The sequence below is a fragment of the Benincasa hispida genome, chromosome 11 (genome assembly GCF_009727055.1).
Source record: "Benincasa hispida cultivar B227 chromosome 11, ASM972705v1, whole genome shotgun sequence".
Taxonomy (NCBI): Eukaryota; Viridiplantae; Streptophyta; class Magnoliopsida; order Cucurbitales; family Cucurbitaceae; genus Benincasa; species Benincasa hispida.
The window spans coordinates 46,099,420-46,161,395 of record NC_052359.1 but is presented as its reverse complement, the minus strand read 5'-3'; the positions used below and the strand labels follow the sequence as shown (position 1 = coordinate 46,161,395).

The window sequence follows — 61,976 nt, the reverse complement described above, 5'->3', positions numbered from 1 at the left end:
AGTTTCAAGAGTTCGTTTTGCCTGATGGTTGAGATTGTCTCATCCTAGCGAATGGGCATCTGATCACCCAACGGTGACATTTGTCCCGCCTCATTGGGGCATCATTGCAAAACAGAAGTCTTAAACACTTAGGGTACTTAGAAACTATTTTGCTAAAATTAATTGGATAAAATGTGGTTTAGCAAAATCTTATAAAAGTTTGTTCGTTTTTCAGCAACATTTTTTTTAAATGGCTACAGCCACTATAGCTTTTCTTAGCATCGACAAACTTACTGGCGACAACTTTTCGACGTGGAAACATATGATTATGACGATACTAATCATTGAGGATCTCATGTTTGCCCTTACAGAGGTCTGTCTTCCTATTCCTGCTCCCAACGCCACTCGAAATGTTCGAAAGGCGTAAAAGCGATGGACACAAGCAAACGAAAAGGCCCGAGTCTATATCTTGGTCAAACTTAATGATGTGTTGGCCAAGAAGCATGAGCCCATGGTCTCAGTGCGTGAGATCATGGAGTCTCTGCGGGGGATGTTTGGACAACCATCTGAACAGCTCAAGCACGAGGCTTCTCTGTTCAACTCCAAAATACATCTTCAACTTTAAAATGGAGGAAAGCACCTCTATTCGTGAACATGTGCTTAATATGATGGTCCATTTCAATGTGGCGGAGATGAATGGGTCCAGTATCGATGAGGGCAATCAGGTTAGCATAATCCTGTATTCCTTGCAGGAGAGCTTCATGCACTTTGTTAGCAATGTGATTCTTAACAAAGTGAAATATAACCTTACAACTCTCCTCAACGAGTTGCAGACATACCAATCTTTACTGAAAGGTAAGGAGAGAAAAAGGGTTGAGGCAAATGTTGCTTCATCCTATAGGACGTCCCATCGAGGTTTGACCTTAGGAACAAAGTCTGTACCTTTTACTTCTAACTCTGCAAAGGGGAAGAAGAAGAATGGTGGTAAGGGGAAAGGGAAAGCGCCTACTAACCCGCCACCTGTCGCAACAAGGAGGCATCCGCTGCCAGTTGAAAAGGGAAAATGTTTCCACTGCAATCAGGACAGACACTGGAAGAGGAATTGTCCTTGTTGGCTAAAGAAAAGGAAGGCAGCCAAGACAGACAAAGGTAAATATGATTTACTTGTTCTAGAAACATGTTTAGTGGAGAATGATGATTCTACCTGGATAATTGATTTAGGCGCCATTAATCACGTTTGTTCTTCTTTTCAGGGGATTAGATCCTGGCGACAGCTAGAGGCTGGTGAAATGACGATACGAGTAGGCATCGGGCACGTCGTCTCAGCTGTGGCAGTGGGAGGCATCCACTTCTCTTTACAGAATAGGTTTCTAGTTTTAAGAGATGTGTATGTTGTTCCTAAATTTAAGAGGAGCCTTATTTCTGTAAAGTGTCTGTTACAATGTAAATATATGCTTTCTTTTAATGTGGATAAAGTGTTTATTCATAAATATGGTGTTGAAAATTGTACAGCTTATCTGGAAAGTAAGAAATTTGTACAGCTTATCTGGAAAGTAACTTGTATGTGCTAAGACCGTTAGCCTTAAGTTTCCTCCATAACACAGAGTTGTTTATATCTGTCGTAACTCAATCTAAACATCAAAGAATTTCTCCAAAAGAAAATGGCCATCTTTGGCACCTTCGATTAGGGCACATCAATCTCAATAGGATTGAGAAATTGGTGAAGAATGGACTTCTGAGTGAGTTATAAGAAAATTCTTTACCGGTGTGCGAATCTTGCCTTGAGGGTAAGATGACTAAAAACCTTTTACTAGAAAATGTTATTGAGCCAAAGAGCCGCTTGAGTTAGTACATTGTGACCTTTGTGGTCCTATGAATGTGCGAGTCTGATGTGGCTATGAGTATTTTATCAGTTTTACTGATGATTACTCTAGGTGTAGGTATGTTTATCTAATGCAATGGAAGTCTAAATCCTTTGGAAAGTTCAAAGAGTTCAAAGTTGAAGTTGAAAATGCCTTGGATACATGGATTAAAACACTTCGATCGGATCGATGTAGGGAGTTTTTGGATTCTAGATTCCAGGACTATTTGATAAAAAAAATGGAATCGTTTCCCAACTCTTAGTGTCGGTAGACCTCAGCAGAATTGATTATCGGAGAGGAGAAATAGAACCTTGTTGGACATGGTTCATTCGATGATGAGCTATGCTTCTTTACCGGACTCGTTTTGGGGTTTCGCAGTGGAGACTACAGTATACATACTCAACTATGTTCCTTCCAAGAGTGTTGTAAGAACACCTCTGGAGTTGTAGAATGGGCATAAAGCTAGTTTACGTCACTTCTGCATTTGAGGTTGCCCAACACATGTGCTTGAGGCAAATCCCAAGAAGTTAGAACCAAGGTCGAGGTTATGCCTTTTTGTAGGCTACCCCAAAGGTACACGAGGGGTTTGTTTTTATGATCCATCAGAAAATAGGGTGTTTGTTTCCATAAATGCTACTTTCCTGGAGGAAAATCATACAAGGGAGCACAGTCTACGTAGTAAAGTCGTGATACGTGAGCTTTCTAATGAAACTACTGAAACTTCAACAAGAGTTTTTGAAGGACCTACTTCATCAGCAAGAGTTGTTGATGATAGTTCATCTGGTAGGTCAGTTCCACCTCAAGAGTTGAGGGAACCTCGACGCAGTAGGAGGGTTGCGAACCCATCCGTTCGCTATCTGGGTTTCACGGAAATCCTTGCTATGGTAGCAGATGGCGACGTTGAGGATCCGTTGTCTTATAAGAAGGCAATGGAGGATGTTGACCAGGATCTGTCTCTTATACACATCTAGATGTCCTGATGGGGTAAGACCTATAGGTTGTAAATGGATCTACAAGCGCAAACGGGGTGCTAATGGGAAGGTGCAAATCTTCAAGGCTCGACTTGTGGCAAAGGGTTATACCTAGGTAGAGGGAGTCGACTATGAGGAGACTTTCTAGTCTGTTGCCATGTTAAAGTCAATCTGCATCCTCCTGTCCATTGCAGCTTATTATAATTATGAGATCTGGCAAATGGACGTTAAGACAGTTTTTCTAAATGGAAATCTTGAGCAGACCATTTACATGGTGCAACCCGAGGGACTCATTGCCCAAGGTCAAGAGCAAAAGGTTTGGAAACTGAATCGGTCCATTTATAGACTGAAACAGGTGTCTTGATCTTGGAACATTTGGTTTGATACTGCAATCAAATCGTATGGCTTTGACAAAAACATTAATGAACCTTATGTCTACAAGAAGATCATCAACGCTTCAGTAGTTTCTTAGTGTGTATGTAGACGATGTCCTGCTCATTGGGAATGATGTAGGTCTACTGAATGCAGTTAAGAACTGGTTAGCGACTCAATTCCAAATAAAAGATTTGGGAGAGGCTCGGTTTGTTCTGGGAATACAGATTTTTCAAGATTGTAAGAACAAAGTGCTAGCACTGTCTCAGACGTCGTACGTTGACAAGATGTTGCTCAAGTACTCGATGCAGGACTCCAAAAGGGGCCTACTATCGTTCAGGCATGGAGTCACTTTATCTAAGGACGTGTGTCCTAAGATGCCTCAAGAGGTTGAGGAAATGAGACGGGTCCCATATGCGTCTGTCGTTTGCAGTTTGATGTATGTGATGCTTTGTACTAGACCAGACATCTGCTATGTTGTGGGAATAGTCAGTAGGTATTAGTCTAACCTAGGCCAGGGTCACTGGACCGCAGTGAAGAATATCCTCAAGTATCTTCGGAGAATGAGGGACTACATGCTTGTGTATGGATCTAGGGATTTGATCTTTATTAGATACACGGATTCTAACTTTCAGACTGATAATGACTCTCGCAAGTCCACTTCAGGGTTAGTCTTTACTCTTTACGGAGGAGTTGTAGTATGGCGAAGCACTAAGTAGGGGTGCATCGTCGACTCCACGATGGAGGCGGAGTACGTAGCGGCTTGCAAAGCTGCTAAGGAGGGTCGTCTGGCTCAGAAAGTTCTTGACAGAACTGGAAATGGTTCAAGATATGTCTAGGCCAATGACCCTCTATTGTGACAATAGTGCGGCTGTGGCGAACTCCAAGGAGCCTAGGAGTCACAGACGCGGCAAACAACATAGAGCAGAAAGTATCACCTAATCCGTGAAATAGTGCATCGAGGGACATGATCGTCACAAAGATCGCTTCGGAGCACAATGTTGCTGACCCGTTTACGAAAGCTCTCAAGGCTATAGTGTTTGAAGGTCACCTTCAGAGCATGGGTCTACGGGACCGGCTGGACTAGGGCAAGTGGGAGATTTTATTGTACTGGGCTTTTATGCCCTAGTTTATTATTTTGTACTTGTTTTTGTACAACCCCACTTCGTTTTAGGACAAATGGGAGATTGTTGGGGTTGATGTCCTAAAGTCTCGTGTCTTGTAGTTTGTAAACAGTTTGTACGAACGCTTGTGATGTATGTGGTGACATATAAGTAGATCATGTCTTAAGTGATAATCAAAATGGTCTATAGTATATGGATATAGGAGAGAAATCTTATCCTGGTAACGCTACGGATGCGGTCCGCTTTGTGGAATAGTTACAAGTGTTGTGACTTGTCACAGATGGTCCGATCCTGATCATTCGTGTAGGGGACATGCGAGCGAAGACATCCTATACAAAGAGTTTGTATAAGACCTGACCACAAAGTGTTAACGTCTCATTATATAACACCGTTCATGACAGAGACTTCACTTCACTAGGATGACCATAGGTAACATGACCTCAATCCTGGGTGAGTTGAGACTCCTGCTATTGAAGGTGGTCCTTTGATTTGCATGGGTGCGAGTGACCAGTTTGCCGACTCAAACCTACCACTTTGGAGTTCGTCTAATTTGGGAGCTGGAAACTCAGCTACACAAGATGAAATTCACTTCTTCCTCGAAGCAGTGGTAAGTAAATAGATTGCTCCCTTAAGGGCTAATTCCAGGGCTTGAATGATGTGGCGCCACACACCTTCTCTTGGCCCGAAAGGTGTTTACACATAGTTGGACTATGTTGATTTGTTCATTAGAGGGATCAATGGTATCTAAGGAGTGAGATGTAACTACAGGGATAAAACGGTAAATTGGCCCAGCTGTACTTATGAGCATCTGTGAAGAGTTATCGTACTCATGATTGGTTATATCCGATGGATACAGAAATATATCTATGGTAAGAAGAGCTGTCAGTCTTTAGTGAAATTCCTGGCAGTTAACGGATGGTGAATCTCGTGGCTAAAGATTTTAGTCAGCTATGTACCGTTGGAGCTTCGAGCCATAGGTCCATAAGGTCCCCTTGGTAGCTTGGATACAAGTTGAGAATCGGTTTTTGGGTCAATTTGAAATGTTCAAATTGACAAGAGAGAGTTTGATTATATATGATATAATTGAACTGGTTAATTATATATGATATGATTGACTAAATGTATGAAATACATTATTTTGGAGGAAATTGGATATAAATATGATTTATGTCAAGTAGAGGAGAAAACACTATAGTTGATATATGATATCAAACTATAGGTTATGAATATAATATGATTACATTTTTTAATTTATTAATTAGTTGGTTATAAGATAATTGGTTGGCGTTTTCTCCGATTTCGTGCGTAAGTGGGAAGTTGAATTCAGTTTTAGTAACTAAAGAATAAAATGAAAATTGTTTTCATTTTGCACGAGAGACGCATAATCGCCCACGGTGTGAAAATCTTCTATCGCTTAGTGTTGAGAGCCTATACGATAGCGCCCGCTTACTAAACGATCGCACACCCGCGCTTTTCTAAACGATCGCCTGCGATTTCCTAAACGATCACTTACCATTTACTAGACAATCGCTTAGCATCTGAGCATAACTAAACAATCGCTTACCTTTCTATAGACAATCGCTTAGCTTTTACTACACGATCGTGTACCCCACACTAAACGATCAAGTATTCGACTATACAATAGTCTTGCTATTCTCTCACTTGCTTGATCATAGTACACGATAGTCTTTCCTCCTCCCCTCTACCAATTCCATTAAAGCCTGCCTTTTGGATTCTCACTCCAAGAATACTAAGGGCTTCGAATGGTGGTGTCATCCCCATTGCCTACTGTTCGTGTAGACGACAATGGTGTTGTTGGACAAGAAAGAGCGAAAGGAGTTCGTTCACGATGAGACCAACATTTGTAAATAGGAGTCTTCAACTGGTACGTTCTCTCGGTCTTTTATTTTTATCTTTTAAAGCATACCGGTAATTTAACGTTAGTAATGCATATCTATATGTTTGAATGTATATATGAAAATTCTATCATAGTGAATTAGAAAGATTCGCTTCCGCTCATAGGTACTCATGTATAAGAGTTCCTTCAGAAAGAACATTGAGAAACTATTCCGATTATGAAGTGTGTTTATGAATGTCGTGTAATCAATATGTTAAATGAAAATTAAATATGATGAAAGAACATTGAGAAACTATTCCGGTTTAAATACAGGTTGAGTGAGAGAGTTGGATGTTAAATGTTGCCAAGGGAGGTGATGTTTAGTATCTTCACATCACTTTCTAGGTTAAGAGTGTAATCTGGTAAGGGTGTGACAAAACTTTCCTAAGGAATCAATTCAGATTCTCGTTAAGATTTCCTCTAAAAATTATTCATGCATCAATTCTAACTGTCCAGTTTATTAATCCATCATTTGAAGAAATCTACATATGCATGAAATTGAACCAATGAACAATTTTCAAATGTAATCTTAATAAATGGTATTAAATTGATTCACATAACACTTTAGAAGTTTAATTGAAACTATTATATGTTTCGTAAGATATTTTTCAAAGTAAGTTTGAAAGGGTGTTAATGGATACAATTGTTAATACAGGCTTAAATCGGTAAATCTCAAAGCTTGGAGTGTAAATGGATATTTTTCCAATTATATAAATATATATCCAATCAAGCAAAGTATAACTAAAACTACTTCTTTCAAATAGCATCACATTGAAAGAAAAATACTCAGGTGTTCTGTGTGCAACCTAGAGTGTTGTCAAGTAAATAATTGCCACATGATCATATTTTTTTTTTTTTTTTTCTCTCAAAAGAACGGCTTTTTTTAAATTTTTTTTCTATGTTAAAAAGGGGCGAATGAAAGAAAAACGACCGATTAGTCAAAGTCGTAAATCCCATATGAGAATCCACGTTCCGTCACCGTTAAGAAACGAGGATCGTAAAATTAGTGTTAGCTCCAACTCCACGACGTCGTTTTTCAAGTAACCAATAACGAAGCTTTTCAGACCGACATTGGCTTCATTCAACGTGGTAATATCTTATTGGCCAATGCCAAAGCAAACCAGCAACCCGAATTTCTCGATTCGGCGCGCAGTGGGGCATGCTCGAATCTTAGCCACCAAATTTTTCGGAGAAAAGCGATTTTGGGAATTTTGAAGAGGTTTTTCGATTGTGGGTAAGTGATTCGATCGCGTTTTTTTCGTTAATTTTACTGTTTTCAATTCTCATAGAATTGTCTGTTATGTTGTACATTCACTACATTGCTCGTTTTTGTTTAATCTCCTACATTCAGTCACTCTTGAGCTTGAAACCGTGTTGATCATACTGTGAAATAGTGTAGAAATTGTTCGAAAATGGCGGGTCTTGAGGAACTCAAGAAGAAACTTACTCCATTGTTTGATGCTGAAAAAGGGTTTTCTATGGACTTCCCTGTGGACCCTTCTGATTCTTATACGGTAACCTAATCACAATTTAAATTTTAGAAAGGGGGTTTTTTCCGATTGTGTGTAATTTGAATGGTTTTTCTTCCTAACTGTTAAGCATATGAATTAATTTTGAGTTGGGTGATTTAACAATAATATCATAGTAGCTCTTATGTTCAAACTCACATATTGTCTTTTTTTTTTTTTTTCTTTCCGATTAATATTGATAGTTTGCGTTAATTAAATGAATTGTTAATTAGTAGAAAAAAATTATTAACACTAATTGTTGAGAACTTTTCTTGTTGTTTCTGAAGTTTCCAGACAATGGGACTGTTAATTTGCTGAGCCGATCATATGGGGTTTACAATTTTAATGAGTTAGGGTTACAAAAATGCACGTCTTGGCTTGCCGATGATTTAGGAAGTAGTGAGAGGACATATCGATGTGCTTCCCGTGAAATGAGGATATTTGGAGCCATTGGTAGTGGTGCTAGCAGTGTTGTTCAGAGAGCTATCCACATTCCTGCTCATCGAATCATGGCATTAAAGAAGATTAATATCTTTGAGAAGGTTTGTGATTTGGCATTCTCACTGTATCTTTGCTTGTTGATGTTTTTTTAGCAATGACGTGTAATCATGATGTAATCTGATGTGTTGAATATGTCATCTTTGAGATGCAGAACATATTCTTGGTTAAAGAGAGAATGTCTGTGGTCCAGAAGGCAGCATAGTTGAAACTCATAATCTTACAAGGAATATATTTTATGATTGTCATGTGGGGCTACCCTATGTACCTTAATCAACATTTATGTTACAAAATTAGTAGGATGTTGATATTTTAAGCTACTTTAAAGATCATATGAGTATACAACATTACAACTTTCTGTTTGACTAACTATGCTAATCCATAGTGGATTTGGTTAAGCCAATTCATATGCTTAACTGTACGTCTTTGTTTAGTTTCCAGTGAATAGTATTGTAATCTAATCTTATAATGTAAACAAACCTCAAACAAATTGGCAGTCTTCCATATTAATCTTCTTTTTTTTTTTTTTATGTTTTTCAATTTTCTTGCATTTTAGGAGAAAAGACAGCAGCTCCTCACTGAGATAAGGACACTATGCGAAGCGCCCTGTTCTGAGGGTCTTGTGGAGTTTCATGGAGCATTTTATACCCCTGATTCTGGTCAAATAAGCATCGCTTTAGAGTACATGGATGGAGGGTCGTTGGCAGATGTCCTGCGTTTGAAAAAATGTATACCCGAGCCTGTCCTTTCGTCTATGTTTCAGAAACTTCTTCAAGTAAGATTTTCTTTTCCTTTTCTCATTTGTTATCTCCAAAATGCTGGGATATATTTCTCAATACTGTCATGCTTGTTCTATTAACTAATTGGTACCATTTCATTCTATTTTTAAGGGTCTAAGTTACCTGCATGGAGTGAGACATTTGGTTCACAGAGATATAAAGCCAGCTAATTTACTTGTAAATCTAAAGGGTGAAGCAAAGATTACGGATTTTGGCATAAGTGCCGGCTTAGAGAATTCAATGGCAATGGTTAGTTTTTTTAATAGTTAGCATTCTTACCATTTCCTTTGATGTTGTGGACCATTGAATTGAGGATGGCGGAGAGAAGTTTTTGTTAACTCGGTTTTGGATGTGATAACAGTGTGCTACTTTCGTTGGAACTGTCACATACATGTCACCAGAGAGAATTCGAAACGAGAGCTATTCTTATCCAGCTGACATTTGGAGCCTTGGGCTTGCACTCTTTGAGTGTGGTACTGGTGAATTTCCATATTCAGCTACTGAAGGTCTAGTGAACCTTATGTTGCAGGTATGAGCTAATGATCAAATGATATGCTACTTTTCCCTCTCAATGTGAATTACACTAACATTTACTTATTACATTTTTCCAAATGTTGGACCTTATCTGTTCGGTGTACTTTCATGACCAGATCAACTTTTAACTTATGTAATGTTGCATATGATAGATTTTGGATGACCCGTCTCCATCACCATCAAAACAGAAGTTTTCGCCAGAGTTTTGCTCGTTTGTCGATGCCTGCTTGCAGAAAGAAGCAGATGCTAGGCCAACAGCAGACCAGGTAAGTCTATGCAAATTAAAACTTAGGTCTTTTTAGTTGTTGATCATGCATGCATCAATGATGGTTTCCAGAGGAAAGTTCCTTGTTTGGAAGATTAAAATGTTGAGAAAATATTGAAACGATTAAATTACTCTATTATCGACTTAAGTTTTTGAGCTACTGGTAATTTAACATGATATGTGTGCAAAATACTGAGTTCAGACTCTTGCCATGTTAGTTCTTTCCCGATTATATTAATATTCATGTGATAATCTTCATGCTTAGAACCCATGTGAATTTTGGATTGGCCAAGTAGTTCTTTCCCGATCCGGGAGGCAAGTTAATAAAAACAAAAGGGAGATGTGGGTTATCTCAGTGTCCACATGCCTGAGATGAAAGGAAATAGTTTGGGTTAAAATCCTATGAGTTTTCTTACAGCTAAATGTTCTAAAGTTTAGTGGTTGTCATGTGAGATTAATCTAGGTGGACGCAAACTAGCTCGAATACTTATAGTAGAAAGGAATATAGTAGGCATGCTACTATTTGAGCTCGTGTTAGGAAAATTGTCCATGATCATAATATATTGAATAGATTAAATTGATACTGTTTTGACATGTACTCGCATTTGTTGGCAAACTAAATGTTGGTAAAAAAAATTTGGTAAAACCCCAGCTTGATCCAAGGCCGCTACAAGCTTAATTAATCTGGAGGTCCTTGAGAACTGTTTTACTAAGTTAGGCATTTATCAAGCAGCCGATGAAAAGTTGCGATTTTGGATTACTAAAATCATAATCAGAACCAGATTAAACTTTTTATAGATTTCTTTTATTGCTATTTAAAAACCTTTTATATCTTGAGGTAGGTGACACACTGATTCAAGATGGATAATGTTTGCATATACTTCTCTGATTGCAGCTGCTTTCCCACCCATTTATCAAAAAATATGAGGATGAACAAATAGACTTGGCAGCATTTGTCCAGAATGTGTTTGATCCAATACAGAGGATGAAGGACGTGGCAGATGTAAGTATATAATATTTTTATTCATAATCTATAACCATGAAACAATGTTTCCTTTACAAAATTATGTACATTATTCTAAGAGTCGGCCAGCGTACGGTCTGATTTCATAATATTTTTAAATCACTTAATACTTAAAAGAACTGTTAACCTATATACATCAAAGATTAAATATTAAACAGAAAATGAAATACCTGAGAATAACTAAATATGGTTTCCCATTTACTATTTTTCTATTCTGAAGACTTCTTAGCATTTATATATTATAGAAGTTTTTTCCAATCTAAAACAGAAAATAATTTTCATATGCAGTTTTTAAATAGTCCCATGGATTCTTCTAGTATGGATATCATGGAGCTGTGCTGGTGAAATAGTTAAATATATTCTTACGAGAATCTGAAGTCTTATGTCTTAAACACCAATGTTACTTTTGCTGGGTAAAAGTGGATGCTGACATTTTTTACTCTTGCTTTTTCTTTTTCTTACCAGATGTTGACAATTCATTATTACTTGCTTTTTGATGGATCTGATGAATTCTGGCACCATACAAAAGCTTTGTACCATGAAAGCTCAACTTTAAGGTAGTGTGTAGTTGGATTATGTTTTCCATCATTTTCTGGTTTTTTTTTTTTTTTTTTAATTAGAAGTAAAAATTTCATTGAGAACAATGAAACACATACAAAGGAAGGGGTGTACAAGAATAATAATAATCTCCAGAAGGTCCAACCTCAACTACAAAGGAGCGGATTTTATTCCAAAAGAAAGAGACCTAAATGATAATATTACCAAACTTCCCTATAAACTAAAGAGTTCTAACATATCCACTCCACTTCACAAGATGTCTCGTTACTTCTGAGAATTTTACATTTCTCCCAAGCCAAATACCACATAGAATTGACAAGAAAGAAAGAAGATCCCAAACGACCACGGAAAAGGGTTCCAAATCGAGTTAGCAAACTGAGTTTTAAAATACGAGATTTGTTTGTTAGAGACAGTTTGAATTCATCGATCCATCAACAAGTTTCGATTAGAAAGATCTTGATTTTTCTACATCGATTTAAAGAGTGTATGTTTGGGAGACAATAGATGCCTCATTGCCAAATCTAGGAGATAACTATGGTTTTCATTTAAGTTCTACGGATCATATGTTTTTGGTAAATATGAAACCGTAGGACTCTATGTTTCGTCAGCCGCCAACATTCTGATGCTCAACCCTAAAATTCTAGGAGGTTTCCCTCAAATTTCTCGAGTCCTTGCTAACAATGTTGCCTTTGGTTAAAATACATTTTATCTCTAGCTTTAAAGATGTTTTTACTAAAAATCCATACTTCTTTTATTTTCAGTTTTTCAGGGAAGCAATTTTCTGGTCCAGATGACATCTTTGCCAAACTATCAGATATTCGAAGTACATTAGCAGGAGACTGGCCTCTTGAAAAACTAGTTCACGTTGTTGAAAAACTCCAATGTCGAGCTCACGGTCGGGATGGAGTTGCCATAAGGGTGTCAGGATCCTTCATCCTCGGGAACCAGTTCCTCATATGTGGAGAGGGTGTACAAGTAGAGGGACTGCCAAATTTTAAGGATCTCTCCATTGACATGGAGAGTAAGAAAATGGGATCCTTCCGGGAGCAGTTCATCATCGAACCAAGCAACCTCATCGGTCGTTACTTCATAGCCAAACAAGAGCTTTATATAATTCAATAGAAAAATGCCACTGCTGTTTGATCCTGGTATGTTCAAGCCTATACATTCATTTCATTATGCTTTATGATTCTATCTTATAAACGTAAACCTTGTTGAGCTGTATATAATTTTATGCAATTCTTTGCAGTTTGTGCAACTTTTTGTGAATCTGCAACAAAATGGATCAACTCATCTGTAATTCCACCTAATTATGTGTCAAACCTACTCGATCGTCATAACTTAGAATGCGTCGCAACTATTTCTCACTCAAGATAAGTGAGAATATGATCTTAGTTCAAAGCATGGCTGCCTCGGAAAGGCTTTTGAGGCCTCATGAAATTAGTTAGAATATGATCTTAGTTACAAATGTATATTATATTTCATGCTCATTTGTCTATTTTGTGGTTTTTAATCTAATCTTCATCATTTCTATAGTTATTCTTTCTTGTATAAAAGCTAGATTAAATCAATCAAAATATTTACAAATGATCGCAAAATCACAGTCTATCTAAATGATAGCAAAATATCATAATCTATCTATGATAGACCGTGATAGATAGTGATAGACTACTGACACAGATAGTAGTCTATCGCAGTTTATCACAGATAAACCGTGAAATTTTGCTATTATGTGTAAATATTTTTAGTAGTTTTGTCATTTGAAATAATTTTTCGTTACTTCTTATGTTGTTTTATCAATTATGTAGAATTAATTAAATTTGTTATTTACTTTTGCATCTAGTATTTTAGGTTCTTGAATTAAATAGGGATGTTTTCAAATAAAGAAAAGTGAGCTAACTTATCAGTATACAAGTCTATTGTAGTCTATCGCTTAGTAATAGAAGTTTATCGTGGTCTATCACTTATAAACAGTGATATTTTGCTATACTTGAAAATATTTTCAGTAGTTTTACCATTTAAAACAATTATTCAATTAAATAAATATCAATATTTTCTAAAAGATAAATTTGTATAACACGTGTTTTAATCACAAGCGTTGGATTGAGTAAAATTAGTTTGGCCCGATTTGATATTATAACTTAGGGCTATAGTTTAGTTAAGCCCAAATGCCAAAGTATGTGCAAGTTCGGCTAATTGAGCCTAAGGACTAGGCTCATGGACCAACCTAGTCAAAGCCTATGAAATCCACCAAAGAACTCTATAAATATAGGAGCTCCCTTCATTTGAGGTATCAACAATTCTACACCCCAGAGAGCCTAAAGAGAGTTCTCTACAATCAGATTCGTTGACTCCTGAAGTTGCACACTCTTTGAAGACACAAGTCTCCTGAATGCGCTCTGTTTCCATAAGTTAACGTAACGCATTCAACTTAGAGAGAATCAGAAGATCAAGTATTAGAGATCGAATTACATCGCATCAAATCAATATCAACACAAGGTCAACTCCAGAAAATAAGTTTCTTCGAAAACCTCGTGCGAACAAATTGGCACGCCCAATGGGACCTCTCTACCTCTAATCTCTCTCTCAAGATTCAGATAAATTAATGGCACCAAAGAAAACTGTATCCATATGAACTGCTACAAGCGACTCCTACATGGGACTTGTCACCCGCAGTCATTCAAAGTAAGGTATACAGGAGCAAAAGCAAGGTTTTTTCATCGCGCATAACATCTTGAAACGGATGATGGAGTCTCCTAAAGTCGGGATTGTCATCAAGGAAAATTCCTTGTTTGACAAATCTACTTTTGCCTCCAACAAGTCAAAAAGGAAATCGTACCCATATGTGATTTTTATCATGATGGCGGACATAACAATCGAAGCGATCATGGCAGAAATGGAAAAAAAGATAAATTTTCTTATGAAAGTTCGAGATCTTGAGATCGTTGCCTTAAGAAAACATATGCAGGCTCAAGAAACTGTTGAATCGAGCCAAATCCCTGTTGTCAAAACAAATAACAAAGGGAAGATCGTGTTGCAGGAAAAACAAGTGCAACAATCAACTTTTATTGTCTCTTTATCGGTCCAACAGTTGCAAGATATGATCATAATCTCCATAAGGGCTTAGTATGGAGACCCGTCTCAAACTTTTTTATGTATTCCAAGTCGTGCACCTAGAGAATTGACAGCTTGAGAATGCCTGTTAGGTACCAACCCCCGAAGTTCAAGTAATTCGATGGAAAAGGCAACCCGAAATAACACATTGCCCACTTTGTTAAAACATGTGAGAATGCGGGAACCAAATAATATCTGCTAGTCAAGTAGTTTGTCAGAACCCTGAAAGGAAACGCTTTTCACTGGTACACTAACCTGGAGCCTGAGGTGATTGACAACTGGGAGCAACTTTAAAAAGAATTCCTGAACCGCTTCTACAGCACCAGACGCACTGTCAGCATGATGGAGCTGACAAATGCCAAGCAGCGAAAAGAGGAGCCAGTCATCAACTACATCAATCGATGGAGAGCTTTGAGTCTGGTCTACAAAGACCAACTCACCGAACTATCTGCTGTAGAAATGTGCACCCAAGGTATGCACTGGGGACTTCTCTATATTCTACATGGGATAAAGCCCTGTGTGTTTGAAGAATTGGAAACTCGTGCCCACAACATGGAGTTAAGCATTGTCAATAGGGGAACGAAGGATTTCCTGATCCCTGAAGTGAAGAATGACAAGAAAGAAGCAAATGACATTGAAAAGATTGCAAAAAGCGACACAAGGAATCAATTGTCGTTAATACGACCCCGCTAAAATATTCTTTAAAAGGAAAAGAAAGAAATATGAGAAGAATGACGAGAGAGGCGAAAGACGTCGCCTAACTTTAAAAGAGAAACAGGAAAAAGTTTATTTGTTTCCTGACTTTGATGTTGCAGATATGCTTGAACAACTGCTAGAAAAACAACTTATCTAGGTACCAGAATGCAAACGACCGGAACAAGCAGGGAAAGTGGACGATACTAACTACTGTAAGTATCACAGGGTCGTTAGCCACCCGATCGAAAAATGTTTCATGTTGAAGGAGTTGATTCTAAGGTTGGCTCGTGAGAGGAAGATTGGGTTGTATCTGGACGAGGTTTCTCAAACAAATCATGTCGCAATAGCAGTAACTCCAAATGCTCCAACATCAACTATATGTTATAATGAAAGAGAGAGTTTGGTCCAGTTTGGGACTCTCGAACCTGTGGTCGTTCGATTTCAGCGAGCGATCTAAATAACAAATTTTCAAAACAAAGAAGAACATGTTGATAGTGACGAAGACAAATGATGGATTCTTGTAACGCGTCAAAAAAAGAGAAAGTCAAGTCCTATCCAAAGAGAGTCGCGCTCCTACCAAAGTTATAGAAGGGGGAGTGGGACTCAGAAAAGGAAGGGAAAAAAGAAGGCTTGGAAGCCCAAGCTTTTCGAGGAGGAAGATGAGAACTTCCCTCAACCCAGGCGATAGGTGACGTTAGCAGATTTCTTTCGGGAGAATTTCTACGACTGTTGTTCGAGGAAAATGCCAGAAGTTGTTTCTTGTCACGCTCTCAGCACGATAGAAGAAGTGGATACTCCTCTAAATTTATTAAAAATGATAGAAGAATCAAAAGACTTACCATCATTCAGCATAGATGACCTGTAGTCACTCCCTCAGGCAACTAAGACGGCTCTCATCGATGCATTGTTAGAATCCAACGCATCTAGTGCACCAGCCTCTACAACGCGCACGTACAACCATAGGTTTCTCAGATGAAAATCCACTGTTGGGATCAAAGCTTCACAATGGGCCTTTATATGTCTCGAGATACATTTGAGAATAGAAAGTTGGTCGAATTATTATCAACAATGGATTAGTTGTCAATATAAGGCCTAAGACGACTATGAAGCAATTGGGCATCCTCATGGAAGAATTGCCGAACAGCAAATTGGTAATTCAAGGTTTCAACTAAGGCAGCCAAAGGGCATAGACATAATACGCTTAGAACTCCTCATTGGCGACTTGAAGGCAGACGCATTGTTTCATGTCATAGACTTAAAGACCGCCTATAAGCTGTTGTTGGGACATCCTTGGATTCATGGAAAAGGTGGGATAACGTTGACACTGCATCAATGTTTCAAGTTTTATCAAGATGGGATTAAGAAAGTTGAAACAGACTCTAATTTATTTTCAAAAGTTGAGTCTCACTTTCGCAAATGCGAAGTTTTATTTCAAGAGTGAGAGTGTTGGTGAGGCAATGCCCGTAGAAACTCCATTAATAAAGGATGAGGTGAATCTAAGTCAAAATAAACAGACGCAGAGAGAGAAATAAGTGACAAGGCATGAGCCTCTAGCTCAAAAGGGAGTGAGGCATCCACTAGCATTACAAAGAATCTGATTTTAAAACATGAAAAGGCTTCAAGTGCTCTGATCTTGCACTATGTCCCTTTGTCGAGACATAAGAAGGGTGAGTCACCCTTTACATAATGCTTAAAAAGCTTGAAAGTCGGTGATATTGAAATCTTAATGGAGAATTTTTTTACACCACTCATGCTGATAACGAAGCAGGAAATCCAAAACCAAAGGGAGACTTGACAAAGGTAAATCTGCCAGAAACACGAACGAAAGACAGGTTCGATCCTAAATCTTACAAACTGTTGGTGAAAGCAAGTTATAACTTCACAACTCACACTGAGTTTGAGAGCTTGAGGATTTATGAGCAATCCGAGCTTTCTCCGACCTAGAAGAAGCTTTCGCAGGAAAGGCATGTTATACTTGCATCGAGGAAGGGGGCTTGGATATGAGTCGTCAGAGCTAGTCCGCATAACCAAAAAGGTGAAGGAAAAGGTGGTGATATCAACCGTATAACTGCAAAGGAAGTCGATGATGTAGAAGAAGGGGAGAATAAGGATAAAAATGCCTCAACCTTCGACCGCATCAGACCGCAGGTAACACGTGCTTTGGTCTTTGAGAGATTGAGCATGAAGGAAGTAGAGAAAGAGAGTCCACGCACGACTCATGGCTTTATCTGACACTCTGTCTTTTGAAGGTTGATTATGCTTTAAGTAGAAAAAATCGTTGGTCAATCTCCAGTAATGACGCGACCATCGGCCTTCGAAAGATGAGGTGCAATTTTGAACAAAAGCAAAGGAGAATTACGCGCATTTGTTTTTTATCGCCTTGAGCATGAGCGTGTTGAAGACCACTTCAGCAAGCATGTCTCCAGTGAGATGAAGGGTGAAAAAGAAGGATTTGATATCCCGCGCGTCAATCTAGCAACGCCTCAAGCATAAGAATACCGAAAGTACATTAGGTGAGAAATCATCTTGTGAAGCAAGGAGTGGCGGGGAAGTTCGTAGTGTTGTTCCTTCACGGATGAAAAGAAAGATCTTTGTTACTCTCAACACAAGTGTGGGTTCCCTGAAAATGAATAGACATGACGTTATCTTCACTAACCCTCATAATGGAAGCTTAGAGCAGGAGGAATGTGAAACTTCATGTCACCACATTACCATCGTCGAAGAATCTGAAAATGAAACAACCGAAGACGATCTGGAAGATGCTCTACTAGGTCTGGAGGATGGTTGTCAATCCACAGTGGATGAACTCAAAGAGGTGAATCTTGGCACAGTAAAAGAGTCACGCCCGACCTTCAATAGTGCATCTCTCTCTGGTGAGGAGGAAGGCAAATATATGAGTTTACTTACATAATATAGGAACATTTTCACTTGGTCTTGCAAAGAAATGTCAGGGCTCAATTCAAAGGTAGCAATCCATCATCTTGCAATTAAATTGGGGTGTCAGCCGATTAAGCAAGCCCAATGACACTTTCGACTAGAATTTATTTCCCAGATTGAAACTAAAATCAATAAGTTGATCGAAGCAGGGTTTATCCGCGAAGTCAAATACCCAACATGGATAGCCAACATCGTTCTTGTTAGAAAGAAGAATGGGCAACTTCATGTTTGCATGGACTTTCGTGATTTAAACAATGCATGCCCGAAAGATGATTTTTCATTGCCCATCACAGAGATCATGGTTGACGCGACAACAAGGCATGAGGCCCTATCCTTTATGGATGGATCATTCGAGTATAACCAAATACGAATGGCTCTCATTGATCAGGAAATGATGGCCTTTCGAACTCCAAAAGGAATATATTGTTACAAGGTGATCCCCTTCGGGTCAAAGAATGATAGCACTACTTACCAACACATCATGTAGAAGGCATTTGATGATATGTTGCATAGACATGTAAAATGTTATGTTGATGATCTCGTGGTCAAGACCAAGAAACGACAAGATCATTTGAAAGATCTGAAAATTGTGTTCGATCGTCTACGAAAATACCAATTGAGGATGGACCCTCTCAAGTGCGTGTTCGGTGTAACCTCAAGGAAGTTTTTTGGTTTCATTGTAAGACATTGAGGGATCAAAATAGATCAATCCAAGATCGATGTCATTCGGAAAATGCCGAAGCCGAAGAATTTACATGAGTTAAAAAGTCTTCAAAGGCGTCTGGCTTACCTCTTGAGGTCTATTTCCAACTTGATTGGTCGATGTCAACCTTTTCAGAGACTAGAGATGTCCAATTTTTTCGTGGGGTCCCGTTCCGAACGGGGCGAGGATTCCCTGATTAGGTGGGGAATGGGGGAGGTAGTGGATAAAAAAAATCTCCATGAGCTAAACAGGAACGGAGAATGCATTCCCCGTCCCCATCCTCACCCCCGCCCTATTCCCCGTCCTCATCCTGGTTAGCCTCTATTTATTTATTTAGTAAAATTATTTAATGTTATGTTGTTGTTGTTGTTGTTGCATTTAAATTTCAAGTTTGATTGTATATTCATCAAGATAATGAATATGTTTAAATTGAATATTTCCATTAAAATTACAGATGTGTATAATTTGAGTAATTTATCCTTAAATTTAAATTGTTATGTAAAACTAACCATAATAAAAAATTTATTGATAGAGTTAATTATTTAATTAACATTTGTCGACATTAATAATTTAAATTAATTGGTTTTTTTTAAACAAAAAAAACTAACGGGAAAAAATTTTACACCAGGAACCCAATCCCCACGAATTCCCCGAATGGAATCCCCACCCCGATCCCTATGGGGAATTTCACAGGGATGGGAAATGAAATGGGAAAGGGGGATGGGAACAGGGAATGGCGACCCCGGCCCCGCCCCGCCTCGTGGACATCTCTATCAAAAACTAATAAGAAAAGGAGAAAAATTGGGATGGGATGAAGCATGCCAGAATGCTTTTGACAACATAAAGAGGTACTTGCTTAGTCCTCCTATCCTAGGCGCTTCTTAGTTCTCTTATCTTAGGCGCTCCTATAGCAGGCAAGCCATTGATATTATACATTGTCGCGCAAGAAAGATCGTTTGGGGCATTGTTGGCACAAGAAGGAAAGAAGGGAAAATAGTGTGCTTTTTACTATCTAAGTAGGACTTCCTAAGATGAAATCAATTACTCTCTTATTGAAAAAACATATCTTGCACTCTTCTTCGCTATCGACAAGCTGAGACACTATATGTAGGCGTTCACAGTTCGTTTAATTGCGAAAGCCGACCCCATCAAGTACGTTCTATCTAGGCTAATCATTTCTAGGTGTTTGGCCAAATGGGCAATCATGCTTCAGCAATACGACATTGTCTATGTGCCACAAAAGGCGACTAAAGGACAAGCATTGGTCAATTTCTTAGCAGATCACCCAATTCCATCAGATTGGAAGTTAAGTGAAGACTTGCTTGATGAGGTTCTCTTCACAGAAATCACGGAGCCTTGGATCATGTTCTTTGATGGTGCAGCATGAAGTAGTGGTGCGGGGCAGGCATCGTCCTCATGTCACCAGAGAAACATATACTGCTTTATAGCTTTGTGCTTGCTGAATTGTGCTTAAACAATGTCACCGAATGTCAGGCCTTGATAATCGGCCTCCAAATGGCTTTAGAAATTGGAGTATCATACTAGAGATTTTTTGTGACTCAAAGTTGGTAATCAATCAGCTCTTACTCCAGTATGATGTGAAACATGAAGACTTGAAGCCTTACTTCATTTATGCCAGAGAGTTGATGGACAAATTTGAAAACATGACGTTGGAGCATGTCTCGAGGACAGAAAATAAGAAGGCAGACACCTTGGCAAACTTGGCTATTGCCCTGACAGTTCTAGACGATGTGTCTCTAAGTATATCGCTTTGTCGAAGATGGTTTATACCTCCGATCAAGACTACATATGAAGAAATGAATGTGTTATCAGACTACTTAATTGATGAGGAAGACTAGCAGCAACCCATCATAGAGTACCTAAAGCATGGAAGGCTTTCGGACAACCTCCGCCATAAAATCGAGATTCAAAGAAAAGTTGCTCACTTCATTTATTACAAAGAGGTTTTATATTGTCACTCCCTTGAAGAGCTCTTTCTTCATTGCCTCACAAATGAGGAATCAATGAAGGCATGGGAAGAAGCGCATTTAGGCGTCTACGGCGCACATCAATCTAGACCAAAGCTTCAGTTTCAATTGAAAAGGATGGGTTGCTAATAGCCAAGGATGATCCAAGATTTGATGGAATATGCAAAGAAGTGTGAGGGTTGTCAATACCATGCAAACTTCATTCATTAACCACCCGAACCTCTGCATTCGACTGTAGTTTCATGGCCTTTTGAAGTGTGGAGGCTTGATCTTGTTGGCCCTATAACACCTAAATCGTCAACAGGGCACTCTTACATCATTGCAGCCACCGATTTCTTTTCAAGGTGGGCTGAGACCATTGCCTTGAGAAAAGCTAGGAAGGAGAACGTGGTGGATTTTATCCGTACTCACATCATCTATCGATACGGTATCCCCCATCAAATTGTGACAGGTAATGGGAGGCAGCTCTTTAATGGCTTGATGGACATGTTGTGTGAGAAATTCAAGTTCAAGCAATACAAGTCATCCATGTACAACATTGCTGAAAATGGGTTGGCAGAGGCATTCAACAAAATATTGTGCAACCTACTGAAGAAAATTGTCTCTAAGTCAAAGAGGGATTGGCATAAGAAGATTGGGGAGCCATTATGGGCTTATCGAACCACTCATCGTACTCCTAAAGGAATTACACCATACTCTCTTGTTTATGAAGTAGAAGCTATCTTCCCTTTGGAAAGAGAAATTTCACCACTAATGATGGCAGTGCAAGAAGGATTGACTACATAAGGCAATGCCAAGTTACGCCTTCAAAAGTTAGAAGCACTTGATGAAAGACAACTAGAAGCTCAACAAGCACTGGAGTGTTACCAAGCACGAATGTCTAAAGATAAGCACGTGAAACCTCGATCTTTTCAAGTCGATGATCTGGTACTTGCTGTAAGAAGACCCATTATCATGATGAGGCATACGGGAAATAAATTCACACCTAAATGGGATGGACCCTACATCGTTAAAAAGGTCTACACAAATGGAGCGTACAAGATCGTTGATCAAGACGGATTAAGAATTGACCCAATCAACGAAAAGTTTCTTAAGAAATTTTGTGCTTGATAAACATATTTTAAAAAAGAAAAACTCATTATAAGAGTGTAAACTATACGTTGCTTCTGGCCCACATGAGCTTAAAAGGTGAACGACCAAAAAAAAAATTATCAAACTACGTTATGACTTGATCCCTTTTTCTATAAGGGTACATAGGCAACTTTAAAGGAATTTTTAAGCTCAGTCAAGTTTTACAAAAAAAAAAAAACAAAACAAAACAAAACAAAACATATGATAGGAAGATTCATCAACATAACAATATGAAAAGCATATCTAAAAATGGAAAAATAAGTTAGGGATGATAAAACCGTAAAGCTATTACAATATATTGCACCCAACTAAGTAAAATAGATAAAGCTAGCTCATAGTGCGCATTTGTAGTTCTCCAGTTTCTGTTGCGTGGCCTCTAACATTCCACGAAAGATCTCCAAAGCGTTGGTATCTTTCTCAATAAGAGTAGAAATGCTTTCAAGATTACTTATATTCTCTTGCATTTTAGATGCTTCAAGTTTATGTTGTTTTAAAAGTTCATTGCTTTCAAAAATCAGCTTGGACACTCAGCATGTTCAATTTTGATAGCTTCTAGCTTGGTTAACAATTCTTTCTCTTCCTACAATGCACGAATTACACTCCAGAAGTCCCTTCTTCTGGGAAAATACACTACTTTCATCATATAGCATCTTCTCTAAGTTAAACTTGGATTCCTCCAGTCAATGACTTTTATCTACCTAACTCAGTCGGGAAGAAAGTGATGATTGTAACTGGTTATACTACCTTTTAAAAATATTCATCGATGACTTTTTAGAGGAGGAAGATTAACACCACAAATGTCAAAAATTGCCTCAAATATCTTACGGGTTTCATCTTCAAGATAAAGGACTTTGTCAAAAAGAGTACACATAATTTTCTTATGTATAGTCTTTCATATAGCCGAAACAGCGTAACATCGAACATAAAAAAAATTACGTTGATAGCACAAAAGTCGAAGACCTCAGAAGAAGCCACGGGCATTGTTTTTTTTACCTGCCTGGGTGACTCATTAATCACAAGAAGACATGTTGGAGTTGCAATTGTGTCCAATGGTGCTTTAAATTTGCCAATGCGAGCGAATGTAGAATCATAACCATTCGGATTCACAAAATATTTTGAGGTCTCCCCGATGTCTAGGATGCGATCATCTAAAGGTGACTGCAAAGCAAAGGTAGTTATAAGTAAACAAATAATAGCAAAAAGATGATACAGAAATAGGTAAAAAAAACTATGCAAAACACGTACCTCGAGAGCGGTGATATCAAAAAATTGTGAAGCACGTGGAACTCCGTCAAAAAATCTTTCTTCGCATATTGGTTGTTTATCAGAATTTCTAGATATTTTCCAATGATGGTCTTCATTGCTAATACGACTTTCTTCAGTATGCACAAGAATAGGTCCACTAGTTCCAAGCATACAGATCTGTTTACCTCCTATATCATTTTTGGTCCTTTTGGTAACCTTAGATTTAGTGAGAAGTGAAGAAGATAAGTGTCATGGTCTGCGAGTTCAATGGACGCACAGGAAGATACACTTAGGACAAAGTATTGTCATGGACACATATCGTTCAATGTCGCAGTACGTTGGGGAAATTAGCTTCAGGGACTTCCCTACCCAAGTCATACGGAACATCTTGGTAGAATCCAAGTTTTTGACTAAATCGACAAGGATTATAAGCCTCAATGACCATGGAAGACTCACACAGTGAGGATAGAAAGCAAGAGCAAATACTCACGAAAAATGAATAAAGCCAAAAAGTCAGTTTTCCATCATCTCTTAAAAGCTCATCTTTTTTGCTTGTGAAGTCTCGCATGCCAAGACACATATTTATCCTTATGAATATGTATATGAGCTTCAAAATTAGTATAGTATTTAGCTCCACCTTCGCCAGAAAATTCAACCATTAGCGAACCCCTACCAGGTGTGGGAACTTTGTAATGTGTATTGAAATAAATGGCAAACCATCCATGAACATAATGTAAAGGGAAAACATGCATTTGAATAACTAGCTGAAGGAGAAGCTTCGTAAATTTGGCATAGTCTGCTATAAATATTGGCCAAGACAAGAACAACAAGGCTAAAACATAGCCTTCCGCCATAAGACTAGTAACCTTAAAAACCTCCAGACGGATAGAGTTGTGTTTTTCGGGAAACAGGAACACACACAACCAGCAGGAAAGAAAGGTGGCCAAATAGGTATTATCCTTGAATTCATCTGCGATGGCTAGTCCACGAAATAAATTAAGTTCATCCTCGGACTAATCAGGACGTCAGATGGGAGCTCCATCTGGGTTATGAATCGAGCAAAGACGAGAAGATTTATTTAACTTGTGTGTCAGTGGCTTTGGATACTCCACCTTGAGTCGTGTAAGCCAAAAAGAGATCCATGCACTCACAAGAATTCGAGAGTGATCTTTTCGTCGAGAAACAATGTGATAGTAAGCAGAAATTAGATATTTGCAACTTCTCGGACAATTTTCTTCTTCAGACGGCCCCAGTAGATCCTTACAGCTAGGAATGCTTTCTTCGTAAAATCTGCCGTTGATGGGAAGACCCCTTAATCTCCATAAGTCTCATACAGAAATAGACATCTCTCCAGATGAAGTATGGAAGGTATTTATTGAGGGACACCATGCTTCACAAAAAGCTTGAACAATGTCACTATTGTGATCGTAGGTGTATAAGCAAGCCAAAACAGCATTGAACAAACGAGCTCTCTTGAGTATTGTTGTGTTACGAGCAACTACGACTTCTAACCATTCCTAATAATGGGAGATGTAGAAGAATTCTCCATAAATCTTCAACAAGCACCCCATCGAACTTTCTTGTTGTTAATAATGAAACGACCCAACGTTGATTCTGGATTTTCATTTAGAGCTTTGTTACGTATTGAAGACTCTAAAAACCAAGCCTTCAACGATGAATTAGGCCTCATAGGTCGCTCTTTAGACCATCGAGTTGGGAGAATTGTCTATGGGAGGTTGAGATTCCATAAAGTTCTCGTACACCGTCTCTCCCACGGGAAGGATCATTCCACTCTCAAGAGATTGACTTTCATCTTTTAACATGATTAAGCATATTTCTTTTGGGTTAGGATGCTCTGTGAAATATACCATGGTGAAAGACTTTAAAAAAAGTCACTTGTCATACCAAATAAAAAAGAAAAAGAAAAGAAGGAAAGTAATAAATTGCTTAAGTAAATAAATGTAGAATAAATGTGGGAGCTGCCAACCATCCCTATAGACTACACGGTCACCCACATAGGGGTTGTGTCTAACAAGAATCAGATTGTTATATAGCAAGAGTCAGATCGTTGTTGACGGAGCTGACGACCATCCTTGCAGGCTACACACTCGCCCACATAGGGGCTATGTCTAGCAGAAGTCAGATCGTTATTGTCGGAGCTGGCGACCATCCCTACAAGTTACATAGTCGCCCACATTGAGTTGTGTCTAGCCGGAGTCAAATCGTTATCAGCGGAGCTGATCACATAATCATCCATATAGGAGCTATGTCAGTGACAATCTCATTCAGAGGTGGCAGTCACATATTAAAGTGTCCTTACTAATATATATATAAAGAACCCACATTTTGTAGAGATATGCGGAAGTCAACAAAGCAAATCAAATTTTAAAAATAATAATAAAATAAAATAAAAAAAGAATTAGTTTTTAAGAAATTAGTTTAAAAAAATTGGAATCAAAATAGTTTAAAAAACAAAAGAAAAAGAAAGATTGAAATTAATTTAGTTTTTTAAAAAAAAAAATTAAAAAAATAGAAGAAGAAGATTTGAAATCAAATTAGTTTAAAGGAAAACATAGGGGAAAAAAAGGTTCAAACTTTATTTAAAATAAGAGAGGAAAAAAAACAAGTGGGAAAAAAAAAAGAAAAAAATACTTTGAAATTAATTTAGTTAATGAAAGAAGAAAGAAGAGAGAAAGTAAAAATTAAAAATAAAATATATATATATATATATACTGAAATCAGAAGAGAGAAAGTAAAAATTAAAAATATAAGAAAGAAGAGAGAAAGTGCAGGAAAAAACACAAGGAAAAAAAAAGGAGAAATGGAAATCAGAAGATAAAGAATCCAGACTAAAAAGAAAAAAGAAAAACGAATGAATTGTTATCCCATATAAAAAAATATTAAAATATTTACAAAATATAACAAAATTTTAAAACCAAATATACAATTATATATTTGTATTAATATCTATAAATAATATTGATAGATTATAATATCGATAGTTTTAAAAAAAATATATATCTTATAAATATTTTTAACCGTGATTTGAAATAATTTTAAAAAAAAAAACATATATAATAACAAAATAGACAAAAAGGAAAAAAACCTAATCCCTTTCTTTTTTTTCTTTGTGGCCCCCACCCCCAGTTTCTTTTTTCTCTTCTCTCTCTACTCTTTCACTCTCAACTGTCGCCGTCACGCCGCGTCGCTTCCATGGTCCCCTAGTCGTCGAGCGTTCGAGGTATTTCGTCCAACGTCGTCGCCACCACGCCGTCGCCATTCCGGTCAATAGTCTGCAGGTCTCCGTCCGCTGAACCGTGGCTCGCCGCAACCATCGCCGGAGCTCGATTCGCACCTCCTTTCTTCGCCGCCGGCAGTCATGGGGTATTTCGCACACCGACGCCGTCGTCGCCGCTACTCCGATCAATCATCTGCAGACCGTCGTCCGCTGAACCATGGCTCGCCGTAACAATCGCCGAAGTTTGATTCGCGTCTCTTTTCGTCGCCGCCACAGCCATTTGTGGTCTTGGGTTCCAGCTTCTCTCGTCTCTCTCATCATGCGTCTCTTTAAAATAAAATATACGTAAAAATGATTGGAAAAAGACCCACCATTTTTTCCCTTGGAGACGCCGGATGGTTAAATGTTACTTTTGGGACTTGGGAGCGTAAATCCTTCTCTTCAAATTAGGAAATCTAATTAGATTTAAATTGCATTATTTTTTTTTGTTTGTTTAAACTTCATTTAAATTTTGTCATATTTCAAAATTTATTTCAAATTTAAATCATTTAAATTTTTTTCCTCGCATCTAATTAGATCGTGTAAATGAAACCTCAAATTAAAATTTTAAAAAAAAAAAATTATATCCCAGATGTTACCTTGAACTCAAATCATTCAATTTTTGGACATCTTTAAGTCCAAATAAATTGTAGATAAAAATCTAAAGCTATCTCAAATTAAAATTGAGGACTTCTATTTGCCTTGAATTAAAATTTGGGCATTGTCCAAATTTTGTCCCAAGTTCAAATGGTTGAGGTTTATAGCTTCAAATCAAAATAGATTGTAGATAAAGTTTAAATTTATCTCAAATTAAAATTGGGTCATATTCCAAATTTCATACTAAATTCAAATTTCTAAGTTTTTATCCCCAAATCAAATTAAATTGGAGATAAAACTTGAAATTTGTTTTCCTTAAATTAAAAATTTGCTCATATTCCAAATTTCATATTAAATTCAAATTTCTAAGCTTTTACCTCCAAATTAAATTAAATTGGAGATAAAACTTGAAGCTTTTCTTAAATCAGAGTTTGGCCATGTCCCAAACTTTATCACAAATTTTAATTGAACTTAGGTACTAAATTCATGGTTTGATTAATTCAACATATTAAAGTCAAGAATAAATTACTTGTATTTCGATTCTAACTTCCATCTTTTTCAAGATTCATCCACCCAGATCTATACATAAATCTCAAAAATGTGCATCTGTTGGAGAAATTTTTTATCAATCACAAATTGTCACCTTATTTACTAGAGAAAATTTCAAATCATCAAATTTGGGACCAATTAAGAGTTGACATGTGTCCCAAATTGGAGTTGAAGACAAATTTCGATAATGCCACGTGTTTTTCATCACAAGCATCGGATTGAGTAAAATTAATTTGGCTCATTTTGATATTATAATTTGGGCTATAATTCCGTTAAACCCAAAAATTGGCTTAATTTGCTCAAAAGTCATAGTAAGTCTAAGTTCAGCTAATTGGGCTCAAGAGTAAGGTCCAATCAAGCCCAAACCCACAAAACCTACCAAAAAACTCTATAAATAGATAAACTTTATTTGAGGAGTCAACAATTCTTCCAAAACTTTGCATTCAAATGAAAGATTCAGAGAATCAAATACTAAAGATCATCGAATTACATCAGATCAATATCTATACAAGTTCAACCTCATGCAAACCAACTTTATAAAAAAAAAAAATCTTTTCTTTTTCTTGTATATTCTTATATTGTTCATATTCAATCTTTTCCTTTCCTACAAACAAAACGTCTATCTTTCTTAAAAGTAAAAACAAAATAGCATTATTGGCAAATATAATTATACCTTATTTTTAAAAAAAAATAACAATTAACATACATTGTCTTATAATTAATTATTAATACAACTTGTTGACTTTTTTATGTTTGAATAATTTTTTAACATTAGTGGAGTAATTTTAACTATTTTAATTTCAAATACATGCAACATTCTTGGCACTTGAGCACATGAGTGGTCAATTTGACGTACACTCAAAAGAGTTTCTAATTCCTATATTCTGCTTGTTTTACTAAAAAAAATGTAATTACAAAATTTCAATGGTCTTAATAATTAATGAAGAATTATAATCCTGATTAATCTTTGAAATCAAAGGGCATGTATTTAAAATTCCACTCAATACTTGAACCTATCCAAAATTCTTCCACAATGTAACCAGCATGCCTCATGGTAATTTATAAGACAAGGGAAAAAGGAGGGTGGGGAGGTTAAATTTAAGACTTTTAACCTAAAATAAATCTCTATACAAAACTGCATCCCCTCACTGTACATTTCAAATACAAGCCAAGCACATCATCCCATAACATCCAAAACCAAGGTATAAATTTAACAAGAAAATGATCAGCTTCCAAGTGCAAACTGGGGGAGGTTTCTTGTTCTGAAGGCTTCTATTTGGACCCACCACAAAAATTGAAGGCTATATAATGAAGTGAACTCTAAAAATGAAATGGAAAAATATATACTCTCAGTGAGGATTGCTTTATGGAGCAACTAGAAAGTAATCTCTGATTGTTTTTCTTTTCATGGAGGAAGGAGGATTGAGAACAGAAGACGGGCTTTTAGAATTGGCTTCAGGAGTTTTCTCAAAGTTGTCAATCAAATCAGCAGCAGCATCTGATAAAAATCTTTTTACCTTGGATTCAGGAGTGCCTAGTTTATGCTCCATGTCCATAGCCTTTGAGTTAGATGGAGAAGTACAAGCTCTCTCGAAGTATGGAGAATCTGAATTATCAGAGTCTTTTGCCTGTTCTATAGTCGGCATTGCCATAATTCTCTTTCGGTTGCATGAAGTTGGCCTTTTGCTTGAGCTGCAACTATTGTTTTGAGAATTCCATACCCGAACCTATTAGATAATTTGCAAAAAGTAAGAATCTCATGTGACCATCAAAAAGACAATCTATAGCAGAAATTTGACACATGTTTGATCTACTTGAGTAAATATTTACGAAGATGAGTGTTTGAAATCTTATCTTTTTAGAACTTGAAACACAATTATATAACCTATAGAACAGATCATGTTCAAGGTCATGAGAAGTATTTGAAATCTTATCTTCAAAGTCACGGGTAGGAAGACCAATATTGAGTTTCAAAACAGGTTTAGATATTTTCAAAATGACTAAAGAAAGATCATGGCAAAAACTATGAGTAAATATTTGCAAAGATAAGCATTTGAAATCTAATATTTATAGAACTCGAAAGACACAATTGTACAACTTATAGTCTATAGAATAGATCATATTCAAGTTAGGTCATGATAAGTGTTTGAAACCCTCATCTTTGGACTCACTTGTTGGAAGACCTATGTTGAGTTTCAAAACAGATTTGGATATTTGCAAACTGACTAGTGAATGATCACGGTAAGAACTACAGAACTTTTAGAGTTGGATTAAAATATAAATTTGAGGGTTAAAAAGGACTAAAGGAGTATGAAATTTAGAGATGGGATAGTGTCATTAGATTAACCTATTGTCATCTTAGCAATCCAATGAATTGTATTCAGGGAATAATAAAACTGAATAGACATCCGGTTTGTAATTCACTTGCATACCGTGAAATCATCTGAAGATGTCACAAACTTCCCAACTTCAAACGGCGACCTGGAAGAGGCTAAAATCTTCAGTAAAGATTTTAATGATAGTGTTGGGCTGAGAACAAGTGGCAAAAGATTAAAAGAAAATACCAATCCACTGCCGAAACTTCCCCATTATGTTTTGTCAACGTGATGGGATCTTCATGAGGCTTGTCCACCTGATTTGGACACAGCTTTTGAATTCGTTCTATAATTTAACAATATTAAAAATAAAGCTTGTTATTAAAAAGAATCGGACCTGCCAAACATGGGCATTTCCATCAGTAGAACCACTAAGAAGGTAAGAAGCATCGGGACTGATTGCAGACTGAAAAGGCAAGAATTAAACATTAAAAATGAAAATGCATTCCAATGAAATTTTGGCGAAGAACTAGTGATTTCAAGGCTTGCTGAAACAACACTCACCTTTACAAAGAAAGAATCTATTTGGCATCCAGAAAATGATTTTACAGGACCCTTCTCCAGCTGAAGTACATTGTATAAATATATTCTGTTGCAGACACAGAAAATTTACGTCATTTTCTTTTGCACTGCTGCTTGCTCTATAAAAAGTACACAAATGATATCAGGCAAGTTTGCACAAAATAAGCAATTTGCAGGCACGAACTCCCAAGAGAAGCTAAAGCTAGGTGTTTTTTTCATGAGAAACGATGAAAATAATATACTCAACAAAAGAGGAAAACACGATGTGGAGGCCGGACAAGAGGTCCCAACGCCTAATTTGGAGGACTAACAAGGAAAGACTTCCAATCTAAATTGATGAGGAAAACTGTGTATTACACAAAGAATTGTGCAAGGCACTCCAAGATGAGACGCTAAATTGTACCTCTTCAATTACAAAACAAATTAAAAGAAGTAAGCTTATCTGAGAATAACGTGGTATTCTTCTCTCCAAATTTGGCAAGGAAGAATTCCACTATCATTATCTTTGCTTTCTTTTAAAACCACCAGCCAAACGAAATCTAAACCTAGGTAAATAGGAACCATGAAAGTGGAACATATGGCTCGCTATTATATGAGTTAATTACCTATTATCCATGCAAGATGCTGAAAGAAATGCCCCATTCGCGTCTTGGGATAAGCTAGATATACCATGTAATCTCGTGTCCTATAAATGGACATGGTAGATTATAATTAGACTCGAGACACCAATGGTACTCCAGAAATCTAAATAAGATGCCATTGTATCTTTGATTTGAACATTACCTTGTCACTGGATTTGGGTTGGCACAGAGTGATTGCAGTTTTCAAATTTCTTGTATCCCAGAACTTCACTGTGCTAAAGACAGAAAAAACTAACATCGGTAACATGTATAGCTTCTGACACAGAAATCTACCCCTAGCTCTATATAAAAACAGTGGAATGTAAATCCTGTACGCACCTATCCACTGCACCAGCTGTGGCTATGGAGAGTTCGTCTTTTAGATAAAGAACAGAAGTTATGCTCTTCGAAGCAGACTGGAAAAATTGAAAGACTAAGGTTGGTTGTATACCAATCAAATGATAAAGAGAAAATGCCAATAGCGAACCTTTTGACGCCTGATACGCTTTGCATGAGAGGGAAGATGGGCTCCTTTAACTACTGCAGTTGCCCTGTTCAAAGGTAATTAGGGAATTTTTAAGAACACTATGCAAAATATATATATATATATATATTCTTAGTGTTTTGGAATAACTTCTTGGGGGAAAATTTTGTTTTTAAACAAAATCAATTTTTCTATATACAACTTTGAAAAAAAAATTAATTTAAAGTGTACTTAGTGATACTTATTGATTCTAGATAATGGAAAACATTCTTTTATAGAAAATTGAATTAATTTAAAATCCATTTTTGAAGAAACAATTAATGATGTCTTTAAAGATAACTTGATTACTCCACGATCTTCAATATAGTGCAACCAAAAAATTGTTATTTAGAATACTTGTACAAAAATGTAAGATGTACAAACATTTTTAATAAAAATATTTGTTGGAAAAAGTGCGTAAGCTACGAGGGATTTCAGTCAGACCGAGTTACTTGATATTGAAGTTCACTTAAAACGTCATACACCATCTACTTACCTTAGGCACATCTCCTCCCTGCCAACTTTGGAACAAGAAGTGGTTCTCAAGTCCCAGAGAGCAAATGAGCCATCTCTTGACCCAGATAGAATGAGATCTGTATGAGTCAATGAAATTGAACATCAATCATTTGGGGACAGTAGCACCTTTTCACGCTCCCTCAATCATAGTTATTTGAATGTTTAGACAAAACATTCTCGTGTTGAAGGATATGAAATGTGTACCATGATTAGTTGGGTGAGAAGATATAGATTTCACACTTCCTTTGTGCCCTCTCAATATTCCTATGCATTCCATTTCCTGAACATCCCATAACTTCATCTGCAGAGAAGTCGAATTGGAAGGTATAACTTACTCCCAGATGAAAAAAGTATGACATAGTTTAAAATATAGAATAGGATGTTCAATAAATGAATAAACTGGTTTAAGAGCAAAATGGTGATACTTACAGATTGATCCCCGGAGGCTGTAATCATTTGGGTATCGTCCTGAAAAATATTAGCATATCATGATTTAGGATGCCCTTTCTTTTACCGAGTTTAACCACTAAAGTGGTGTGAAATCTTAGGATGGTAATTGGTGCATTTTTCTACTAAGTTATGTTCAAATTCACGATTTAGGATGCAGTTACCATTACATAAGAACTATATAAATCAGTGGTGTAAGTAAGAGGCCAATCTTTCAAGTATTCTGCCTAGCTAAGTATTGACTTTTTATTATATTGATAAAAATGAAGGGAAAAAGAGTCTGAAGTAGTAACTACAGAGTGAGGATTAACTTGTAAACTACCTTAATCCAACAAACATCAAACACAGCATTGCGATGTGCTTCCCATTCACTAACCCTAGATTTCTCTGTAAAAGAAATACCAGTCAGTAACATAGAAACTAAAATCAATCGAAGTTTTCTACATGATTGATGTGAGGAAAAGGAGATCAAAACCTGTATTTTCCTCGTGAGATGAAAACAATGAAAATCTGGTACGGGTATTGAACAGGCTTACGTACCCATCCTCATCAGAAAGTGCAAAAACGTGGGAATTATTCAACGTCTAGAAAAAAACACAAGTTCACAACATCCTCCAGTCATTACCAAATCCAAAAAGGAGAGAAAAAGAAAATAATGAAACAATGTAAAGAAGCTCATCGAATCAAAACCTTGCAGAACGAAACGGCCAATGGAGGCGTCTGGTCGCCGTCGTGTTCAACAGACATAGCTCCGACTTCCTTGAAGCTAAGAGCAACATCAGCGGAAAATCTCGGCCGCTTTCGAACTGAGAATGAGATTGTGGAGTGTTAGAAAACATAGATCGGAACAGACCAAAAGAAAAGAAAGATGGAAACCTCTGAATCCATTGAGCTCTCTGGAACTGAGATCTTGGAAAAACGATGGCGATCTTGAGATCTCCATTAGAGTGGCTTGAATCAGTCTCTAGAGAGGGGAAACGAGGATGAAAAATGTTGAAGATGGAATTTTCGGTTGAATGTGAAGAGGGATTTGAGACACTACTTGGCGCCAGTGGGTGTGCTTCTAATGGCGGGAACTTGAATTTAACCTTTGCTCGTTCTTGGCGGAGGCGCCATTTTTATTTTCTTCCAACCCAATAATGATTAATTTGGGTTTTTTTTTTTCCTTTTCTTTGGGAAAATATTAGGGTATAATTACAAATTTGTCCTCATATAGTTTTAAAAATGGTTTGAATTTAATTATTTTGGTTTCAGAAGTTGGAATTTCAATCTTATTTATAAAGAGTCTAAAAGCATATGACTAAATTCCAAATGAAGTTTAATTTTTGCCCTCAAATTTAAGTTTTAAAAAAAATGAACTTTCAAAACTAAAAGAATAAGGAAAATTATTTACACAAAATAGCATAATTTTAATATCCTTTGATAGAGATTGATAGAAGTCTATCACTGATGAACGTTGATAGAAATCTATTAGTGCAGTATTTTTAAAAAAGAAAATAATTTGATATTTTTTTCTATCTATAAAAAAAAAAAAAAAATTCTTTGAAAAAAATGTTGGATATTCTTTTTAATTAGTTACTTAAATAAATAGAACGAAAATAGTATTGAGTTGAACACAAAAATATATAGGGGGTGTTTGGCTCACTAACATGAGTTGAGTTTACATACCAATTTATTGTTTGGCCCACCAACTTTAAACATTGGTAGAGTTGAGTTTGTATATTTTACTGACTTACCCTTCCCCATGTTTTCACTGGCTTCATTATACTCCGAAAACTAACTTCGAGCTCCGACAACCACCTCAAATGACAACTCCAGTGACCAACTCCGGGCTCCGATAACCACTTTCGATGACAACTTTGTCGACCAACTCTAGGCTCCGAAAACCACCTCTGATGACAATTTTAGCGACAAAATCCAAACTCTGACAAGCACCTCCGGTGACCCAACTCTGACGACCATCTTCACGCTACCAAATCCGACGACCAATTGGCTCCGACAACAAACTCCGATGACCAACTTCGACAACCACCTTCGTAGGCTCTGACTACAACTCCAATCAAAATCACTTTCGATGATCACCTTTGAGTAAGCAACTTTGACGACCAACTCGAGGCTTCAACAACCACCTTCGACGAAAAACTCCAATAACAACTCTAATACCACCTTCATACGACTAACTTCGGGGCAACAGTCACCTCCAACTACAATCTCTAGTAAAAATCATATTCGATGATCAATTTTGACAACCACTTTCGTCTGACCAACTATAGGATTCGAAAACCACCTCCAATGACAAACTTCAACAATCAACTCCAGTACACCTTCATGTGACCAACTTCATGTTTCGACAACCACCTCCGACTACAAACTTCAGCAAAAGCCATATTCGATAATCAATTTCGACAACCACTTCCAACTGCTATAAAACTAATAACGGTTAAAGTATGTTTGGGGGTTGTTGATTATATATAAAAATATATTATTTTGTCTACGTTAAGTGTAATATTTATACGTAATAAATTCACATATCAAATGAGTGTTAAGAATATTTAGACGGAAAATATATACGTAGTTGAAAAGTATGTAACATATAACAACAAAAAAACATAAAATGGAAAGGAAAAAAACTGGAATATTTTTCAGCTATAATTGGTGAAAATTAGAGATTTGTCCTCCGATGATTCTCCGAATTTAGAGGAAATGAATGCTGAAAATTATTAGAAGAAATGTGATAACATTCAATTGACTGTTCCGATGACGGGGGAGATTTTAATTAAAAAAATCATGACATAGTAAAAAAAAAAAAAAAAAAAAAGAAGATGATGATAATGAAATTCATCGAAAAAAAATAGCTATAATCAAAAGTTTTTATTTTGCTTTAGTTTCTCACTTTATTTAATCATATTTCTACAATAAATGTAATTAGATAATTGTTGTTTATTGCCCAACAAATAAAGAAAGAAGGGAAAAAAAAAACTTTAAAAATTAAAAGAAAAAATTGCCATCCATATTATATTCAAACAAATATTGATAGAATTATTGAATAAAAAAGTTTTAAAACTAAAATAATAACTATAAAAACATATTATTTAGAGTTAAAAAAACTGCATAGATACCCAGACATATAAATTCAAACCAAATAACTCTACACCGCAAATACAGACATATAAACTCATACCAAATAACTTTGCACCCCAGACACAGACATATGAACTTCATACACATATGAACTTCGGACATATGAACTCCATACATCCTATCTCAACTCAGCGCCCCAAACAGCCTCATAAAATTTTAATATATTTATCAATTACTTGTTTTAATTGGAAAAAAAGAACATTGAATTTTCTCTACGAGAACCCACCATATGAACAATAAATTTCCAATTAGATTCTCCAAAAGGATAACGCAAGAGATGGGGTGAAAAACCTCCACGAGAAACAGAGATGGGAGAGAGTATATCCAGCCACAACCTCATTGTTGCCATCCCGTAATCATATGAGGCCTAGGGTAAAATTTCGAGAGGCCTTCATATAGAAAATATTATCTTTTTTTGTTTTCTTATTTTTTGAGATGCAAAATTATGTATTAAATTTTGATAATCTAAGTTCATTAATATATATTTTTCAATGGATAATATTGTCAACCCATTTAATATTTATTGCGACGTAATTAACCTTGAATAATATTTAATTAATTTTAATTTTGAAAAGCTTATTTCAACAAAAGCAACCGTTAAAGGTATTGGTAATAATATTCTATAAACAATATATGCATTTGGAAAAGCATTTGCCTTTTTTATATAATTTAATACTTTAATATAACAATCAATTTCAATTTGCAATACTTCTCTTCATGTTTTTAATTAAAAAAAATCTAAAACGTTAATGTCATGAAATGTATCATGTTTTAATATATTTTCAAAATTAATACATCTTTTCAAATGATCATCATCTAATGACTTTACAATTTTCATATCAAATAAGAAGTTAAAGATATTTTTGTATAATTTAAATTGTTCGGTTTTTTTTTTTAAATGAAAAAATTACTTGATCTATAATATAGTAAAAGTAATCAATTATAAAAGAACATTCAGATGATCATGTTTTTTCAATGTCAACATTCTTGCCAAATTATTTTTTCTCTGAATCATCGTTTTTTCACGAAAATATTGGTTGTATTTTTCGTATCATTTGCAATCTCTTTAGTTAAAATCATAGCATCTGTAAATTCATTTTCTCTATATTTTTCTTAAAATAAAACCAAACATTTCACTCGATCTAAATCAACATTAATATGCATATCTCTATGTTTCAAGACTTTACTTACATAAATTACAACAAATAAGATATCATACCAAACAGTCATGCCTAACAATAATTCAAAATTTTCAAATTCATAAGTAGCTCAATTAGCTTCATTTTTCACTTTAGGATATTTACTACTTTCCTCTAATTTTAATAAAGTGTCCCTTATTTGAGGCACTTGAAATCTTACTGCTTTAACACTTTCAATTCGACTTTCTTCCCATCATGTTTGTGATAATGGTTTGATAATCAAGCTGGTTATGTAATATAGCAAACGATTCCACCGTTTTGTATACGAATAAAATAAAGAATAAATATGTTGGACAACTCCAAAAACTATCATGGCTTTATGACATAAGCTAACCATGACAAAAAGCATTAGATCAAGATTATGACAATGTATAAAATCCTCTATGATTTATTTATAGTGATCTTTTTTTGTACATGTTATTGTTTTCATTTCATATTAGATCCATTATCATGTCTTTGTCAGTCATGTCCTTGTCCTCTTATATTCGATGTATAAAGTTTAAGATCCTTAATTGTATTTATAAGCACATCAAAAAAATATTTTCCAGTGATATCTTCAACTTGTAAATATTCTAAAAAATATTCTTCTAGTTTTATTGGACTTGAGATATCAACACACCTTGATATAAGAGACTTTTATTATTGATGACTTACATCAAGTGTACGATCTAATATAGCTGAAAAATATCTTGCTTCTTTAATTTTGTTCAATAATTATATTTTTTTATTTCAAGTCCTAATAGTTGTATCAGTTCATTTTGTATATCACGTCTAAGATAATAATGATGAATTTCTTTATTTTGGATATAACGAACATGTTCTTGTATTATTGGATCACATTCGACAATCATTACAGTTAAACTTAGTGTTTTTTTTTAAAACTTCCTTGAAATGTTAAATTATTTGTACCAAGACTTTTAACAACAATAATTTGTGTTGATACTTTATTCCAATGTTTTTTTTAATTAATTAATTAATTCTTAAACATATTTGTCAATTGTTCTATTTTTTAACAATCTAATTTGTAAATCAACCTAAGCATTCATATTAGGTATCTGTTCATTACTAATTTAATGATTTTTAAGCCGATAACTAAGATTTTTCAATCATTAACTCCTTCATCAGCTAATTGAACTGTAGATTTAGTATCAAATAATTTACAACAAAAACAATAAACTTTATTGAAATCCTTTGAGTAAACTAGCCATCTTGTGGGGACCTTTCTAAAATGGGGACCTTAGGCGATCACCTCACTCGTCTATAGCTTAAGTCGACCTTCCTTTTAAAGGTATGAAGATAATTTACAATATTTATTTGTAATGGTGCTATAAATCCTCGGAGGTTGTGATAGTTTTCCTCGTGGTTTAGTAATAGACTTATATGATTTTGCAATGTGCCTTTGTTTCCCATCTTAATAAATTCAAGTTTCTATATCAGTCATTGGACTTTCAATCTAGTTTTATTGTGGTTCTTATCCTTAAACTTTTAAAATGTCTATTTTGATCCTGAATTTTAGAAAATGAATTATTTTGATCCTTACATTTATTTTATTTTTGAGAATTCAATGATATAGTTCTGAGAATTTGTACTTGCATGTTTAATGTTAGCATGATTCAAAGCAATATTGATTAGAGACAAACATTTGACAGGTAGACATTAGGTGGGAAAATAAAACAACAAGGACCAAAGTGTTAGTGTCTTTAAAGATAAACATTTTGGTAGTTCATATAAAAAATATAATAAACCTGAAAAACAATCAAAATTGCTAAAATTAAACCAGAAACTAAATAGAACAACTTTATAAAAAAATTATATTATTTCCCAAAGAAAAAATAATAGTTTTTTTTTTCTTTCCAATTTCTGAAGAGTGAAATTACTTTTTGCCTGTAAATTACCAAAACATCAAATGCCATAAATTTGATTACTGCTTCAATGGATGAGTTTCACAATCTCAATGCACTAGTGAAATTTTCCAGAGCCATGACTTTGAGGAATGGTATTCAAATGCCTTTGGACTTAGGATTCATCCATGTATTTATAGAAATCGATTCCAATATTGTTTATGATTTGTCTTTTCTTTTCCCGCTCAAGCACGATTACCCGATCCACTCGAACGAACAGCGACAACAATACGTGTAAGGTAAAATAACCTTGACTACTACTCTAAGTACTTGTGATTTTGTCTTAGAAAAACAAAGTTATCGTAATTATTCCAACCTATCAATGTATGTTTGAAAGTGATTTTAAAATTATTAAAATCATTTTTGCCCTAAATCATTGATTAACCCAAAAGCTTAAGAGGTAAAGGTAGATTTAATTATATATCATCTAACACTCTCTCTCACTTGTGAGTTTGAAATATGAATAAGACCCAATAAGTGAAAATTAATATCAATTGGGAGAAAAAGAACGTTGCATGCAAAGACTTGAACACAAGACCTCCTGAATCAACCTGTTCTGATACTATCTTAAATCATCAATTGACCCAAAAACTTAAACTAGTAGACAAATGTAAATTGAATTATAATATCTAACATTTTGCTACATTTTATAATAATCTAAAACAAATATTTAATCATTCAAAATTAGTGGAGCATTTGAATTTAGACTTCTAATGGTGATTTTCAGAAATTAAAATTTATTTTGAAGGGTTAAATAGCATGTTTTGAATTGCTTTTGAACATTAGAAAGGTGGTCCTAACTGCTTTTAAAATCACCACCACACCCCCTCCAAACAAAAAAGAACCAATGAATCATTTGTGGGATTTTGGTTTCAGCTATGTCTCCACTCTTCTATAGAAGAGACCCGGTTCAAATAAGGTCCTATATGCTTTCACTCTTATTCAAATAAAAAACACGAAGTTATTATGATCTATGAAGCTTATTTTCAAAATGAAATACCTATTTGCACATGATGACAATCAAGTTCTAAAATCCACGTCCTAACGCAAATTTTTATAGTCTGATCAGTCCAAAAGAAAATTATCCACGCTCAAAAGTATCCCAAGAGATATATAGAGTACAAAATAGCAAATATATATATATATATATATATAACGGACAAACCCCGTCTTTTTCTTGGGGCCAAAAAAAATAATTGTCATAACAATTTTTTTTTAGCATTTCCAAGTACAACGGAAGCACCCGTCAGTCCAAGCAAGCTCAGCAAATACAAATACAAATTACCATCTCGAAGGTTGATGGTTCGATTTCTCACTCCATTTTGAACTCGGAGAGAAGGAAAAACCCCCCTCAATATAGGGTGAAACTTGTAACCCATATCCCTCTCTCACGCACATAAATAACACCAACTATTCTCTCCTGGTTAAATCCATAGGAAAAATGACTTGAATTTAATTTTCAGGAGGAACCCTGAAATTTTTTAATGCAATTTCCACTGCAGTGAAGTCTCTTTGTTCTCCATAGTACTTTCTGATATAAGCCTAGAATTAAAGAAGCTACGGTTTGTTTTATTTACAAACAATTACACATTACATTACAGATAAGGGGAAAAAAAGATTGAATCTCCTAAAATTTTAAAAGCACGGTCCTAATTGCAATTATTTAAACACGATACTGATGCCTGAATATAAAACTATCCAAGTTTTCCAAAGAGATCCAGGTTGATATGGTCAAAAGGATTCTATTTAACTTTAAACAAAATATACGTACGATTTTCCACGGTTGGAACATGCATTGCTCACTTGCTGATTCCCAATCATTCATCACGAGTTTTTTTCTCCTGTCATCTTATAATAGAATAAGTGATGAACTCCCTTGAAGTAAATTGAAATGGTTGATGCGGAACTGGGTTCCTGTAGGATGTAAGAAGTAGTTAAAATTCATGACATGAATGGTTCAAGTTATCTCCAATTGGCAAGAATAAAAGCATATGGAGACTCACGGTCGAGGTCCATAAATTTTGATCTGGCGGACGTGAGTATCCCTGCCATTCAGGTGATTTGATAGAACGGCAATTTGCAACATAAAAGTGTTCACGAAAGTATCCCTGCAAAGTGTAATTGTTCTAAATGAGTTCAGGATTTGAGTAACTTTTTTACCCCTTTTTAATCCCTTTTTAATGAGAAACAAACGTTTTATTAAAACAAATAAAAGAAGGATGAAAGGAAAAGCTCCATTTTTATACAAGCCACATTAACCATCCGATTATAATACTTATCTCTATCCACAATGCCACTAAAAGTGGCCCAAAGTGTTATATATATATATATAAAGGTGGCCAAAAGTATTGAAAGAAATTGTAGGAATTTCTAGGCAAGAATGAGAATGCAGGCTTTCATCTTATCAGATGGAACAAGCTCCTTCCCATAAAAAAAAAAGAATGGGGGTCTTGAACAAGAATAGGACCATCCTTGGCAAATGGATTTGGCGCTGTCTTGGACAGAGAAGCAATATGGTGGAAGATTATTGATGCTAAATATCGCACTACTCCTCACAATATCGAGCCTAGAACATCTTCTTTAGCATCTGCTCATGGACCTTGGAAGTCCAACATAAAGCTACAGAACTTGATTTATGGTTCATTTGCAATGGTGCATCCACTTCCTTTTGGTTTGATAAATGACTGCTTAATGCTTTCCCGGCCGCTCAAGCTCACTTTCCCCATATTTTCACCATTTTTCTTCACAACCAAGCTTCGATATAGGATCCAGGGAAGGCAGAATTCGATTCGACTTGAGGCTGAGATTCATTGTGAAAGAAGAGAAAATTGAGGAATGAGATGAGCTTGTTCACAGATTATCTTCCATTCACCTTTTTCCATCTCCAGATGCTTGGCTGTGGAAGCTTGAAACCAAAGGTACTTTCAACAAAAAATCTCTTTTGATGAAGGAACCCCCGTCCTCATCTTTATGAATCCATATGTCGAAACTTTTACCTAAAGAAAAGTAAATTCTTTCTGTTGAAACTCAGCCACACGGCCACAAACACACAAGACAAATTCTAGCATAGAATGCCTTATGTGGCATTATGTCCTCATTGGTGCTCCCTGAACAGAAACAGCTCAGAATCATAAACCCATATTCTCACATGAAGTTCCACTAAAACCTTTTGAGAGGATATCTTGTCAAGCTTCTCATAGCTAGCCGTTTACCACGTTACCACTGAGTCTTCTCCATCTTACTCATGGGCCACCCTTTTAAAAAGGGAAAAAAGCTTTTCAGGATGCATTTCACTGGGCCTTTTTTCTGGACTAGGCAGAATAAAATAAATCGTCCCCTTTTCCACATAATTACTCTATTGTTTTCCTGGTCAAAACTTGATGTTCATTTGTTAAACCATCCAATTGTGAATGTTTACGCATGGGCCAACCAGGGGCAATTTGGTCACAAGCAACAAGGATAAACAGTAGTTTTCTGAAAAGTGAAATGTCAGTAGTTATTATATTTGAATATGTTTGATAGGGAGTTTTAACCTTCATTATTAGTTATGTTTCTTTTCTTATATGTAACTATCTTGTAAACAGTTGGACTTTCTAGTGTTTTTCTGTTTTTAGTCAGGAAAGTGTAAAGAGATTTACGACATCCTTGAATTGGTCATAGTTGATAGACTGTATCTTGTCACCAGAGAAAGCATAAGTAATAAAGGATACCTATTAAAATTGTCCCTTCCCTTTCATCTCTTTTGTTCAATTGGAGAAGTTTTATGTAACTCTCTTGATGTGGGATTGTTTCCCCTTTTTGTAGTTTCATACCATCAATGCCATACTTTCTAATGTGTGCCTGTCAGTAAATAGGAGTTACGTTTCATCTAATTGCTTTATGTAGAGCTATGATAGTTTATTCCTCTTACCTGATTAGTCTGACACCTAGTTAGACGGATGATTCCCATCCAGATTCATGAAGTTGAGCTAATGGAATAGTTGATTTTGTCAATTCATATCAATGGCATGATATAGAGAATTGAATCCTTTCTCTTGATTATCATACCGGTAAAATTGGTTAGATTTCGACTTTGGAAATGGGGTATATCCATCAATCACCACTTTTGCACCTCCAGAGTGCATATAAAAGAAGTTCTAGCTAGTTTTGTCTACTCACTATAAAGTGTGCTTTCCCACGAGATACTAGCGTCTAACGATAACACAAACATATTTTAACCAAAGAATGAGCTTATAAGTATATCCAAATTTACAGCACGATTAATTTTTCTAGTCTAGTTTTGATTGTAGTCACATAGTCTATTTTTTTCTCTCTTTTCATTTTTTGAGTACCTATAAGGAAATGTCACCAAAAAGAAGAAGAAGAAGTATTCGGTGAGTTCAAAAGAACAATCTCAATAAGGATGAGAAAGCTCCAATTTGCATTACCTGTGCAAGGAGAAGGTGCACAAACCTAAATGTAAGGGTTAAGTGTTAGATGGAAGTGACGATTATTTTGTTAGAGTGTGGGCCACTCTCTTTTGTAGTACAGGATAAAAAGAGAATTGTATAAGAGGTAGGCAGGTAGTGAATGGTTAAGTGTGGTTGAGTGATATGACTTTTAATTTTCTTGCCTATGTTTCAATATTTCTAGCACGAGCTATCAAACTCAATAAATGTTTCTTAGTGTAGAAATGCTGCAGAAGTGTCATTGGCTGATGAACCAAGAACAAAGCGATGCTTAAATTCTTTTGATAAGAATTTTCATCAAAATATATACTCCATTAGCTCGAGGGAAATACTATTCTTGTCAAACAGAACTCTAGGAAAATAACAATGATGTGTCATATTGAGTTTAAACCCAAGATAAACCCTATCTAATCCTAACAACGTGCATCTTTTATTAGCTCTTAACTCAAGATTGAGCCAAATAACTGCAGTTCAAATGAAGATATTGTATTTGAAGAAAACGGGCAAAGAAAAGACAGATATAGTAGCGGTGTTGATGTTCAGCACTTACTTCGGATCATTTCCGGACAATGATAGATAAACCCAACCAGTTGGCTTTACAAGCTCCACGGTTTTAATTTCCTAAATGCAACCAAAGTAATACATTCAAAATGGTTGAAATCTGTAGAACATAGAACACCAGCGATTCTGTTTGGATCGAGGTACTGAAGATTGCGAATTACCTTCAAATTATGGAAGCCGTCCCCTGCGCGTATAGATATCTTACTCGGCGTGTAGCTCTCGTCAAGCTTGAAATCTACGTAGAGAACAACCAGCTGCAAACATTCCCAATTATTCCTTGACATTTCAACTTGAGGAGAATTCCAACACTTCCGACCTAAAATGAGCTGCACACATACCTGTAATTTCACTTTCTTCTGAAATTGAATGTTCACCAAATGAGGTTGAACGCCATCAGATCTGCAACCAACAATGTTAGCAATATTACACAAGCATTAACACTACGCAAAACAGATGGAGAACCACAGATATAGATTGTAATGTTAACTGCCAATAAGTTTCCAGGTTATCGTCGCGTAGAGCGGAGACGCCGTTCCCGGGTTTGCACGAGCTGACGCTCCAGGCGGCCTTTTTTCCCATTTCTCTGAGGTCCTCTTCAACCGCGAGGACTTGATTTCCTCCTGTGAGCTTCATATCGTCTTCTCCCTCTGACGACTCCGTCGCCATAGGCTCCGCCTCCTCGAGCTCCGCTATCTCGTTTGATCGTAGGTGACCAGAGCCCACTCCTTCCGGTCACGCTCGGTGCTCGGCGCTCGACACTGTCCCCTGCTCTCTCTGGATTGCTGCCGTCGTCTCCGTCCGCCACCGCGGGCCTGATAGTCTCCCCACAAGAAGTCTTCGTTCGGCTTTGCACTTGGAGAGGTGCAACAAAAATGTAACATTTATGTTTTATGTATTGCTATTAAACTAGGAGCCAAGTTGAGTTTCGTTTAGTGGTATTAGTAGATGTTTAATCTCTTATTCTCCTGTTGTTTATTAAAAAAATAGTATTAAATTATAAGTTTGGTGCTAAGTTAAGTTTTGAAATTTGGAATACATGGTTAAAGTTTCTCGATAAATATATAAAAGAAATAGAAGAAAATGAAGTTCATTGATAAATATGTAACACTATTGAAGTTGATATAGTTAGTTATTTATGGGTGTTTGACTCACCAACATGAGTTGAGTCGAGTTGTTGTAATATACCAACTTATCGTTTGACCCACCAACTTTAAATGTTGGTAGAGTTGAGTTGGTATATTTTACTAACTCACCCCAACTCTCCATTCTTCCCATGTTTTCAATGGTTCTACTCATCGGCCACGATCACACACCGAGAACTAACTCCGGACTTAAACGACCACTTCCGATGATAACTTCGGGCTTCACAACCACCTCCAATGAAAATTTCAGCAATGAAATCTAAACTCTGACAACCATTTTCGATGACAACTTCAACGACCAACTCCGAGCTCCGACAACCTTCGCGTGACCAACTCCGACAACCAATTCTGACCCAACTCTGATGACCACCTTCGTGCTACCAACTTTGACGACCAATTGGCTCCAACAACAAACTTCGATGAACAACTCCGACTACAAACTCTAATGAAAACCACCTTCGACGATCATCTTTGAGTGAGCAACTCCAACGACTAACTCGGAGCTTTGACAACCACCTTCGACGACAAACTCCAATAATCAACTCTAATACCACCTTCATGCGACTAACTTCAGGCTTCGATAGTCATCTCCGACTACAATCTCCAACGAAAATCATCTTTGATGATCAACTTTGACGACCACTTTCGCCCGACCAACTCCGAGATTCGAAAACCACTTCCGATGACAAACTTCAACAACCAACTCCAATACACCTTCATGCAACTAACTTCAGGCTCCGACAACCACATCCGACTACAAAACTCTAACAAAAATCATATTCGATAATCAACTTCGACAACAGCTATCAACTACTACAAAATCGATGACTGTTAAAGTATGTTGTAGTGTTGTTGATTATATAAAAAATATTATTTTGTCTACATCAAATGCAATATTTATACGTAAAAATTTGTATTTTTATTTAATTGAATTCACATATCAAATGAGTGTTAAGAATATTTATACGAAAAGTATGTAACATATAACAAAAAAACCCCATAAAATGAATTTTTTTTCCCGAAACATTTTCTAGCAAAAATTAGTGAAAAATAGAGATTTGTTAGCTGATAATACTCCAAATTTAGAGGAAATGAAAGTGAAATCGTTGAAGAAATGTGGTGACATTCCATTGGCTATTACGATGATGGGGGAAATTTAATTAAAAAAATCCATGATATAGTAAAAATATATAGCAACAATGGGAAGAAGAAGAAAAAGAAAAAGATTTATAAAGTTCATGGAGAAAAATGAGCTAGAATCAAAAGTTTTGATTTCGCTTTGGTTTCTCATTTTATTTAAACATATTTATACAAGAAATGTAATGGGTTAATTGTTGTTCATTGTCCAAAAAAGAAAAAAAAAAAGAAAAAGAAAAAAAATTAAAAAATTAAAAGAAAAAATTACAATCTATATTTTATTCAAACAAAGCTGGGTAGAATTATTGAAATCGTTGAAGAAATGTGGTGACATTCCATTGGCTATTACAATGAAATGAAATACTCCAAATTTAGAGGAAATGAAAGTGAAATTGTTGAAGAAATATGGTGACATTCCATTGGCTATTACGATGATGGGGGAGTTTTAATTAAAAAAATCCATGATATAGTAAAAATATATAGCAACAATGGGAAGAATAAGAAAAAGAAGAAGATAATAATAAAAATCATTGAGAAAAATTAGCTAGAATCAATCGTTTTGATTTCGCTTTGGTTTCTCGTTTTATTTAAACATATTTCTACAAGAAATGTAATGGTTAATTGTTGTTCATTGCCCAAAAAAGAAATAAAGAAAAAAAAAGAATTTTTAAAAATTAAAAGAAAAAATTGCAATCTATATTTTATTCAAACAAAACTGGGTAGAATTATTGAATAAAAAGTTTCAAGACAAAAATAATAATCATAAAAGCATATTATCGAATAAAATAGTTTCCAAAAACTGCATAAGATACCCAGTGATATGACCTCTGCACCCCAAACACAAACATATAAACTTCATAGATATATGAACTCCAGACGTCATATCTCAACTATGCGCCCCAAACAACCCCTTAACATCAATTTATAAAGTCGATAGATCAAACACCGTCATGACATTGAGTTAGGTTAAACCCAACTTAGTGTTTGGTACACAAACTTCACAAATCAGTATTAAATAACTTCACTATACCAACATTGTTGAAGTTTGCACATATATCGAGGAACTTCATTTTCCCCTTCTACCTCTCTGTCAAGTGCTTCCAATGACTCTGCCGGTTGGCCGCAAGCGACGACCTCCTCCGACACGCAACTTGGCAACAAACCGCCATCGGTGCTACTGTTGACTCACTTTGATGATCACCTCCGATGACCAAACTATGACAACCACCCACAACGAAAACCTCCATCAACAACCTTTGGTGATCATTTTCTATGACCACAAGTCCAACTCCATGCGACTACCACCTATGGCAGCCAACTTCGATGATCGCTTTCAGTGACCAATTGTAATGTCCCAAGTTTGTGGATAATTTTAAATTCAATATTTTGAATTTTGGAAGTTAAATTACTGTAAAAGGATAATTCAATTTTATTATTTGTTCAGAAGAAAATTTTAAAATTTAGAGTTGATTAAAGGAAAATTTGGAATTTATGTCACATTATCTCAATTTTAGTCTAGTTCGGAGAAATTGAATTAAAATTTGAGGAAGATATTTGGAATCAGATTGAATCGATTAATTGATATAATTGATTTAAATTACTTTCCCAAAAAGATTTGGGTTTTTAATTCAAAAAAGATTTGGAATTACAATCTCCCTCTCCCTCTCTCTTTCGCGTGCGACCCCGGAAATTTTCTTTCATCTTCTCTGTTTAAGCTCTAGCTGCCGCCCCTTTACCAGCCGTGCCGCCTAACTCAGCCACTCATTCGCCCATATCTGAAGTCGTCTTTGTCGAATTACCGCCACTTTAGTCATTCGCACTCCGCTGTCGGTCGCCTCGATCTGTCGTTGTCCAACCATGACCTCAATCGTCTTGCTTCTCTAGCCGACCAGTTGCACGCGTCCACTCGAGCCGCCACCAGTTCATCCGCCCGCTTCGTTTGTGGGTCACTGCCGTCTGGTTCGTGAAGGCACCTTCGGCTCCATATCTGGACACGCGCTGCAGCCGATTCGTCCGCCTTTGTCTGTCGCCGTTCTTCCTCTCTCAGTCGTGCATTCTTCAGATTTCGCCTTTGCAGTCATCAAATTTGTGGGTTTTGGGCATATTTGGTGGGTGTTCTAATATTGGGTAAATTAATGGAAAATTTGTACGGATGACCTAAATTTTGGGTCCAAAATATCAAATAACCCATTTTTAAAAAACAATTGATCCTCTGCTGACATCATTTTCATACCAAATTACGTAAATTGCCCTTACACCAGCCTCACGAGGTAAATCTCGCTCTCATCTAATTAAACGCTCTCGCTCTTGCTTGAAATTCCATGGTTTGATGTGATTGCTCGTCAGTGTACGAATGATTTGACAATTTTCACGACGGAAGCCTCAAATCAAATCAATAATACCTAAACACAATACAATGGTGATTTCTTTAAATTCTAAATTCCATTTCAAAAGGTGATTACTTCTCTGGTTTTCGACGGTGTTTTGTTGAACGAAGATTTTTCGAACGGAGATTTTCAAGATGAGGCTTTCTCAGAACGGAACGACTTTTTCAGAAAGGTGAATTGTTTTGAGTTTGTTTAATTATTTTTGTTGTGTTATTTCTGGAAATGTAGCATTACGAAATTTTGTATTGGGAGAGAGGGAGAGTAAGAGAGAAAGCGAGATTGAGAGTGTGAGTACACTTCAATTGTTTGTACAGCTCAATGATAAATGTTCTCTTGCTTTGTAGGATGACAGAAAAGTGTCTATTTATTCGATTTGAAGGTGATTGGGATGAGAATGAAAGTTCGTATATTGAGGGACAGTTGAAAGGAATTATTGTGCCTCATACATTGAATTATGAAGAACTTAAATCTCGCATTTACAGGGTTACAAATGTCAGTTCTTCAGAGTTTGATCTTATCCTGAAAGCTTAAATATAAGCTTGAATTTGAAGCCCCTTCACAATGTATAATGAATGATGATGATGTTCGCTTCCTTCTTTTGCGAGAAGAGCTTAGTAGACTTCAAATAGCTGTAACGTTGAAGTCTAATCAGGACGAAAATATTGGAATGGGGTTTGGAAATGTGAGTTATGATGATACGGCTATGGACAGACGATACGAGGAATCATATCAGTTTCAACGGGAAGAGGATGATATTCCATTGTCTACCAACACTGTACTATCAACATTCGATTATATGGATTGTGGTCCTTCAGTGGATGTGAATGAGCAACCAAAAAAATTGAATGAAATGGATCGTAATCATGGAGATGTGCGTCGTTCTACAACAGTTTCAGTGGTTCTACCATTTGTGTCTTCAATTCATAGGACAAAGTTGATCATGTCTGGCACCTCTTCATTTGGGACAGAGGATGTTGAAGTTGGTTAACTATTTTTTAGCAAAAAGGACTTGAAACTGAGATTATCTATTCTATCCATCAATAAAAAATTTGAATTTAAGGTCAGGAAATCAACCAAATCTCTATTCATTGTCAAATGCATTGGGGAGACATGTAAGTGAAGTCTTCATGCAGTCAAAATGGAAGGGTCTGATATATTCAAGATCACAAAGTACTGCAGTTTGCATACATGTTCCATTAGAATTTTAAATCACGACCAAAGACAAGCAATTGCCATGGTTGTTGATCAGCTCATTAAAGTTAAGTTCAGGGAATAGGACGTATTTATAAACCTTGTCATATTGTTGAGGATATGAGAAGAGATTATGGAATGAACATAAGTTATGATAAAGCGTGGCGTGCAAAGGAAGCCACGTATGATATCACTAGAGGTACTCTAGAATCTCATACTCCATACTACATACTTATGGAGAAGCGCTAAAAATAGAGAATCCGGGTACAGTCTTTGAGATCGAACTTGAAGATGAGGTGCATTTCAAGTATATGTTTATGGCATTAGGGCCTTGTATTAGAGGTTTCGCAAGCTGTCGGCTTTGTATTATTGTTGATGGGTCGCACTTGAAAGGAAAATAAAAAGGCATCATGTTGGTTGCGGTTTCTATGGACAGGAACAATCATTTATACCCACTAGCATATACAATAGTGGACAATGAAACCGATCGATCATGGAAATGGTTTATGTAAAACTCGAAATATAGTATCGGAGAACCCGATAATTTGGTGTTTGTGTCTGATTGGATGGTATCTATCGGCAATGCTATTCGTACATTTTTTTTCACAACATTTCATAGATTGTGCATATGGCATATAGAACAAAATCTGGTTACAAACTTTAAGGATAGCACGGTTGTTGAGATATTTAGAGATGCAGCAAGGGCATTTCGCATGACAAAATTCCAGACAAAATGGGACGAACTTCGCAGTTTTAGAGACGGTACTGTCACGAAATATTTGGAAAACTTCGGTCTTCAAAAGTGGGCATGGGTTTACCAAATAGAACGAAGATATGATAACATGACATCCAACAGTGTAGAGTGTTTCAATTGAAAGAAATCGGAAATGAGATTTCCATGAGCAGCAGAATAAGATTATTCAAAATTACAATCATGAATGAACAATGCATTTATAATCGACTTCAAAATAAACGGTTATGCAATCCATACAGAGAATTACAACATGAATAACTACAAATGCAGTAAGGGAAAACTCTACACACATTTGCAGATGCGTCTCCACGATCTGTTGCGCACTCTGATTAAACAACAACAACCACGAGTGCTCAATCTACACGAATGCAACACCACATGAACACTTCGCACTCGTCCTCAATGATCTCCTCGGTCACGAACTCTTATGCAACACGAATGGCCTCCACAGCACCACGAACGACCTCCAGAAAATCTCGACGGTGTCGAGTTAAGTCTGACACCACCAACAAGGCCTGTCTCTTATACACATCTAGATGTGTATAAGAGACAGATCGTATAGGTAGATGCCCAATCGTTTAGATAAAGCTATGTGATCGTTTAGTTTATCGTTTAGCTTGGTCTGTTGCCTACAAACACTACACGATCGTTTACCTTGGGCCAACGATCGTCTAGCAAAGCTATGTGAGTAAATGTTGTACGATCGTTTAGCTCACTCAACCGTTGTTTAGTAAATCCGAGTTTACTTGACGACTACGTGAGTTTCTTTTTCACGGAGAGAAAACTCAAAAACTTTTTCTATATTTTTTTTTAAAACATCTTTTCAAAATAGGAAAACCATTTTCCTTTTAAACTCACGGTTACCATGATTCAATAACCACCCACTGCTTTGGTTATTTAAAAGAAAAAGAATTAATTATCTAATAATTAATATTATTATAAATATAAATGATAATCAACTTATCATACTATATTTATAACCTATAGTTTTAATATTTCATCGCATGAAACATATAAACCATAATTCTTTTTCTATTCCATGGTACTTAATGTAAATCTTATTTACATCAATCCTCCACTAGATGTATCTTATACATCATACCGATTATATCATATATAATAAAAAATACTATTGTCAATTTGATTTCAAATCAACACCAAGAACTGATCCTCAACAAAATCCAAGCTACCAAGGGAACCTCATGGACCTGTAGCTCGAAGCTCTAATAGTACGTGAATAACTGACTAAACTCTTTAGTCACGGGATCCACCATCCGTTAACTGTCAGGTACTCTAATAAAGACCAACAGCTGAACTCTCCTTAGCACAGATATATTATGTGTCCATTTTAACCAATCAGCAGTGCGACAACCCTTCACAGGTCGCTCGTAAGTACAGCTGGGCCAATGACCGTTATGCCCCCGTAGTTACATTTGTCTCCTTAAGTACCACTGATCCCTCTAATGAACATAAGTCATAGTCCTACTATGACTGGGTCTTCTCTTCTAGAGAGAAGTTGTGGCCACTATGTTCAAGCCCCAGAATCAGCCCTTAAGAGAGTAATCTATCTACTTATCCCTGCTCCAGAAAAGAAGTGAATTCCATCTTGTGGATTAAGTTCCCAGCTCCCAGATCAGACAAGTCCCCAAAAAGGTAGGCATGTTGAGTTGGCAATCCGGCCACTCTTACCCATACTAATCAAAGGGCTGCCCTCAAAGGTAGGAGTTCCCAAAACACTCAGGATTGAGGTTGTGTCACCTATGGTCGTTTAGGTGAGATGTACGTCTTTAGTATCAACGACGTTATATACAGAGTCTAATCATCTTGTGATCTAGGTCTTATACAAACTCTTTATATAGAACACCCCAGCTTCACGTCTTCATATGAGTGGTCAAGATCTACCATATGTAGTAGTTTACAACACTTGCAAACCTCTACAAAGCGGGTTATATCCGTAGCATCACCAAGATCAGGTATCCCACCTTAATCCTTATACTACAGACCTATTTAAGTTATCACTTAAGGCATGATCCACTTGTATATCCCACCTTAATCCTTATACTACATACCTATTTAGGTTATCACTTAAGGCATGATCTACTTGTATATCCAACCTTAATCCTTATACTACAGACCTATTTAGGTTATCACTTAAGGCATGATACACTTGTATATCACATATACTTGTTTAAGTTTACATAAGATAACCAAGGAGTTTTGTTTATTGGATATGAGTAAATGCCAAAATTAAATAACACTTATTTTATTCATTGAACAATGTGTATCTTTACAAAACAATGAGACTTCGGGAGAATTAGGACATTAATCCCAACAATCTCCCACTTGTCCTAATGACTTGGGAGACTAATGTACAATACAATATAAAAAAGTACAGTATACAATAAACTAGGGCATATCCCAATATCATCTCCCACTTGCCCTAGACAAGATGCCTTATGTCCCGCAGACCCATACTCTCCAGGTGACCCTTGAACACTTTAGCCGTGAGGGCCTTTGTAAAGGGATCAACAACGTTGTGCTCCTATGCGATTTGCTTGATTTCACTTCACCATGATGCACAATCTCCCTGATCAGGTGATATTTTTCGTTCTATGTGCTTACCTCGACGATGACTCTGAGGCTCTTTCGAATTTATCACAGTCCCGCTGTGATCACAATAAAGAGTGATAGGCAAATCCATATTTGGAATAACTTCCAAATCTGTAAGGAACTTCCTTAGCCAAACAACCTCTTTAGCTACTTCACAAGCCGTTACGTATTCGACTTCCATAGTGGAATCCGCGATGCATCCTTGCTTGATGTTTCGCCAAACTACAGCCCCTCCATTCAGAGTAAACACTGACCCCGATGTCGATTTGCAAGAATCTCAATTGGTCTGAAAGTCAGAGTCCATGTATCCTATAAGGATCAGATCCTTATCTCTATACACAAGCATGTAGTCCCTCGTTCTCTGAAGATACTTGAGGATTGTCTTGACCGCTGTCTAGTGATCAAATCCTGGATTGGACTGATACCAACTGACAATCCCTATTGTATAGAAAATGTCAGGTCTGGTACACAACATTGCATACATCAAACTTCCTATAGTAGAAGCACAGGGAATCTGTCTCATCTCCTCAACCTCTTTAGGTGTCTTAGTACATTGATTCTTAGATAGAATGATTCCATGCCTGAAAGGTAACAAACCCCTCTTAGAATCCCACATCCTATACCTGATCAACATTTGATCAATGTACGATGCTTGAGACAGGGCTAACCATTTGTTCTTGTGATCCTGAATGATCTGGATCCCGAGAATATACTGTGCCTCACCTAAATATTTCATTTGGAACTGGGTAGTGAGCCAACCCTTAATGTCAGTCAGATATCCTACATCATTCCCAATGAGTAGGATATCATCCATATATAGTACCAAGAAGGCTACTGAGCTGTTGATGATCTTCTTGTAAACACAAGACTCATCAACGTTCTGATCAAAGCCAGACGACTTGACAACAGTGTCAAATCTGATGTTCCAAGATCGAGATGCTTGTTTCAGCCTATAAATGGATCTATTAAGCTTGCAAACTCTTTGCTCTTGATCTGAAACTATGAACCCTTCTGGTTGTGTCATATAGATGGTCTCCTCAAGATTACCATTCAGAAAGGCAGTCTTGATGTCCATTTGCCATATTTCATAATCACAAAATGTGTTTATGGACAGGAGAATCCTGATAGACTTTAGCATGACAACAAGCGAAAAAGTTTTCTCATAGTCAACTCCCTCAACCTGGGTATAACCTTTTGCCATGAGTCTAGCCTTAAAGGTTTGCACCTTTCCATCTACACCTTTTTTTCGCTTATAGATCCACTTACACCCAATAGGTCTCACCTCATCAGGTGGATCAATAAGCTCCCAATCGTTATTGAAGTACATAGACTCAATTTCTTGGTTCATGGCTGTAACCCATTCATCTTTGTCAACATTCTTCATTGCTTTCTTAAAAGATAACGGATCCTCGACTCTATCATTCGTAATGACGTTTTGGGCTTCAGTCAAACCCATGTAGCCATCCGGTGGGTTCATAACCCTCCCACTATGTCGAGGTAGTCTCAACTCTTGAGCTGGTTGACTAGACGTCCCGACCTTAACAACTCTTATTGATCTGTCGGTCTGTTCAACAACTCTTGTTGAACCCTCAGCAGTCTTAGTCTCACTTGAGATCTCACGTAAAACGAGCTTACTTCGTGGCTTATGATCTCTCATGTGATCTTTTTCCAAGAAGATAGCATTAGTGCAAACAAACACTTTGTTCTCACTCGGATCATAAAAGTATCATCCTCTCATTTCTTTGGGGTAGCGCACAAATAGGCAAACCTTCGAACGCGGTTCCAACTTTTTTGGGTTAGTCGCTAGCACATGTGCTGGACATCCCCAAATTCTGAAGTGGCGTAAACTACCTTTACGGCCTCTCCATAACTCAAAAGGTGTTTTAGAAACACTTTTTGAGGAACGTTGTTCAGGATATAACATGCAGTCTGTACTGCATGACCCCAAAACGAGTCTAGAAGATGAGCATAACTCATCATAGACCGAACCATGTCCAACAAGGTCCTGTTTCTCCTTTCGGATACACCATTTTGCTGAGGTGTACCCGGGGCCGAGAGTTTCGACGCAATCCCATGTTCTATCATATAGTTATGGAATTAGAGGTCCATATACTCTCGTAGTGTTTTTATCTTCTTACCTAACAAGTTTTCAACTTCAGCCTTATACTCCTTGAATTTGTCAAGGGCTTCAGACTTGCGTTGCATTAGGAAGAGATACCCAAACCTTGAATAATCATCTATAAAAAGAGATGAAATATTCATATCCACCTTGAGCTCTAACATTCATCGGACCACAGAGGTCTGAATGTACAAGCTCCAAGGCTTCCTTGGCTCTGTAACCTTTTCCAGTAAAACGTCGTTTGGTCATCTTGCCTTCGAGGCCGAATCACATACCGGCAAGGATTTTTCCTCTAAACTCTTTAGAAGTCCACTTTTCACCAACTTCTCAATCCTATTGAGGTTGATGTGACCTAACCTAAGATGCCAAAGATGGGCGTTTTCCTTTGGAGAAACCTTTGGTCTTTTAGCTGTTGTTGTCGTAGTGAACATTTTAGTGTTAAACAAGGCTTTTATGACTAATGACTTTAGTACATATAAGTTATTTTCAATTGAACCATAACCAATCTCCATTCTATTCTTGAAAACAAACTCTTTATTCTCAGAAAAGGAGACGGTATAGCCTTGTTCAATGAGACAAGAAACTGAGATTAAGTTTCTCTTAATATGAGGAACTACAAAAACATTATCCAGTAACAGAAAACGTTTCTTGTCAACAAATAACTTTAGCCTGCCTACAGCAACAGCTGAAACAACCTCACCAGCACCGACTCGAAGAGTCATCTCTCCCTGTGACAACGTTTTCTAAGAACTGAATCCTTGGTAAGAGGAACTGACATGATTGGTAGCACCTGAATCAAGGATCCATGCAGAATCATCATTCTCTACCAGACACGTCTTCAAGACCCATAAATCATAATTACTGTATTGTCTCCTCTTTTGGAGAGTAGTGATATGGAGGCCGTTTACCATGAAATTCGTTTCACATAATTCTTTCCACTGTAAGTAATCGGTCATTTTTAAAAGTTTTTAACGGAAATATTAACGAGTTGCTGAAAAGAAAAACACATTGACCTATGTCAGGTTTTAAGCAAATACCCGTTGTAAAACAAAACAACATCCAATAAAATTTTAACAAAACTAACATGAACCCCGTGTGACATCTAGTTTCGTAATGACGCTTCAAAGGTTTAGGACAAAAGCTGCTGAAGGGAGGTCAGTTATCCCTCCTCTGAATTGAGAAGTTCTCAACCAGTCATTAATACCAGAACAACTCTTGTTCCTATAACGACAAGCCATCATTGATTTGGCCAAGAGATCATTAACTTACTTAACAATCTACCGTAAATGTGACTCGCCATTTTAAGCCCTAGAGGTCCATCCCAAAAGTCCAATCCGAAGGGAAAAAATCCGATTGGGGCAAAACCTAAAGCGACCCTATCCTTTTTTGGAGTTCACTTTGATATTGACCAACTGCACAAAACCCATCCAAAGGGGGACGCTCTGAAGGCGACACGAGGGCGTACAAAATGATCTCACAGTGTGAACCAATGACAGAGACCATAGGACGTGTTGACACACATCCTTCACCCATTTACTATAAATACTCTCTCCATCCACCTTGATATTGACTCATGCAAACACCATCCGAAGGGGGATGCATCCTGGGCATCTCGAGGCCAAGCATGAATCTCATGGTGTGAACATACAGGGAGAAACATGAGTGGAATCATAGACATATCTAATACGTCTCCTCCTCTCACTGAGTATTTTATAACCTACAGTTTAGCTTACTTAGAAAAAACACGGCTAAGGATTTTAACTAAGCGACTTTTAGGTTTGCCCAAGAGTAACTTTTACCTTGGATAGTTAAACAACTTTTGATCATCATCCATTAAACTCTTTAACGAAATCTTTGACTAAATCGTCACATGCTTGTTGAAAATCTATCTAATTCACCTTTCCAGGTAGGTTCCCAGGTAGGGGTGTTACGTTTCCGTCAACTTAAGAACCCCAGCCTAACTAGAACCCGCCTTAGACAAAAGGTCCCTTATAGATAGGTTTACAACAAATTTAATCTTTTATTCCAACCAATTTAATCCTATTAAACCGATTTTAAAAGATTAATCTAGGTTACTAAACTCTTTAGAACCATTTGAACTTAGGTGTATCTTGATTTAATTTTAAAAACCCTTTTGAAAAACTTGAGTTCACCCAAAGTCCGTATGCAACTCTGAATTATTAATTTTAGGTCTAATTTCCTTTATAACACTTATAAACGAAAACAACCACCACAATGTGAAGCTAACACATGTAAGGTATTCATAACGATTATAAACAACCTAAGTATCATGCTCAATGCATTGTCCATTCATTGCTACTTCTTTTATATAATACTTATACAAAACGACAATGAAACAAGCAAGACATGCTTCCATTCACCCTTAGACTATAACATTTATAATAAAAGGATGATGCATGATAATGCTCACTGCATGCAAAATATAACTCTTATATTTCATGATGCATGCACATGCTTTCAAGTAATTTCTTCATGCAAGATTATAACATTTATAATACATGATGCATGAATAATTACACAGCCTAAGGTGGGTTTTAACTATATGACAAACACTTTGACATATAAGTACCATACATCACATGTATAAGCAATAAAAGTTGATGAACCGGGTAAAATTACCTTAAAACACAAAAAGGAAAGCTAACTATTACAAAGACAAGGAGTCTCCGATTCAAACAGACGAACCGGATCTTGAACCGCTCGGCAAAGCATCGCTTCTCCAACCATCGTGTACTAAGCATCCCGCAATCGTCTACACGATAAAACAAACACTTCGTTCTATCGCTTACCAGCGCTCCAGAGTTAAATGATCGTTTAACATTTACTATATGATTGTCTAGAAAAATCCAACGATCATTTAGTTATTACTACATGATCGTGTGCCTTTACTAAGCGACGAAGCCTGAAGTACACGATCGCTTAGCGCACTCCGCAAAATGCCCGTCTTCCGCAATCGTCTAAGTAACTACGATGTCGCGAAGCACCATCGCCTAAGCGATCGCTTAGCTAGCATCTCTGTATCGCATACGCACGATCGCATAGGTAGTAACTAAGCGATGAAGCTTGCTAACTACACGGTCATCTAGCGCGCGCTTTCTACTAAACGACGAGCATCGCATGCTCCCACAACGATCGCCTACCTCTAGCGCCTACACGATCGCGCAACCAACGTTACGGGATATGGTAACCGATTTACCCCATCGCTTAGNCCCATCGCTTAGTATTAGCTAAACGATCGATTAGAAAATACTACACGATCGTCTAGAAAAAAAATATCTAAACGATCGCTTAATGAAATCCCAACGATCGTTTACCTGAGGCTACACAATCCGACCAACGCTTGGTCTTCTTCTTCATTGAGAACTGCATCGCCATGCGCCGAAGCTTCATCACGAACGACTTGACGAACTCGAACTTTTCGAATTACAGACTCGATTATAAAGTTAATTTCACCTAAAAACACAAGGGTCTTTACACCTTGTAATAACTAAAGCTTTAACGAAAAGGCAATTTAAACTCGAAATGTCCATCAAATACATCGATAAATGCAGGAAAATGGTTAACCACAAATGTAGAAACCCATTGCGATTGAAAAATGTGTTCGATTTAGATCTGTAATTTGGAACATCAGAGAACCTGGCTCTAATACCAATTAAAGGAAATCAAAAATGAGATTTTTAGGAGTAGCGGAACAAGACTATTCCAAATTACAATCATGAATGAACAATACATTTACAATCGACTTCAAAATAAATGGTTATGCAATCCATACAGAGAAATTACAACATGAATAACTACAAATGCGGTAAGGGAAAACTCTACCCACATTTGCAGATGCGTCTCCACGCTCCGTTGCGCACTCTAATCGAACAACAACAACCATGAGTGCTCGATCTACATGACCGTAACCCCACACGAACACAACATGAACACTTCACACTCGTCCTCAACGATCTCCTCGGTCACAAACTCCTCAGCAACATAAATGGCCTCCACAGCACCACGAACGACCTGCAGAAAACCTCGACGGTGTTGAGTTGAGTCTGACACCACCAACAAGGCGACCTTGGTATTCTTGGTGTGAGAATCCAGAGGGTGGGCTCTGTTCGGACTTGGTATGAGGCAGACGAAGGAGGAAACACCGATCGCGTACAGGATTGGGCAAGTGGGAGATGGCGGAGACCTATCGTATAGGTAGATGCCCAATCGTTTAGATAAAGCTATGTGATCGTTTAGTTTATCGTTTAGCTTGGTCTGTCGCCTACAGACACTACACGATCGTTTACCTTGGGCCAACGATCGTCTAGCAAAGCTATGCGATCGTTTAGTAAATGATGCACGATTGTTTAGCTCTACTCTGCACGATCGTTTAGCTCGCCCAACCGTCGTTTAGTAAATCCAAATTTACTTGACGACTACGTGAGTTTCTTTTTCGCAAAGAGAAAACTCAAAAACTTTTTCTATCTTTTTTTAAAAAACTTCTTTTCAAAATAGGAAAACCATTTTCCTTTTAAACTCATAGTTACTATGATCCAATAACCACCCACTACTTTGGTTATTTAAAAGAAAAATAATTAATTATCTTAATAATTATAATTTTATTTAAATTAAATGATAACCAACTTATCATACTATATTTATAATCTAGTAGTTTTAGATATTTCAAATCTCATGAAACATATAAACATAGTTTTTTTTTCCTTATTCCATGGTACTTAATGTAAATCTTCATTTAACAGTCAATCCTCCACTAGATGTATCTTATACATCATACCGATTATATCATATATAATAATAAAAAAAAACTCTTGTCAATTTGAACATTTCAAATCAACACCAATAACTGATCCTCAACAAAATCCAAGCTACCAAGGGAACCTCATGGACCTGTAGCTCGAAGCTTCAATGGTACGTGAATAATTGACTAAACTATTTAGTCACAGGATCCACCATCCGTTAACTGCCAGGCACTCCACTAAAGATTGACAGCTGAACTCTTCTTACCACAGATATATTATGTGTCCATTTTAACCAATCAGCAGTGCGACAACCCTTCACAGATCGCTCGTAAGTACAACCGGGCCAATAACCATTATGCCCCCGTAGTTACATCTGTCTTCTTAAGTACCACTGATCCCTCTAATAAACATAAGTCATAGTCCTACTATGACTGAGTCTCCTCTTTTAGAGAGAAGTTGTGGCCACTATGTTCAAGCCCCGGAATCAGCCCTTAAGGGAGCAATCTCTCTACTTATCCCTGTTCAAGTTCCCAGCTCCCAGATCAGACAAGTCCTAAAAAAGGTAGGCATGTTGAGTTGGCAATCTGGCCACTCTTACCCATACTAATCAAAGGACCGCCCTCAAAGGCAGGAGTTCCCAAAACACTCATGATTGAGGTCGTGTCACTTATGGTTGTTTAAGTGATATGTAAGTCTCTAGTATCAACGGTGTTATATATAGAGTCTAATCATCTTGTGGTCCAGGTCTTATACAAACTCTTTGTATAGGACACCCCCGCTCCACGTCTCCACATGAATGGTTAGGATTTACCATATGTAGTAGTTTACAACACTTGTAAACCTCTACAAAGCGGGCCGTATCCATAGCGTCACCAGGATCAGGTATCTCACCTTAATCCTTATACTACAGACCTATTTAGGTTATCATTTAAGGCATGATCCACTTGTATATCACATATACTTGCTTAAGTTCACATAAGATAACCAAGGAGATTTGTTTATGGGATATGAGTAAATGCCAGAATTAAATAACACTTATTTTATTCATTGAACAATGTGTATCTTTACAAAACAACGAGACTCCGGGAGAATTAGGACACCAATCCCAACATCAATTCCTTAACTAAAGAGTATCGATTAATGCCCATAGTATGCTTGATTGAACATGTTAGAAGAATGCTTCAATTGTGGTTCTACGAACGGAGGAATTATTGGACATCTCGAACGACACTGCACTCTAACTACTGTGAAACCCGATTGGCAAGTGAGGCCGCTAAGGGCAGACGATATCAGATGGAGCCTATTCATTGTTATTGGGTACACGTGCGAGATAATCGATTTGACGGTATTGTTAATCTTCACACCAAGGAATGCACGTGTAAGAAATTCGACTCACTTGGTATCCCGTGTTCGCATGCAATTGTTGCTGCCAAGGAAAGAAATATACCCATCCACAGTCTTTGCAGTCGATTTTATACAGTGGACTCTCTAATGACTGCGTGCGGAGCCTATAAATCCACTTGGCCACATATCTGAATGGAAAAGACCTCCTGGATACGTAGAAAGGATTATCCTTCCTCCGAAGTTTGTGCCATAAGCTGAACGATGGAGAGTGAGAAGAATACCATCCAGAGAAGAATTTCGCAGACAAATGAAATATGGTTGGTGTGGGAATTATGGGCATAACTGCCAAAATTGTACTGAACTGCTTACAACCGTGCGACGTGCTGAAAATGCCAGAGACCGAGACACAAACACCCCTCATCTACTTTAGTTTATAACTAACTTGTAACATTTCATTTGTTATAAATACCATTGATCAGTTTTTCATACGTCATACTTATAACATACTTCATACTTCATACTTTCATCTTGTAAACAAAAAACAATAACAAGCTGGAGTATTTATATAATAGCAATCTTCATACTCTCTCAATCTTCATACTTGTAACAAAAAACAATAACTTCATACTCTCTCAATCTTCATACTTGTAACAAAAAACAATAACTTCATA

At 36.7% G+C, this 61,976-nt stretch overlaps 4 protein-coding genes across 6 annotated transcripts; 2 read left to right on the top strand and 2 right to left on the bottom strand.

Annotated features, from left to right (window-relative positions):
• The first annotated feature begins 7,283 nt into the window (after positions 1–7,283).
• Positions 7,284–12,910, top strand: LOC120089829 (mitogen-activated protein kinase kinase 3). Of its 3 annotated transcripts, none has more exons than XM_039047234.1 (11): positions 7,284–7,439; positions 7,605–7,719; positions 8,001–8,255; positions 8,768–8,986; positions 9,102–9,239; positions 9,352–9,519; positions 9,677–9,790; positions 10,685–10,792; positions 11,279–11,370; positions 12,133–12,519; positions 12,621–12,910. In XM_039047234.1, the coding sequence occupies exons 2-10, from the start codon at positions 7,618–7,620 to the stop codon at positions 12,491–12,493; spliced, it is 1,557 nt and encodes a 518-aa protein (XP_038903162.1). In that variant the 5' UTR covers positions 7,284–7,439; positions 7,605–7,617; the 3' UTR covers positions 12,494–12,519; positions 12,621–12,910. The 3 variants fall into 3 exon arrangements, with proteins under 3 accessions (XP_038903162.1, XP_038903163.1, XP_038903161.1); XM_039047235.1 differs by having other exon boundaries at positions 7,286–7,439; positions 7,600–7,719; XM_039047233.1 differs by having other exon boundaries at positions 7,317–7,439; positions 7,557–7,719.
• A 7,935-nt stretch (positions 12,911–20,845) lies between these two features.
• LOC120090719 lies at positions 20,846–21,595 on the top strand. The gene is made up of 2 exons (XM_039048436.1): positions 20,846–20,930; positions 21,048–21,595. Exons 1-2 carry the CDS (start codon positions 20,846–20,848, stop codon positions 21,593–21,595), a joined length of 633 nt encoding a protein of 210 aa, XP_038904364.1.
• A 7,032-nt stretch (positions 21,596–28,627) lies between these two features.
• Positions 28,628–33,727, bottom strand: LOC120091458 (denticleless protein homolog). Its single transcript, XM_039049491.1, has 16 exons — positions 33,488–33,727; positions 33,302–33,417; positions 33,087–33,195; positions 32,934–32,998; positions 32,594–32,632; positions 32,369–32,465; positions 32,145–32,241; positions 31,613–31,676; positions 31,465–31,541; positions 31,289–31,361; positions 31,111–31,190; positions 30,488–30,572; positions 30,321–30,389; positions 30,173–30,240; positions 30,041–30,089; positions 28,628–29,335 (listed from the first exon to the last, which is right to left on the bottom strand). Exons 1-16 carry the CDS (start codon positions 33,552–33,554, stop codon positions 28,973–28,975), a joined length of 1,518 nt encoding a protein of 505 aa, XP_038905419.1. The 5' UTR covers positions 33,555–33,727; the 3' UTR covers positions 28,628–28,972.
• A 6,558-nt stretch (positions 33,728–40,285) lies between these two features.
• LOC120089698 (anaphase-promoting complex subunit 10) lies at positions 40,286–44,756 on the bottom strand. The gene is made up of 6 exons (XM_039047063.1): positions 44,349–44,756; positions 44,200–44,260; positions 44,023–44,115; positions 43,851–43,921; positions 40,856–40,960; positions 40,286–40,766 (listed from the first exon to the last, which is right to left on the bottom strand). Exons 1-6 carry the CDS (start codon positions 44,525–44,527, stop codon positions 40,697–40,699), a joined length of 579 nt encoding a protein of 192 aa, XP_038902991.1. The 5' UTR covers positions 44,528–44,756; the 3' UTR covers positions 40,286–40,696.
• Between the last annotated feature and the right edge of the window lie 17,220 nt (positions 44,757–61,976).

Coding starts and splice junctions, on each gene's coding strand:
- LOC120091458 (XM_039049491.1), bottom strand. CDS start 33,554: ATGGAGATCTCAAGATCGCCATCGTTTTTCCAAGATCTCAGTTCCAGA. Junction 31,362..31,464: donor ACAGCTGGTGCAGTGGATAG/GTGCGTACAGGA, acceptor TTCTGTCTTTAG/CACAGTGAAGTTCTGGGATA. Junction 31,191..31,288: donor AACCCAAATCCAGTGACAAG/GTAATGTTCAAA, acceptor GTCCATTTATAG/GACACGAGATTACATGGTAT.
- LOC120089829 (XM_039047234.1), top strand. CDS start 7,618: ATGGCGGGTCTTGAGGAACTCAAGAAGAAACTTACTCCATTGTTTGAT. Junction 9,240..9,351: donor TAGAGAATTCAATGGCAATG/GTTAGTTTTTTT, acceptor ATGTGATAACAG/TGTGCTACTTTCGTTGGAAC. Junction 9,520..9,676: donor TAGTGAACCTTATGTTGCAG/GTATGAGCTAAT, acceptor TGCATATGATAG/ATTTTGGATGACCCGTCTCC.
- LOC120090719 (XM_039048436.1), top strand. CDS start 20,846: ATGAAGGCATGGGAAGAAGCGCATTTAGGCGTCTACGGCGCACATCAA. Junction 20,931..21,047: donor GTTTCAATTGAAAAGGATGG/GTTGCTAATAGC, acceptor ATTCGACTGTAG/TTTCATGGCCTTTTGAAGTG.
- LOC120089698 (XM_039047063.1), bottom strand. CDS start 44,527: ATGGCGACGGAGTCGTCAGAGGGAGAAGACGATATGAAGCTCACAGGA. Junction 44,261..44,348: donor AACCTGGAAACTTATTGGCA/GTTAACATTACA, acceptor TGTTGGTTGCAG/ATCTGATGGCGTTCAACCTC. Junction 40,767..40,855: donor AAAATTTATGGACCTCGACC/GTGAGTCTCCAT, acceptor TACATCCTACAG/GAACCCAGTTCCGCATCAAC.